The sequence below is a fragment of the Amblyraja radiata genome, chromosome 8, assembly GCF_010909765.2.
Source record: "Amblyraja radiata isolate CabotCenter1 chromosome 8, sAmbRad1.1.pri, whole genome shotgun sequence".
Taxonomy (NCBI): Eukaryota; Metazoa; Chordata; class Chondrichthyes; order Rajiformes; family Rajidae; genus Amblyraja; species Amblyraja radiata.
Genome location: NC_045963.1, coordinates 19,073,033 through 19,145,121, shown reverse-complemented (window position 1 = coordinate 19,145,121; position 72,089 = coordinate 19,073,033). Strand labels below are relative to the sequence as shown.

Below are 72,089 nucleotides of genomic sequence, written 5' to 3'. Positions count from 1 at the left end.
GTCTTATTGTCTCCGACTATATTCTATCTCTGTCCCGCCCACTCCCCTGACAGCAATCGACGAAGGGTCTCTACTCGAAACATCACCCATTCCTTCTCTCCAGAGATGCTGCCTATCCTGCTGAGTTACTTCAGCATTTTGTGTGTAGCTGGGATATTTTGGTCGGTGTGGGCAGGTTGGGCCGAAGGGCCTGTTTCCACATTGCATCACTCTATGACTGGAGAGCAGGAATGGGTGGTGTTTCGGCTCAAGACCCTTCTTCAGATGGAGAGTCAGGAAGAGGGAGACACAGAGAATAGACCCTTCCATATCTCATTTCCCTCTCCCCTGACTCTCAGTCTGAAGAAGGGTCTCAACCCGAAATGTCAGCCATTCCTTCTCGCCAAAGATGCTGCCTGTCCCGTTGAGTTACTCCAGCTTTTTGTGTCTATCTGCAGTGTTGACCAGCATCTGCAGTTCCTTCCTACACATCTCCAGGAGACCCGGGTCCTGGCGGAGGATGTGACTCATGTCAGCGGGCCCCCAGTGTAGGTAGAAGCTGTTGAGAGTCACGTTCCGAGCACAGTTTCAATGCATCTTGTGTGATTTATCATCCACTTGCGGTCCGCTTAGGAAACGTTTATCATTGTAGTGCTGGGACGTGCCTTTTCTTCAGATACATCACCTTGGCTGTGCGGAAGGGAGACGCTCCTTTGAACAGCTCTTCCCAGCAACTCGTTGCGCAATCCTAAAGTCACTCCAAATTACTCCTGCAACCCAACAAAAAGAACTCGTGGAAAGCAAAGAAATCTCAGAAAGTTTGCAGGCAACGAAGTACTCCTGAACTGAAGTTGCTGTTGTAAATTTTGGGAAAAAATTCAATAGATTTTCAAGCAAAAATGAACTGCTGGAGAATCCAATGCTCCTGGCTTTGTCAGGTAATTACATTAAATGGAAACCACCACATATTTTACCCCATTAATCTTAAAGCAAACAAAAATAATTGTTTCTCTACTGATGGCTGATCAGTTTTGGTCTGAGTGGCAAGTTAAATATTCTATAGAAATGAGGAATTGCAGATGCTGGTTTTCACAACAGGGCACAAAGTTGTAACTCAGCAGATCAATAATCAGGACACAACACAACAGGACAAAAAGTTGTAATCTCCGGAGAGCTTGTTTCAGGCCAGGGCCCTGGGGAGGGGGAGGGACTAATTGGGGAGGGTGTGTGGTGGGGGAGGGGGGAGGGGTGAGGGGGGGCAAGAGAGCTGGAAGTTCTTTGTTTCCTATTAAGTTAAATATTCTGTTCCCTGGTATCAGCGGTCTATTGGAAGGACTTGGACTCTGCCCTGTTAAGAAAATATCCAAGACGTAACCTTGGATAATTTATAGGTCCAATGCGAATTCTACCTATATCCTGTGTTCCTTCCCCACGTCCAACCTCAAACCTTATATGTTTTTAAACAGTTCATCAATTTATTTCTATTCCCTGTGACATCTCATTACGTTTATAGCATTTGGAAGAGGGCTTTTTTTTGGTTCAAAGCATTTGAGGTCAATATGGTGTGAATTTAGCAGTGAGATGGCATTGTGTTAATATTATCATTTACTCTGAGATACAGTGCAAAACTTTTTTTGTGCTATTTAGGCAGACGTTTCAAGTCAGACCAATTCTGTCTGAAGAAGGGTTCTGGCCAGAAATGTCATCTATCCATTTCCACCACGTATGTTGCCTGACCTGCTGAATTACTCCAGCACATTGTATTTTGCTCAAGATTCCAGTGTCTGCAGTTCCTTCTGTCTACTTACTGAAAAAAAAAGTTGGGAGCAGTAGACAACTTGCTTGTGTAGCAGTAGTAGTTGGGGTTGCTTTGGCCTTGACCTTCGCTGCACAACTATCAAAGTCACCAAGATGAGGGGATTTCAGAGTAGAATAAGGTGAGGGATTATCACTTGCGTGGTATTGATGGGAATGAAAGGAGCAAGACATATAAAGGCGAAGATGGACAAAAAAAGCTGGAGTAACTCAACGGGACAGGCAGCATCTCTGGAGATGCTCCACTGACAAACTCACTGACTCCCACAACTATCTCGACTCTTCCCACCCTGCTTCCTGCAAAGACTATCCCCTACTCCCAATTCCTCCATCTACGCCACATCTGCACCCAAGATGAGGTGTTCCATACTAGTACATCCGAGATGTCCTCATTCTTTAGGGAATGGGGTTCCGCTCTCCCATCATTAATGAGGCCCTCACTCGTGTCTCCTCAGTACCCTGCAGCTCTGCCCTTGCTCCCCCTCCCCCTAGTTGCAACAGAGATAGAGTCCCCCGTCCTTCCCTTCCACCCCATCAGCCGTCGCATAAAACACATAAATCTCTGAAATTTCTGCCACCTCCAACGGGATCCCACCACTAGCCACATTTTCCCATCTCCACCCTTTTCCCCATTCCGCAAAGACCGTTTCCTCCGCAACTCCCTGGTTAACTCATCCCTTCCCACCCAAACCCCCCCCTCCCCAGGTACCTTCCCCCACAATCACAGAAGATGCAACACCTGTCGCTGTACCTCCTCCCTCGACGCTGTCCAGGGACCCCGACAGTCCTTTCAGGTTAGGCAGAGGTTCACTTGCACCTCCTCCAACCTCATCTACTGTATCCGTTGTTCAAGATGTGGAGTCTTATACATCGGCGACACCAGACGCAGATTGGGCGATCGTTTCGCAGAACACCTTCGCTCCGCCCGCATGAACCAACCTAATTTCCCGGTTGCTGGACACTTTAATTATCCTTCCCATTCCTACACAGACCTTCCTGCACTCGGTCTCCTCCATTGTCAGAATGAGACTAAACGCAAATTGGAGGAACAGCATCTCATATTTCGCTTGGGCAGTTTACAGCCCAGTGGAATGAATATTGATTTCTCTCACCAGGTATTCCCTCTCTCTCTATCCCACCCCCGCCCAAGTCACACTAGCTTCTCATTTTCACCCTACATACAGCTTAGAATGGCCTGTTTCCATTATCATCATTACTTTTTTGCATATCTTTCATTCATTGTTCCTTTTCTCTCCACATCACTGTCTATATCTCTCGTTTCCCTTATCCCTAACCAGTCTGAAGAAGGGTCTCGACCCGAAATGTCACCCTTTCCTTCTCTCCAGAGATGCTGCCTGTCCTGAATATTGATTTCTCTAACTGCAAGTAACCCCTACATTCCCTCTCTCTCCATCCCTCCCCCACCCAAGCCGCATCAGCTTCTCGTTCTCACCTAGCAAACAGCTAATAATGGCCTGTTTCCATTATCATCATCACTTTTATTGCATATCTTTCATTCATTTGTTCTATACCTCTATACATCACTTGTTTTCCTTTCCCCTGACAGTCTGAAGAAGGGTGTCGACCCGAAATGTCACCCATTCCTTCTCTCCTGAGATGCTGTCTGCCCCACTGAGTTACTCCAGCTTTTTGTGTCTATCTTTGGTTTAAACCAGCATATGCAGTTCCTTCTTACATATAAAGGCGAATGGCCTGGAAGAGAACCGGGGGAGAATAAAATCAGATTATAGGATGGGTGTTTGATTACCAGTACATTCGTCAATTATTCTCAACATCCTCAACTCCCAATATTGCCCGCAGGGAGTCCAAGTCTGAGGACAGGAAGGAAAAAAAGAACACAGACAGTACGATTGAAGGAATAGGCTGAAGGATGGGGGGAGGGTTCTGTGCAGAAGCAAAGTAGATTGCAGATTGCAGACAATGAAGGGTGGGGTGGAAATTGCCTGTCAGGTTGAGCCAATGTGCATTTTGATCATACCTCAGCCATCGTGATCCAAGACTGGATTGGAACCCTGATCAGTCAAGTCAAGTCAACTTTATTTGTCACATACACATACAAGATGTGCAGTGAAATAAAAGTGGCAATGCCAGCGGGATTATGCAAAACAACAGAACAGAACAGAACCAGTATTTACATTTAGAAAAAAGACACAACAGTAATTTGTGTCAGTAATTAGTAAACAGTAATCAGATATGACATATTAAAGAAAATAGAATAGATATTAGAAAATATGACAGACAAAAGAAAAGAATGGTTAATCAACTCTTTAGTTCATATTATTTACATGAAAATTTTATATAATTGAGGGAAAATGCAACAGCCGAACAGTTTAAATAAAAGCATAACTGATTATTTTATTCAGAGTGTCCTGTGTAGATTTTCTTTTCCCCTCGATCTTTCCTCAGTAAATATACTGAACCAACACACCGTTCTTGCTCTAACAAGTTTATTCGTCACCCCGGGGTCCACATTCACAGCCTCTGACTCCCAAAGAGTCCGGTGTTCCCCTGAAGTAAGTGGTTTACAATAGGCATAATGCAAGTATATAAGCAGTAGCAAGCAAAAGCGCTTTCTTGGTCCTCCAATCATATCATGTCACGGTATGTGTGTAAAGGCAAAGATCAGGTTCCTCAAGACAATAAGCGAGTTTGATGTCAATAAGGAAAAACGCAAGGAAACATGGGATTTGTCAAGGGTCATTCGTGATAAAGAAAAAAAGTGAATGAAGCGTTGGCTGCATAAACTATGTATAAATTGATAACTATTCTACCAATGAATTAATCTAGGATTCTGTCAACTCAATAACTTATTTCTTGTTCTGCTGTTCACACACTACTTACACAGTTCCAGTTCAGTTCATTAATCTGCAATTATGAGATATTCAAAAGGTTCAAGAATTTGTTATTTTCATTTAATCCTTAACGTGTTTGCTACTGGAATAAAAAAATATTACTTGTGTTTGAAAACTTTTCTTATCATTATTCATAATTTATGTGTAAAAATATATTTAATCTGCGGAACGGGGGTGCCAGGTAGCGCTAGAGCGGGATGTAACCGAGAGAGAGGGGGCAGATGCGAGTGGGAGACAGGGGGAGAGACATTCTCAGGAGCTGAGCTGCAGTGTGTGTACGGACCTGCGTTTCATCCGTGGTCGGGATCGGGCCACGCTGCAGCAACTCAGCGGGCCGGGCAACATCTCCGGAGAAGGGTCTCGACCTGAAAATTCACCTATCCCCGACCAAGCCCCGTTGGTCCGGGGTTGTCCCGGGCGTCTCCAATCACCCCCAGACAGGGGTGGGGCACTCGGGAGGGGACGGGGACAGTCCAGTGGCGGTTCGACGGTGCTTGCGGCACTGGACATCCGGGTTCGACCCTGGCTGCGGATGGGGCGCGGGTCTGTATAAATGCAGCGGCTCAGCTGCCGAGAATGTTTATCTCGAGTGACCTATGACCTGGGCATGCGCTGTTGAAATACTGAACTGGCTTATTGACTCTCAAACGCATGATCTCATTATCACCAGTGATCAGGTTAAATGACTCAAACAATTGATTAACAAGCGCATGATCTCATTATCACAAACAGTCAGGTTCCTCCAAATGAGTGACTAATTTCATCATCACAGTTACAACAGAACCTAGTATTTTCCCACTCAACGCTGTAATTTTCCACTAACTTACTCTGCAAAAACCAAACTCATCACTAGTAAGGTATACATTGCTCTGGCAAACGTATGAGACAAAGAACATTACATCCTTTGAGGGAGAGTGAGATGATTTTTTGAACCAGGAAGATGCAAGATGTCATGAGGAGAGAACATGGATGTGAAATTGGTTTGAAATTACATTAGGAAATTGCACTGGACTGATAGCTTTCTGTAATTCCAAAAGTGCAGGAAAAGAAAGGCAGACTGACAAGGATAGATCATAAAAGCCTAGGTATCAATTTACTGTGAATTATGTCATTGGTGATATAACAGTATTTTATATTGAAACATTTTAATACATTTCACTGTACATCATTTCAACCACATTCTCAAACCTCAACAATTATATTAAACTAATTACATCTTTTTTTAATTTGTATTGCTATATAATTTTGTTAATCACTGTAACTTTCATGTTCTTACACAAAGGTCATTATAACACAAGGTTATAACATATTGTGAAGTGCAAGGTATCAGTTTGAAGAATTACTAATTTGAACTAGAGTGCACAATTCTAAATGGATTATAGGAATAGAACAATATGAGAAAATGTGTGCATAAATGATTAAAACAGCAGGCATGTTGAACAAATTGATATTTAAAAATATTTTTATAAGTTAAAAAATAAGCTTCTGTAATCCTAACATTTTTATAATTACAATTAAATTCTTCAACCATAGTTCATGGACTAATGTATAGCATTTGTGACACGAAATCCTAGATCTGAACATGATTTATAACAGTATTTGATTCACCAATGCTGCAGTCTGAAGAAGGGTCCCGAACTGAAACATAGTCTATTCATTTCTCTCCATAGATGCTGTCCGACCTGCTGGGGAAGTTTGTTTAATTCTGCAGAGGTTACCTAAATACTGGGAAGGATGTTTCTTAGTTTTATCCTCATTTAAACAATTTTTTGTGCGATATGTGGATCAAAGATAAGAGATTTCCCACGATATTGTACACGGGCGTAATGGCGAGAAATTGTTGAAATGTATTGAAATAAATTGGTATTGGTTTATTGTTGTCGCGTGTACTGAGATACAGGGGGAAACTTTGTTTGCATACGATCCAGGCAACCTCTTAGTTTAAACAGTCTCCAGCCCACTGAACCAACACTAATGTAAAGTTTTTTATGGGTACAAAATCAGAAGTTTAACTGTAACCCTCAAAGAGAAATCAGTAGAAAATTAACTCTTGTTGCCTTTTCGTCATTAATAAATGGCACATGGTAGTCCTTAGATCTGAAGCAGTGAAAGTGTAAGAGATGAGGGAATTACTGGAGGCTCTTCCAGCCCAATAACATTCTTGTGATTTATTATTCTTACCCTGGCTCCTACCCCACCTCTAACCACCACCAATACTTACCTTATTGGTTACATACTATAATTAGTCCATTTACTGCTTTGGAAAATTGACCTGCTGTATGAGATTGCTTTTTTGTTCCTACAGGTATAAAGCTACATGATAACGAAGTTGACAAGTTGAAATATTGGTTGTCTTTCTATTGCCAGCGCAGTGCCAGGTTGTGCCTAAACTAAAGGTTTTCCGCTTGGAGTAAAAGCTCAAGCAGTTCTGAGGAAGAACCTTTTCACCAAAGGGTGGTTGGAATCTGGAATGCACTACCTGAAGGGGTGTTGGTAGCAGAGACCCTTACACAATGTAAGAGGCATCAGGGCATGAGTTTGAATGGTCATGGCATAGTAGGCTGCGAACCAATACTGGTGATGGGTTTGGCATGGATAATTGATGGTCAACATGCAGGCCCAAAGGACCCGTTTCTGTGCTGGATGATTGGGTTTTTTTCTATGATAATAGCAGCAAAATAAAACGGGGAAAAGATTGTCACCCTGATAGAAAATGTTAACCATAATTGTCTTAACTCGGTTTTGAGTTTTCATGTTCTTTTGTGAAAGGATTAACCAATATTTATCAACATTTTGTAGATAAATTGGCTTTCTAAGGAATTGCACAATAATATTGTTAAATGGGATCTGTGTTTAGAACTAGCTTTCTCTGCTTGATGAAGGACTCTTTCATCATTTTCAGGCCTGGCAGTGTACATCGACACTGGGATGTGCCACCTGGTTCAGAGAGGCCTGTGGGGCAGGTAATAATTCACTCAATGTTGGCCAAGCCTATGAAAATCATGATCACCACCATGTATTGTGTCACATCAAGGCATGCATGGGGGGACATCACAGGTGGCAGCTGCTTTGCTGCTCAGTGTTCCATTAAGGAAGTAACTGTTCTGCCATACACCAACCTAAATATATCTCTGTAATTACTAAACACAGTTAAACGTTGTCCTAGGTTTTGTCACTTCTTAGGTGCAAGTGTTTATTGACTATTTGTGCAGACATATGTCCATCCTGCAGGTTGTCTCTGAAATTATGATCAAATTAAGAAGAACAATCAAAGTCTACTACCTGACTAATTGGGATTTAACGCTCAATAAACACACAGCAGAGTCTCTCAGTTCCCACAATTATTTTAAAACAGAGAAAAAAAAAGTCCCATTATGTGCCATCACCAAAGTCCTCCATTCTCATCAAGCCTTCAGGCTGAATAAAATTATTCCCAGAACAGTCAATTCCAAGTAAATTGGTTTTATTCACGAGAACTGATGCAGATATAAGAATATAGTTTGCTTTTCGCTCTAACCATGGTGTTTTGCTAAATCAAGAAAGGGCTACTATTTGATTGAATTCTTGTGTTTGTCTCCGTGTAATATAGGAGCGATTATCCTCTCATCAATACATTTGAATAACAAAAATTATAATAAAAATCCAATTATACATAGCACAATTAGAACATGGAAACAAATAAAACAGAATCTAAAATTAAGAAACCTATCTCTTTTAATACCAATAGTTAATAATCCATCGTTTAAACCATCAATTATAGACAAATCATTTATACAATGGGAAAGAATGGGAATCAAAACGCTCGAAGATCTGTATGAATTGGGAAAACTATTATCATTTCAACAACTACAACTGAAATATAATTTGAAAAATAATCAATATTTTAAATATCTTCAAATTCGTGATTATCTGAAAAAATATATAAAAGACTATCATAATATGCCTACCGACTTACTGGATGAAGCAATGAAGACAAAGGCGGAATCAGCTAATCTAATATCGTACCTATATAACATCATCTTAAACATAGAAATACCCACAACTGATGGAATTAGAAGAGACTGGGAACAAGAATTAGCTATAACAATTTCAAAAGAGAGCTGGGATAATCACTTACTACAGGTGCATAAATGTTCGATCAATGTACGACATACTCTCATCCAATTCAAAACATTACATAGACTATATTATTCAAAAACTAAAATAAATAAACTCTTCCCTAATGTCTCACCCATCTGTGATAAATGTCTGTGTCAAGAAGCTACCATAGCGCATTCTTTTGTTTTTTGTACAAAAATCCAAAAGTTCTGGTATGAAATATTTGATATCTTTACAAAATTAATCAAAATAAAACTGGTACAAAAACCAGAATGGATCATTTTTGGAATATCGGAAGGTAACCCTGAACTAAACGTGTTTCAGAAGAATTTACTCAATTACGGGCTAATAATGGGAAAAAAGCTCATACTTAAATTCTGGAAAAATGCGCCCACACCAACAATAAAAATGTGGATATCAAATATGTTTGAAACACTACATCTGGAAGAGATGAGATTCCTCTTAGCAGGCAAAGCAGACCAATTCCAAAAGACGTGGTCTACGTTTTTGGAACTATTACAAGCATGAGGTGCAACAGCAATTTAATAAATAAATAAATAAATAAATAGATAAATAAATAAATAAATGGTGCCAGGATCTGGCAACGGGGGGGGGGGTAAAACAACAAAAACAGACTTGGTTGGTAGTCCCCTTTCTGCGGAGTTTAATGTTATAATAGAGCGATTGTTTCTCCTTTCTTTTTCCTTCTTTTCTAGGGTCTACTTTCTTTCTTTACTTCCTTCTCTAACTTCTTTTCTAAGGGGCTTTCTTTTCTCAACACTCTCTTGCACCTTCACGACTCTTGCGCACTTTCCTTACTTCCTTTACTTCTATCTTTTTCTTAAAGCTCAAAAAATGAAGCAGTACAAAAAATGTATTAAGACATATGTGTTGTGTATTATTGTAACTTACCGTACTTCTAATAAAAATAATTCTTGTGTTTGTGTCAATAATCTTGAGGGATTGGTTCTATCGATGGTCTAAAGGTAATAATTCTGAAATTAACAATATTAGTGAATTGGCACTACATCATCTCTGGGTTAGGATAGAATATATTTGAACTCATTACCAGAATATAACCACACTTACCAGTGTGGCGCTCTTTTTCAGCACAGATTTATTTTTGATACGGGTGAGTTGTCCTCTGAGGGGAGATTGAGCATAATCCTATAGAACATTTAATATTCTGAGAGGGTTCGACAGGATAGTTAAATGTGAGGATGATTTATCTGTTCATGTAAGGATCTAGTACCAAGGTGTATTGAGTTAGTTGGAAGAGTTAGACAATTTGAGATGAGGTAAAAATTCTTCTTTGGAATTGTATGCCCCAGACAGTGGTATTGGGACAGTAGACTTTAGCCACAGGGGCATCAAGGATATAAAGTCAGGGCAGGGAAATGGAAATGTAACAAAAACCAGATAATCTATAAAGCACAGAGCAAGATAGGAGGACAACATTGATTTCCCCTGCTCCTACTATTTTACTATGTTCTTAAATCAAAGTCAGTGTTATCTCCGTTTCATTCTCAAAGGAGCTCAAGTCAATTATATTAGAGACCACGGCTACAGTACCTGTTACTGGCTGTACATTGTCTACTGTGAGAGTGACTTGCAGGTCCTCTGTAAAACACTAAATAATTTATTTTTAAGTCTTTCTAGAGAAGCAAAACATTCTCAAGCATTGTGTCTTGGATAACAATGGTAATCTTGGTCTTCCAACCTAATTGGCAGGGTAAGGAGTCTTACAAGCAGCCTTCCTTATGTAGTCTCAAGGTTCCTTAAAGTTTGCTGACCTTTATCTTTTGCACTTACTTCTGCTTTTTGTTTTCATTTTTTCATTTTCAGAATCTAGACATCACAGGCAAGGCCAACATTTATTGCTCTTCCCTAATTGCTCTTTAGAAATGATGGTTCGCCAACTGGTGGAGGACGATAGTGGTGTGAGAAGATGTTGGGACAGAGTTCTAAGATCGCAGAAATTGCTGGGAGCTTTGGATGTAATTCAGTTCATCACGCAAACCATCCTCTCCCTGCATCGATTCCATTATTTACACCACACTGTCTCATGAAAGCAGCCAACATAATTGAAGATCACTCACTCTCTGGTCCTTCCCTCTTCACCCCTCTCCTGTCAGTCAGCAAATATATACACGTGCCATCAGATTCAAGAACAGCTTCTTCTCCGCTGCTGTCAGTAATGTCATGCTAAGGATATATTTACAATCTCTCAATCTACCTTCTCTGTAGCTGTAAAACTATGTATGGCACTCTGTTTCCTTTCTGTTTTTGTACTACCTGTTGTACTCATGTATGGTTTGATTGTAATCATGTACAGATGATTTACCTGGATAGCAAGCAACACTAATTTTTTCACGCTATACTGTCTCGGTATACCGGACAAGAATAAAGCTTAATAAACATAAAACATCAAGGCACCATTCTACCAGGGACAAACATTAAAATACATATATGAAGCTATTTTATCTTCACATTGAAGGCTAAGTCGCTTTCTTGCATCTATTGTTTTGCTTTGGTTTCTCAGGTGCATTGCTTTTGCTTACTATAACTAACTGAATGGTAGTGTTGCATCCTTGAGAATCAGGTATTCTGTTTTGAGAAGAAAGCAGAACTGAAATTTGGTTTACACAACACAATCACAGAAGATTATCGCTTGCCAATCTAGTTTCTTGAAAGACTGAAACATTTAAGTGAAAACATTAATGACAGCAGGAAGGACACAAAACTCAATTCAAAGATTAATATTAATTTTGTTAGTGTGCAATGGTCATTTTTAAACTGATAATAAAATACTGATTTGAAAATGTAATGTATTGTTGATGGAAATGGGGCTCATTTTGTCCCCTCCAGGGTCTTTTGAAAGTAGGCAAGCACATGTAGCTTTGTGTAAACTTCCCATTCTCACTGAGTTTTCAAGTGTAACTTGGCTGAACTTCCCTTCTAAATTTAACCGCCTTGTTAACAAAGCTGAGATAACAAATCATCTGATCCCTCATAATTATAATCTGTGCTTTTAAGCCTTGAGGCAAATTTCTACTTTATTAAAGAAATAAGTATGCATCTGAATGATGTTATTGTTGCTATCTAAAGTCATGAGACTGCTGACAGATTTCCGCACATTGAAATCTGTGGGAAAAAACAGCTCTAAATCTCTGGGTCGTATTCCAGGAATTTTCCATTTACAGTCTGAATATTTGGCTTAATTAAGAACTAAGGCCAATTTAAGACGTATATTGTTTCTTTTTGTAATCTTTTACATTCTAACTATAATCAAGAGAAGTGAATTAGTAGACAGGTAAACTAAGTACTTATTCTTGGTTTTAACCCTGATGGTTGGTATCTGAGGATTTCCAAATATATTTTGGAGCATACCCATTAAAACAGGCCTATATTTTGTTTATAGAACTGTCGATATATCTTTCCATTTAGGATGGCTGTTTTTTTTTTCAAAGTACTTCATGGAATGCATAACTGTAAATTTGAAAAGACTATATTTATACCTTCTTAATTTGATTGTTTTGCTGCCCATACTTTTATTTCTAAGGCAATTCACAAAATTGTATAAAACAAAAGAGGATGATTTTTACCATAAATCAAAAATTTCAGGAGAGCTGTGTAAGAACATTACAAAACATGTGATGTGGTCAATGGAAGGCTTTCCCAGAAGCTAAGTATCTCTAATTTAGAACATACAATTTTAAAGTAACTGGAAATAAGAATGCTTTAAATTGCTGTTAGAAAAAATTGGATCAATACTTAATAGAACTACTTTGTTAATAGTGCTATCCTAAAACAGTATAATGGAATATCCTCCTCGATGAACTCTGCACACTCAAACGCGAACCTATTTTTGCCAATGATGGATCTCTAGTGGATTCCTAGGTTTGATTTTTTAAATTTAAATAATAAACATTACTCATAAAAATCGTCAGATTCAGATTGTTCAGATGTGCATAAGCAACATATGGCAAGTTAGTGAATAACAAAATAATTTTAACCTTAGATAATGAAATAAACAATCGGTACAAGAATTTGCTAAGACTGAACGTGGAGTATTGTTTACAAAGTTGTTGCCAAGACTGGAGGGCTTGAGTTATGAGGAGAGATTGTTTTCCCTGGAGCAAAGGAGGTTTAGGGATGACCTTATCGAGGTTTATAAAATCATGAGGGGCAACGATAGGGTAGATAGTCACAGTCTTTTTCTCATGGTAGTGGAGTTTAAAATTAGAGGACATAGGTTTATGGTGAGGAGAAAAACATTTATAAGGAACCTGAGGGGCAAGAGTGGTGAGCATATAGAAAGAGCTGCCAGAGGAAGTGCTAGAGAGGATATTCAAGACATTTGGATAGATACATGGATAGGAAAGGTTTAGAAGGATAAGGGCCAAGTGATGGCAAAGGAGACTACCTCAGGTCAGCACCTAGGCAGCATGGACAAGTTGGGCTGACAGGCCTATTTCCGTGCTGTATAACTCATTGACCTTATGATAAGTTAAAAAAAAATACACAACAGTTATATTGAATTTTAAGATAGATTTTTATTGTGCTTTAATGCTACCTTAAGCCTAAATTGCATCCACAAATTTGTATTTTTATTTTTAGTCATTATATTACAGAGATAATATATTTCAAATACGAATAAATTTCTGAAGTTTTGGGAATAGTTTGAATGCATTCTGTGTTGTCGCTTCCATGACATTCTCCACCGAAAGCCCTTTAATCTGTGCAATGTATTGACAGGAGACTGATATGTTCTTAGGCTCATTTCTTACCTGGAAAACAACAATAGTTCAGTCACCTTAATCACAGCACAGCACACCTATAGGTTGCAGTGAAATAGACAAAACCTACAACAAATCTACTAACAACCTGGAAAACTGAGTGCTTGTTGGACAATATGTTTTTTTGAAGAGATTCATCAAACCTTTCCTTGGTAAATACAAAAATTTAAAACAAAATCCATTAACCTGATTGAATTTCTTACATGGGACTGAAGCATACAGATCATGAATGTGGCGCATTTGTTCCATGATTCAAGCAACTACAACAACATATGGAATAGTAAAAGATTTGCATTTGTATCATTGCTTTCATGTTGCTTTGAGGATTTCCCAAAGTGTTTTACAGCCATTGAAAGAGCACATTGTCCACACTGGACTTTTGTTATTTACTAATACTTTTGCTAGTTTTCAGTAAGAGTTGTCATTGTTTTTAGCATTTTATTTCTTCTGCCCTCCATCCTAGCACAGACCTTCCTTTATGTCTCTCCTCCTCCTCCTCCCCAATTCTCCATCTCTGTTAGTGTAATTAATTTTTTCTGTTGCCCATTAATCCTCTTTCTCACAACAAGGATAATGCCTACCCAGCATTTTCTATTTCTATTTCAGATTTCCAGCACTTATTTGTTTTTTTTTAAATTTTGTATCAAATATAGAAACTGTGATTTGTTGAGTTGTTGTTGAGTCTCCAGCATCAGATTGCATCCAGGGAATGGAGAGGAGGAAGTGAATGGAAGTCTTGAGGTAAATATCAGTAGTGTAGGTGTAAGTTAAGGGAAAGCCTCAATAAATGGAATGGCACGTACTGGTTCCAACACAATCACCTCCTCTTCCCTGATAAATCCTGGAAACCCCTGTCAAATAGGGTTAAATATTAAATAGTAAGTAATTTTAAGGCACAGGATATTCAAGTAATGGATCTTTTTCTTAAGAGCAGAGTCACTACCCAACAATTGCACCATAACTTCCTTTCATACTGGAAGGGGATAGGTTAGAAGCAGGTGTCAGGTTTTGGTTAAACATTGTTAACTATTGGCTCAAACCAAGCAGTTATTGATTGATTGTTAAAATTCCTCCTTAATTTCTAAACTCAGGCAGTTTAAATGATTTCCATATGCATCATAACATTTAGTAGTCAGCTCTAAACCAGTTGAGGACATCTGTTTTATAACATCTTTCTTGGTTTGATGGAGAAAAACTAAACAAAGAATTAGTCATTTAACCAGTTTTAATGGGCCAAGAAATGTTTTACCTGTTTTACTGGCCCTAATGCAGGAGAGTCTGTCTCCAGGCATATAAACTCTAATGGTAATTGCTTCACCAATTTCTGCTTCTTGGATAAAAGAAGACACAATTAGTTTGACTGCAGATTGAACTATATAAACATTTAACTAAAACATCTTTCCAAATCTTTTTAATCAACAATTACAATTCTAAAAAATCTTGTGCAGCAACAGTACTCCATTTCACAAATTTCTAATAGCAAGGCTTGAATTTACACATATTGATATAAATAACTACCAAACATTTTATGTGTGTGCCTATCTAATGCAACTACTTTTATGGGTTTCTCTTGCCAACATGCAGCTTTCTACTCTCTTATTGACTGATTGCATCACAGGTTGCTCAGGCAACTCAAACACCCAGGAACAAAAGAAATTACAAAAGGTGATGGATATTGGCCAGTTCACCATGGGCACTGACTTCCCCACCATCAAAGTGATCTAGAAGAGGTGATGCCTCAAAAAGGCAAGCCAACATCATCAAGGACCCACACCACCCTGGCCACACTCTTATTTCACTCCTGCCATCAGGAAGAAGGTATAGGAGTCTGAAAACTATGACCTCAAGTTTTGGAACAGTTCTTCCCAACAACCATCAGGTTATTGAACACTACAAACACCAACTAAACTCCAAACTACGACTTGTCTTGGTTACACTATGGACTTTGGCCTTTTGTTTTGTAATGCACTAATGTTTTTTTCTTAATTTAACTTTTTAAATTGCTTTATTGAGTATTGTGTTTATAGAAGTGTTAGCTGCTGCAAATATGAATTTCATTGTTCTGTTTTAGTACATATGACAATCTTGATTCTTAGTCTTGGGAGTATACTGTAAATGTCTTACAATTGTATAGTTCCATGAAGATCCAAACCACATAATCGCACATCTGAGCTTGGCGTTATAAACTGTTTCACCTCTAAGCCTGATGTTTGGTTTGACCTCATGAGGCAGCTGGGAATCAGGTTGGATGCAATTCAACCTAGTAAGACATCATCCAGGTAACTAATCTGACAACACAAAGGCATTGAAGGCATTGACTAATCCATGTATCTCTTGCATCCATATCTATGAATGATGCTGCAAAGGGGTAGGATGCAGATCTTATATTTATGTGCCTTTTTAAGAGGGCCTTTTTGCCCTTTGGGTTCATACCAACTCCCATGGGTCCTATTCATTATTTATTAGTCCTACTCTCCTTATTTCCTGAACCTCAAGCAACTTTTTTGCTATCAAACATGCCCATCAAATCCCTTCGATTCTTTTTTATGATTAGCCTTCATTAAGATCATAAGGTCATCAAGCCAATTAAAATGCCAGGACATCTTTGGGATATGAGAGGAAACGGAGTACCTAGAGGAAATACGCAAGTCAAGTCAAGTCATGTTTATTTGTCACATACACATACGAGATGTGCAGTGAAATGAAAGTGGCAATGCTCGCGGACTTTTGTGCAAAAAGACAAATAACCAAACAACCAAACAAACTATAAACACAATCATAACACACATATACCTTTACATAATAAATAATGGAAGGAAAAACGTTCAGTAGAGTTAGTCCCTGGTGAGATAGGCGTTTACAGTCCGAATGGCCTCTGGGAAGAAACTCCTTCTCAACCTCTCTGTTCTCACCGCATGGCAACGGAGGCGTTTGCCTGACCGTAGCAGCTGGAACAGTCCGTTGCAGGGGTGGAAGGGGTCTCTCATGATATTGTTGGCTCTGGAGTTGCACCTCCTGATGTATAGTTCCTGCAGGGGGGCAAGTGAAGTTCCCATAGTGCGTTCGGCCGAATGCACTACTCTCTGCAGAGTCTTCTTGTCCTTGGCAGAGCAATTCCCAAACCAGATGGTAATGTTCCCGGACAAGATGCTTTCCACCGCCGCTGCGTAGAAGCACTGGAGGATCCTCGGAGACACTCTGAATTTCCTAAATTGCCTGGGGTGGTAAAGGCGCTGCCTTGCCTTACTCACGAGTGCTGAGGCGTGTGATGCCCATGTCATATCCTCGGAGATGTGGACTCCCAGATATTTAAAACAGTTCACCCTATCCACAGGATCCCCATTTATCCTCAATGGAGTGTACGTCCTCGGATGATGTGCCCTCCTAAAGTCCATGATCAGCTCCTTCGTTTTTTTGATGTTCAAGAGGAGGCTGTTATCCTGGCACCAGAGTGCTAGACCAGCCACCTCCTCCCGGTAGGCCTTCTCGTCGTTGATCAGGCCCACCACCACAGTGTCATCAGCAAACTTAATTATTGAGTTGGAGCTGAACCTAGCCACACAGTCATGTGTGTACAGGGAGTACAATTGGGGGCTGAGGACGCAACCCTGGGGCGATCCTGTGCTCAGGGTGAGGGACTTCGATGTATTCCCTCCCATCTTGACTACCTGGGGCCTGGCGGTGAGAAAGTCCAGGACCCACCCGCACACACACACACACACACACACAGTCGAGAGAATGTGCAAAAGTAGGAAGCACCCAAGTCACAATCAAACCTAGGACCCATGCTTCTTTTATTTGCTGTTAAAGACGAGGGCCAGGGAATGAAAGGTTGTGGGATTGATTGATATTGCAGAAAGAAAATTGGAGTTACTTTATGCTTTAGGATGTTTCAGGGAGCCTTGCTTTGACAAAATAGTACAGGTTTGGTTGCAGAAACAAGGAACTGCAGGAGTTGGTTTGCACAAAAAAGACACAGAGTGCTGCAGTAACTCAGTGGGTGGGGTAGCATCTCTGGAGAAAATGGATGGTGACTTTTCAGGTTGGGACCCTTCTTCAGATCTTCGGGGTTGTTTGCATTTGATGCTATTTATCCAGAGGTGTAATAGTCAGCAAAGTCAGTTATGCTTAAAATGAAGGTAGACAAAAGTTCTGGAGAAACTCAGCGGGTGCAGCAGCATCTATGGAGTGAAGGAAATAGGCAAAGTTTCGGGCCGAAACCCTTCTTCAGACTGATGGAGGGTGGGGGGGGTGGGAGAAGAAAGGAAAAAGGAAGAGGAGGAGCCCGAGGGCTGAGGGAGAGCTGAGAAGGGGAGGAGACAGCAAGGGCTACCGGAAATTGGTGAATTCAATGTTCATGCCGCTAGGGTGCAGACTGCCCAAGCGGAATATGAGGTGCTGCTCCTCCAATTTCCGGTGGTGCTCACTCTGGCCATGGAGGAGGCCCAGGACAGAGAGGACGGATTTGGAATGGGAGGGGGAGTTGAAGTGCTGACCCACAGGGAGGTCAGGTTAGTTAATGCGGACCGAGCGGAGGTGTTCGGCGAAACGATCGGCAAGCCTACGCTTGGTCTCACTGATGTAGATCAGCTGACATCTAGAGCATGCTTAAAATGAGTTGATCAGTGGTCCTTTGGTTAAAGGCAGGAAAGATAGTGATCCAAAAGTTGGCAGTGAAAGAGTGATTGGATGAATTGATGGACCTAGAAGCATCTTTGTCTATAAATAAATTTCTGGTTGATAGCAATAGGCCAGGAAATAATGGCAGCCACTTGTACTACTCTGCTTTGGAACTGCAGTTCTACTGAAGAGCTGAATAAGGCATACTGTTACAATAATATGGCAGATGTAGTACCATTGACCAAGGATGAAATTCTTTCACTACAGTTTTATTTTTCGCACATCTTTGTATCTTTAAATAGATTGACTCAGACAGCACAGAAAAGAGACATTAGTTACACAACTTTGGGTCTTCAACAGGTTTCCATTACTTTAATTAAAAATACTTCCATACGGCTAGGATACATTTCAGAGAATATTAATATATTTGATCTAACCTGCTCGCTTCTTATAATAGATGGTGGGATTGAAAAATAAAATCCAGCTTTCACCCCTTCCATGGCCACAGAGGGTTTTCCATCAAAAGCATGAAGCAATACTTTCTGAGCTCCTAGGAAAAAAGAATAGAAGAATGTATTTTTATGTTGTTATTCAGCATCCATTTTCTTTCAAGTTAGCCACATATTTTGCACTTAAGCCAACCTAACACCATGTTTAGTGTGACTAAGCACACAATGAAGTGCACACTCAGTTCCTATTTGGGCACTTCTCACTTTTATTAAGACTAGACATCAGCAATGCAAACGTTTAGTAATCTCTCTTTTAAGAACCTGTATCCCTCCATGCAGTGACTTTGTATAATGGTGCTCCCATGTAAGATGACATTCTGTTATCAAAATAGACTGAAGCCTAGCGAATCTGGTTTGAAGAATAAATAGCATACTGCACTTGGGAGGAATGTAATCTAGCAAGATTAACTGTGGTAAATGAATAAAGTAAAGGCAAATTCACTATTTAATTTGGTCTTTGCATATAAGGACAAAAGCAAAAATGTAAATTTTTAAACCTTGTTCCTTCAGCAGGTTAATGGTTGGACGTCCAGCAGAGCGCGAATGTACATTCCTGAAAGGATAAGAAAGGAACATTCAGCATTAACAATACAAGCACTATATTAAACAACCTATTAGACTACATTTTAGATAGTAATCAAATCTTTTGATTTGTATTTAAAAAAAATCCAAATTAAAAAAAAATTGCAAGTGCTGGAAATGTGGAAGAATAGACTGAAAATGCTGGAAAAGGTCAGCAGGTTGGCCAGCATGTGTGGAAAGAGAAATAGAATTGAGGAAGTGGGCCTAAGTAGGACTGAAACTAAGCCTGAAACTCCACATAACTTCATTTGACATGCGATTTAACTCTGTTTCTTTCTCCACTGATATAGTCACCTGTTGAGTATTTCCAACATTTTCCATTTTAAATGTAGGTAATAAAGGGATTTAATTCAGCAGGCCAGGCAGTATCACTGGAGAACATGGATAGATGGCGTTTTGGGTTAGGTCATAGAGTGATACAGTGTGGAAACAGGTTCTTAGGCCCAACTTGCCCACAGAGGCCAACATGTCCCAGCTCCACTAGCCCCATCTGCCTGCACTTGGTCCATATCCCTCAAAACTTGTCCTATCTATGTACCTGTCTATCTGTTTCTTAAATAGACAAAATTGCTGGAAAAACTAAGCGGGCAAGGCAGCATCTATGGAGCAAATGAAATAGGCAACGTTTCGGCCCGAAAAGTTGCCTATTTCCTTCGTTCCATAGATGCTGCCTCACCCGCTGAGTTTCTCCAGCACTTTTGTCTACCTTCGATTTTCCAGCATCTGCAGTTCTTCTTAAACATATCTGTTTCTTAAATGTTGGGATGGTCCCAGCCTCAACTACCTCCTCTGGCAGCTTGTTCCATACACCCACCGCCCTTTGTGTGAAAAAAGTTACCCCTCAGATTCCTATTAAATCTTTCCCCTTCAATTTAAACCTATGACCTCTGGTCCTAGATTCCCCTACTCTGGGCAAGAGATTCTGTGCATCTACCCGATCTATTCCTCTCATGATTTTATGCACCTCCATAAGATCACCCCTCATCCTCCTGCGTTCTAAGGAATAGAGACCCAACCTACTCAACCTCTCCCTATAGCTCAGACCCTCTAGTCCTGGCAACATCCTCATAAGGTCCCTTCTTCAAACTGATTCTAGGGGAGGGGAACTGGAAGCAAGACCAGGACAAATTAGGGCAGGCAAAAGATGACCTCAGGCTGGGTGATACCCCGATAGATCAATTGTTGGCTAAAAATGGCGTTTGCATCAATGCAGCCCTGAGGGATAACACTGCACCCCCCCCAACATCAATTGGCCTATCACGCCGCCTGAGGTCGTCTGTTACCGGCTCTAATACCTACTCATTTTCTCCATACTGGAGTAACTCTGCTGCCTGACCCGCTGAGTTACTCCAGCATTTTGTGTATATCCTTGGTATAAATCAGCATGTGCATATTTTTTTTATTAAAGGGATTTAATTTATTGTTTCATTTTTTAAAATCAATTCTTAGATGAAAGCATTGCCTTACAATAGAGAATAAACAATAGGTGCAGTTGGCCATTTGGCCCTTCGAACCAGCACTGCCATTCAATATGATCATGGCTGATCATCCCCAATCAATACCCCGTTCCTGCCTTCTCCCCATATCCCCTGACTCCGCCATCTTTAAGAGCCCTATCTGGCTCTCTCTTGAAAGTATCCAGAGAACCGGCCTCCATCGCCCTCTGGCAGAGAATGCCACAGACTCACAACTCTCTGTGAGAAAAGTGCCATACACCCACCACCATACAGCTAGGTGTTTAAAAAATAATAATTTCATATCTATTAACAGAATTGCATTCTTTCTTTACTCCCACCCTAGTTTATAGAACTTGAAATTGTTCAAAGCCAATATAGACATGCACGAAAACACGAAGTTGAAAATGGTCCTGTAAACTTCAGCAGTGACCGTTTTTTATTTCCCCCATAAAACATTGAGAAATAAGCATCTGATTACAAGTCCAAACTGAAACATTTTATTATTATTGCAATTGTGCTCAGCAACACAATGTTTAAACTATTTCTTCTCTTCATGGTAATGTCCATTCACGTCTATAATTATACATCCTGTACCTCTCGTTTTTATTAAATATCATCAAACGACAATGCAACTTGTGTCCTCAGGAATGTTCAATCATGGTCCACTAGGTCAATTTAGCAAAGTTCCAGACATGTATTACCTAAATCAAATAATACTTGTGTCCTCAGGAATGTTCAATCATGGTCCACTAGGTCAATTTAGCAAAGTTCCAGACATGTATTGCCTAAATCAAATAATGTACCATTACTGTGGAAAATAGAGCTATTGTGATTCCATTACTATGTATGATTCAATGCAGAGATTTGTAAGTGAACCAATTGTCAAAGGAAAACGTACACAAAAAAATACATAAACCTCGCAAAACCCTCCTTTCTAAATCAAAATTTGTATTTTGATTTAAATAATCTTCAGGATTTTGAGCAGTTTTCAAGCAGATTAAATTAGTGGCCAAACTAACCTTCCTCTGATAGTCTTTGAAAACATGGATGATGGGGAAAAGTCTATTCTGCATCAGATGTTACGGGTAAGATTTATTCAACATTGCACATATGTTGAAAACAGGAGCACCGTAGTTTGTGGTAGCAATGTCGAGGGATACTTTGGAACTAGAGTGATTTATTTTTGCCATTCAAAGCCTTCAAACCTTGAAAGCTTCTATTGACTACAGCTTTTTTCCATGCTTTTGATTTCAGTTGGAAGAAGTAATTCTTGATTTTTCTCCAAAAAGATGCAGCTTTAATTTTAACATTATATTAGTGTTTCCAAATCAAATTAGCACCGAGAAATAGTTTTTTATCTACTCTTAAAAATTATTTGATGATTACCAAAACTGCAATTGGATCACTGCACATTGAACTCTTTAATTTCACTGTTATTTTGCTGAATCGATGTTCCAGCCTCCCTAGGCCAATATAATCTTCCTGAATTAAGAGATTACAATGGGCGGCACAGTGGCGCAGCGGTAAAGTTTCTGCATTACAGTGCTTGCAGGTTCAATCCTGACCACGGGTGCTGTCTGTATGGAGTTTGTACGTTCTCCCCGTGACCACGTGGGTTTTCTCCGAGATCTTCGGTTTCCTCCCACATTCCAAAGATGTACAGGTATTGGCTAGGTAAATGTAAAAATGGCCCCTAATGTGTGTAGGATAGAATAGAATAGAATGCCTTTTATTGTCATTCAAACAGCTTGGTTTGAACGAAATTGCATTTTCTAGTCTTACATTACGAAAAAACCCAAGACCCACACTTAACACAGTTTACACAAACATCCATCGCAGTGGATCTCCAACATCTCCTCACTGTGATGGTAGGCAAAGTCTTATCTCTTCCCTCATCCAGCAGCCCAACTGCAGCATCGAAGAGAACTGGGGCTCCCGATGTTAAAGCGCCCGGCGGACGATGGTAAGTCCTGTGGCCATTAAGCCACGGCAGGCGATGTTAGACCCAGCTCCGTGTCCTTTAAACCCCGCGATTCCAGCGGGAGAAGTTGCCGTTGCTGGAGCTCCGAAAAGCGGCCTCCCACCTGGAGCTCCCGATGTTACTGTCCACCGGGCCTGCGGCCGGAGCCTCCGAAGCTCCAAAGTCGGGTTGAAGCCACGCTCCACCACAGCTCTTCCCGTTCTGAAGACGGCCAGCTCCGCGATGGCAGGTCCGCAGGCTCCGTGACTGGAGTCCTCAGGTTGGTCCACGATGTTAGGCCTAACGACACCGGAGACCCGACAGGGAAAAAGTCGGGAACCCCGGACAGGGAAGAGACTAACGGTTTTCCCCCCCCACCCCCCACATATACCGAGCTAAAGATAAATAATAAAAACTAGACTCAAGACAAACATTTAACAAGACAAAAATTTAAAAAAGACAGACGGATTGTAGTCGAGCCGCTGCCGATAGGCGCCGCCACACCATTAAGTGTGGGTAGTATTAATATGCGGAAATCGCTGGTCGGCGCGGACCCGGTGGGCCGAAGAGCCTGTTTCCGCACTGTATCTCTAAATTAAACTAAGAAATGCATGAACAAATTGGCACAGTGGAATCCTATGGGTAGGGTGCGGCACAGGGGGAGAAGGGGAGTTGTGATATGCCATGCCATGTCCCAGTACCATTGGTGCATAATTTCCATGCGTGCGCTTCATGCAAGAGCTAGTGTATATTTTGATCACAAATTGTATTCATTCTCTCATTAGAGTATGCTAAGCATAAGTAATGCTTTACCCATTGAAATCATTCAACATTAAATGACATGCAACCTCTGCCTCATGAAGGGATGTTATCTTCTGAATCAAATCAAGGCTGTATGTTAACATACCACATCTTAATCATTGCTGGGAGGAATGACTGCACATGATCAGACATAATATTCCACTATAGCCATTTAAGCTTTTCTCACTATCAGCCAACCCACACGTCTGCTATTATGGGTGCTGTGTTCTGCTGTTGGCAGGAATCTGAACACTGTGATGGCATTTCTGCAATCTTTCCACCAGCAGATTGTAAAATTCTCTGATGCTACAACCGAATGAATGTCAGTGAGTTCAAGCACATGCCTTCTCTCAACATGAAAGCATTTGGCCACATACCACCTCCACTTTAACAGTGCCATCACAATTGTTTGGCAGCCAGCTGGCCAGACGGCTGCTTTTCATGATGAGGTAATATAGTTAGAAATCCTAAAGTTGCTCATGGCTAATCTTCATGGCTATTTGCTGGTTCCTCTTTTCCTAAGGAGCGATCGTCTTAGATACAGCTGAAGAGATGCACTGCTTAGAGGTAGAGCTGCAAAAACACTTGGGAAAATTACACCAAGGAAATATGCAAAGGCCATTATTCAATAATTATACAATAATGTTACAGAGTAGCCATAAAAAGATCATTGATATTGAATAGTTCGTTATGCTTTGAGTTTCATGATTTGTGCAGATGGAGAAACTGATATGGGTGTGCACAAAAGAGTGCTGTGGAACTGAAAGCAATTAGAAGAATGTGGTCTCCCTTTATTTATTAGTAAATCTTGGGAACAGGCATTACAACATTTGATGTCTCCACTCCTATGGTTGTTGAGGAGCCTGATCTGCTGTAGCGCTAATGCTTCAGTTTGCTACTTGCTATTATGGGACCAGCTTGAATGAAATAAAAGACCACATACATAGTGAAGAATGTTTCTTCAGTGCTATGAGATTTTGCAAAGTTTTAAGTACTCAGCTGACACATGGCTGAGTTTATGGTTGGTAAAGGTCAAGGCTTCTCCTTGAGATAAAGATAAAAAGTTCACAAATTCCAGCAATCCGGCCATAAACTCAGTACCAACTGAGTTTTCTGCAGTAATGGTTTAAATTGAGTCCTAGGGTCAGCAGTCGGGCAGCTATCACATGACATTCCAGGCCTGCATGGTGGCTAGATCTTGCAATATTTAGTCCCAGTCTATCTTTGTGCTTGTAGCTTGTGTCAATGCAGCGGAGTTTTCGAGGGGTGTAAGGTTCTCTCTTCGTTACTGTTTATTGTCATCCTCCTCACCCTGCAGCACAATGGGCAGGGGTTGTACCGGTTTATGGAACTTGCAGCAGATGGTGATAAAGCATGAGACAGAATGGACTGTACTGCAGGGTGGCTGTTAAGAAAATCTCATCTTGAAGAATTAAATGGGACTCTTTACATGGCTCCTCTAATGCATGGTTCTGATTATTGAAGCAATGTTAGGCACAACCCCCAGCCTGGAAAGACCGAGGAGGTAAGGACGAAATAGATCTTGTCATCCAAGAGCCAGTCTGCATGTTGACTGAAATATGCCAGGCACAACAGACTGCTTTAGGATAAAGGCAAAATCTGAGTTTCCCAATTACATGGGTCATCGGTATTTTACATTAGTGGTCACATATGACCTGCAAATTCACATGTACAGCTGGGAATGCAACATCAATGTTGTTGCTATTACCCCTCAAGTCTTCTTAAGGAAGGCAGCAAATCTGGCAAATTCCTCTTGTCCCAATGTCCAATACTCCCTGTTCCAGCAGCAGGAGATGATACTCCCCTGTGTACAGTGTGATGTCTTGAAAGTAATTACGGGTAATAAATCAGAATTGATGGCATATATCCATGTGGCCAATCACCTTGTTCTAATTTCAGGCATCGGAAATTCTCTATAATTGATGTGTAGAGAGTGTGTGTAGAGACAATAACAATTTTGTCCATCAATGGCACAATTACTGAATCAAGATAGCCTTGTCGGTTTATTACCAGCATGTTTGATTTTCCTTAACCACTTCTGGAGACACCTTGAGGTAGAAACTATCAAATCCTGGAGACAGGGATGGCAAGAAAAACCACCAAAGCAAATTTGCACTTTCCTCCCACCCTGCTTCCTGTAAGGACTCCATCCCCTACTCCCAATTCCTCCGTCTACGCTGCATCTGCACCCAGGATGAGGTGTTCCACACCAGGGCATCGGAGATGTTCTCATCCTTCAGGGAACAGGGGTTCAACTCTCCTACTGTAGATGAGACTCTCACCAGGGTCTCTTCTATACCCCGTAACTCTGCTCTCACTCCCCATTCCCCCACGTAACAAGAGCAGAGTTCCCCTTGTCCTCACCTTCCACCCTACCAGCTGTCACATACAACAAATAATTCTCCGACATTTTCGCCACCTCCAATGGGATCCCGCCACTGGCCACATCTTCACATCTCCTCCCCTGTCGGCCTTTCTCAGAGACCGTCCGTAACTCCCTGGTCAATTTGTCCCTTCCCACCCAAACCACCCCCTCTCCTGGCACTTTCCCTTGCAATCGCAGGAAATGCTACACTTGTCGCTTTACCTCCCCCCTTGACTCCATTCGAGGACCCAAGCAGTCTTTCCAGGTGCGGCAGAAGTTCACCTGCACCTCCTCCAACCTCATCTATTGCATCTGCTGCTGTAGGTGTCAGCTGCTCTACATCAGTGAGACCAATCGTAGGCTTGGCGATCGCTTCGCCCAACACCTCCGCTCGGTTCGCAATAACCAACCTGATCTCCCGGTGGCTTAGCACTTCAACTCCCCCTCCCATTCTGACTCCGACCTTTCTGTCCTGGGCCTCCTCCATGTCCAGAGTGAGGACCACCGTAAATTGGAGGAGCAGCACCTCATATTTGGTTTGGGCAGTTTACACCCCAGCGGTATGAACATCGACTTCTCTAATTTCAGGTAGTCCCTGCTTTCTCCTCCCCTTCTCAGCTCTCTCTCAGCCCACTGTCTCCGCCTCTATCTTTCTTATTCCCGGCCCCCCCCCCCCACACTCACATCAGTCTGAAGAAGGGTCTTAACCCGAAATGTTGCCTATTTCCTTTGCTCCATAGATGCTGCCTCACCCGTTGAGTTTCTCCAGCATTGTCTACCCAAATGCAAATTTAAAGATTTAAATTGGCGAAATATGCTTCCACCTATGCTGCTGGCACGACTACTTTGGAGACACCAGTTTGAAATAAATATTTGGGCGTCTCGTTGACATTAGATGATCACTTTGTATTTCGGGACAGTGGAGACAATGATACTGGATCGGCCCACAATATCTCCCAAAGTCAAAATGACACTTCTGATCTTCAAGACAGAAACAAGTATATTGAACATTGGATTAACACCAATAGGAACAAATTACTCAATGGACCAGTGAATGGATTGTTCCAGCAACAGTTTCTCAGTGCATGGTTTTTAGAATCTGGAAGTTAATATTGTCACAGATTCATCAAGATTGTATTGATGAAAAATAAGCTCCACAAATCAGCTAAGCATCAAGAAAGATTGGCTGGAGAAAATGAAAAGTGCATATTAACTCATACTTTCAATTTCCATGCCATTGCAATAAATGTACAGTCTGAGGGGCACTACTTTTAAAACAGAGCATGGAAGAAACAAATCTTTTACGGCCTAAAACATCAGAATAATTCCCAAAGCTGCATGTCTGAACAACAACAATTTTACAACGTAGTACAATATGCACAATTTTAGGTAAGCATTATTGGGCAAAATCTGAAATTAAGCTGTAGTGTATTTGAAGAGAGAAATTTCAGTTCATCATCCCCTCGGATAAAAGGTCATCAGCCTGAAACATTCTCTTTTTCTTTCTAATGCTACCAGACCTGCTGAATTTATCCAGCATTTTCATTTTCATTGCAGATTTCCACTGACAGAAAGAAAATGTTTACTTACAAAGGTAAATCAAACTGCTTTGCAATTTCAATTTGTTCAATGAAGACTTTTTTCTGTTCATTCTTCTGTGCCTCAGTGCTGGCAATTCGTGGGGTGAAATCCAACCCTACCTGAAATAAAATCAGAACCCAAGCTGGTAGGATATTTGATATAAATTACTAATATGACCCAACATGTTCTAGAACTTCAAATCAAAATTATCACAAATATTATTTTCAGTTCATTCCTAACTATAAAACCTTTTTTTAAATGTTGACCGTTGGTCATTTTGTGGAATTCATGGCTCTGAGCCAGAAGCTATGGATTCAAGTTCTGTTCCAGTGAATTGAGTACAATACAGGTTATCACAGTTCCCAGAGGAAGAAGTGTGCCCTCTTTAAATGGAGCATTAAATAGTTCTGACCAAATTCTTCCATCATATTATGGTTTGCTGATGTCATCATCTGCAGTTCTATTTGTTTTACATTAAGTAGTTTGCTCTCTCTGATTCAAGTCAAGTCAAGTTTATTCGTCACATACGCGTACGAGATGTGCAGTGAAATGAAAAGTGGCAATGCTTGCGGATTGTGCAAAAAAAACTACAAAACAGAATGAAACAGAATCAGTAATTACATATTTGTGGGAGGAAAAAAAGAAAAAACAAGAAGAAAAAAAAGCAATTTTAAAAAGACACCACACAACAGTAAATTGGTACAGTAAGTTAGTCCCTGGTGAGATAGGAGTTTACAGTCCTAATGGCCTCTGGGAAGAAGCTCCTTCTCATCCTCTGTTCTCACAGCATGGCAACGAAGGCGTTTGCCTGAGCGTAGCAGCTGGAACAGTCCGTTGCTGGGGTGGAAGGGATCCCTCATGATCTTGTTGGCTCTGGATTTGCACCTTCTGATGTATAGTTCCTGCTGTGGGGGGCGAGTGTAGTTCCCATAGTGCGTTCGGCCGAACGCACAACTCTCTGCAGAGCCTTCTTGTCCTGGGCAGAGCAGTTCCCAAACCAGATTGTGATGTTTCCGGACAAGATGCTTTCCACAGCCGCTGAGTAGAAGCACTGGAGGATCCTCAGAGACACTCTGAATTTCCTCAATTGCCTGAGGTGGTAAAGGCGCTGCCTTGCCTTACTCATCAGTGCGACAGCGTGTGATGTCCATTTCAGATCCTCTGAGATGTGGACTTCCAGGTATTTCAAGCAGCTCACCCTATCCACAGTATCCCCATTTATCTTCAGTGGTGTGTACGTCCTCGGATGTTGTGCCCTCCTAAAGTCCACGATCAGCTCCTTAGTTTTTTTGACATTCAAGAGAAGGCTGTTGTCCTGACACCAGAGTGCCAGATCAGCCACCTCATCCCGGAAGGCCTTATCATCATGATCGGAGATCAGGCCCACCACCACAGTGTCATCAGCAAAATTGATTATACAGTTGGAGCTGAACCTAGCCACACAGTCATGTGTGTACAGGGAGTACAGTAGGGGGCTGAGGCCACAACCCTGGGGGGATCCTGTGCTCAGGGTGAGGGACTTTGATGTATTTCCTCCCATCTTGACTACCTGGGGCCTGGTGGTGAGAAAGTCCAGGACCCAGGCACACAGGGGGGTGTTGAGCCCCAATTCCAGCAGCTTCTCAGCCAGTCTAGTGGGGACTATCGTGTGAAGGCTGAACTGAAGTCTATGAACAGCATCCTCACATAGCCCCCTTCTGGCTGTCAAGGTGAGAGAGAGCGGTGTGCAGAACCTGGGAGACCGCATCGTCCGTGGATCTGTTCGGACGGTATGCGAATTGTAGCGGGTCCATGTTGCGAGGGTGGAAGGCGCAGATGTGTTTCTTGACCAGCCTCTCAAAGCATTTCATGACTACCGAGGTGAGGGCCACCGGACGGTAGTCATTCAGACAGGCTGGGGAGGCATTTTTTGGTACAGGTACAATGATGGATCTTTTGAAGCAGGCATGGACCACGGACTTGGCCAGGGAGAGGTTGAATATAGTAGTGAGCACCAGAGCTAGCTGCGTAGCACAAGACTTAAGTACTTGCCCCGAGATGCCATCTGGGCCTACAGCTTTCCTCGTATTCACACATGTCAGAGCCCTCCTCACGTCGTGCACGGACAACGAGAATGTGTGCACATCCCCAGCGATGGACCCCCCTCCAGCTTTGTTAGCCAGCACGCTGGCAGTGTTGTTGTTAGCCGTCAAGCCTGGGGTGATGTTGCCCGTCTCGAAACGGGCGTATAAAGCGTTCAGGTCATCAGCCGGCACTTCCGGTTGAGGGGGGGCTGCTCCGGTTACAGTCCATAGCCCCTGCCAAAGGCGTCTGGTGTCCTGCTGCTCCATCTGTGACTCCATCTTGTCTCTGTACCTCTTTTTGCGCCCTTCACCGCCCTTCGCAGTCGGTAGCACTCTATCTTATAGATGTCCATATTTCCGGATGCCAGGCCAGGGTTGTAGGCAGCGGTGCAAGCATTCAAGGCAACACGAACGGACCTGTCCACCCAGGGTTCTTGGTTCAGACAGATGCTAACCCTTACCGTGGAGACGATGTTATCGGCTATTGTTGCGATGAAGTCCGTGACCGCTTCCGCGAACTCACTGACATCACTGGAACTTGCTTGGAACATATTCCAGTCGACATCTGTCAGTGCATCTAGCAGCATGGCCTCTGACTGGTCGGACCACCGCTTTACATTCCTCGTCACTGCAGCTTCCTGAACTATCCTCTGTTTATACTCCGGCAGCAGGAAAATGGCAGCGTGGTCAGATTTTCCTAAAGGATGGAGTGAAACGGCCTTGTAGCCCTTCCGGAACGGCGTATAGCAGTGGTCCAATGTTCTTTCCCCCCTGGTGGCACACGTGATGTGTTGGTAGAAGTTCGGCATGACCATCTTGAGATTTGAGTTATTAAAATCTCCAGTTACCACCATAACCGCATCGAGGTTCTTGTTTTGATGTCGACATAGTACATCACGGCTAATAGTGCCACGTTGGTGTCCGCATGCGGTGGAGTGTAGAAGGCTGTGACTGAACCGAACTCCCGGGGAATGTAGAATGGGCGGCATGAGATCGTCAGATGCTCCAGGTCCGGCAAGCAGGAACGGGAAAGCTTCTTGATATTTGCAGGGTTGCACCAGTTGTTATTGGTCATGAAGCAGACTCCTCCGCCCTTGGATTTCCCAGATGCTTCCGTTCTGTCAGCACGATGGACAGTGAAGGACTCGTTGGGCAGATTACCTGATCCGGCACCAGCGAGGTCAGCCATGTCTCGGTCAGGCAGAGGATGTTGCAGTCCCTTATGTCCCGCTGGAATCTGACCCTCGCCCTGAGGTCATCCAGCTTGTTTTCCAGGGACTGGACGTTCGCCAGAAGAATGCTGGGCAGAGGAGGACGAAAGGCTTGGGCTCTCAGCCTATTCCGAATCCCCCCCCCCCGCTTGCCCCGATGTATTCTCCGGATTTTTCTTGGAGCCGCGCTCCCACTGTTGTTGCCGCGGCGAGTTCTGTTGATCTCTGCTGGCCACGCTGGATCGGTGAGTACATTGTTTAAAAAGTCTCCATTTACGCTAGAGTTTAGTTTTAAGAGCGTTTCCCTGTTACACTTTGTTAGTGCTAGGGAGTTGGTACTTAGAAATAAATTAAAAAAGAACATGCAAGTTAAAAATTCGCAGTGTTTCCGCAAAGCTGCCACGACGGCGACTGGGCAGGGCCGTGCCATCTTCTTGACAAAGACATTGTTTCAAACCTCGGCCTATGCCCTCGTGTCCACATCTTCCAAAAAATAATAAAGTGCACTATATTCTCTCACATTATTGTTTGAGAGAGTTTGTATGCAGAGATTAGTTGCTGCCTTTGTAATCCCAGCCATACTTCAAAAAATGCTTTCCAGTCAAATATTTTGTGTTGTCCTAAAATCATGAAAATGACAACATCAATCCAAGTCTTTCCTTAATTTTCCAGTGTATTTTATAAATTTATACACCAGCTATTTATTCTGCTAAAATGACCCATCCTGTGAATACGTTTCATACATAGCTGTTTCGCATTGGACCTTGCCTCTAGCATGGTACATTAAATGATAGGAAATTTGTCGAATCGTTACTATGACACTGTAGAAGAAGCTTGTTTATAAACATAAAGTCCTGGAGTAACTCAGCTGGTTACTCCAGCACTTTGTGTCTAACTTCGGTGTAAACTAGCATCTGCAGTTCCTTCCTACACAAGCTTGTTTATAAAGTTATTTTAAGTCCAATAAACTTTCTAAAATTATATCTGAAAATATTCAATCGATAAATGTCCTTGTGCATACTCTCTGCCTTTGAAATACAGTACATTGTTGCACATATGATTCATTACATCTTTATATACTGTGAAAATATTACTGTGAAAAGTGGATGACTCAATGGGCAAATGTTTGGATTTGAGTGCTATTGATCATAAAAGCCAAACTGACAGTTTTTATATTTAGATGAATGCACACAGCAACAAATGTCCTCGTGACAATAAATTGCCCACAAGAATCTGCAGGTGCTGGAATCTGGGGCAACAATCGGCTGGAGGAGCTCAGGGAGTCGAGGAGCTTCTATGGGAGGAATAGACATGCAGGACGTGGATACAGGGTTTCAATCCAAAACGTTGACCATTCCTTTCCTATCACATATGCTGACTGACCTGCTGAGGTCCTTCAAAAGATTGTTTGTTGCAACTAATGTTCGTGTTCACTGCATTTTATTTGTAAGTTTTAAACTTAAAATGGTCAATTACATGACATGAACATTATTGTATGTGTATTAACACAATTGTACCTGTAATTAAAACTGCAAAAATTAATCTGTAATTATTACAACAAAAAATGATCTTAAAATATTCAAATAAACTGGAGAATAAAAGTTTTGTAGCTCTGATATTCAATGTTTTAAAATTTACATATGGGAATTGCAATAATTCCACATGATTTATTTTTCCAATATAGAAAAGACTTTATTCTGATTCATATTTTTCTATGAATAATTTTTTGACAGTAATCTCTGACCCCCTTCTCTTAATCTTTGAAATAATACACTTCATCAAATCTTTTTCTAGTAAGCCTTTCCCGTATTTATCTTTGTAATAGACCCAACAAGGTATGTGTATCAAATTGAATTCACTTGGTTATTTATCACTGATACAGTTAGATGAGCATTGAATGTGGTTGCAGTTTGATATCGAAAATCTCCTCTGAATCATTTGACTACGCCAATCATTTGTACAACTTTGACCTGGATATGACTCATGGCTAACACTGATGCAATAGACACAGGGATAGAAACTGCATTCTGAAGTTTGACCATGATATTCTTGTACAATCATTTACAGCATGCTAAAGCTAACATTGTTTAAATCTGTGGCTATTACACAACGCAATGAACTGTGATATTCCACTGAAGTTAAGAATGTTGCGGTTTTGCTTTTTAAAATTTGTTTGACTGATATTTTGAAAGATCAACAGATTGCTCAAACCTTCTCCTATCCCTTTCACCTCCGTCAACATGACTACAATTCAGCACCACAAATTTTCGTCACTGAATGCATTCAGCTTTTTGATTTATTTGGATGATTCATTAGTGTGTTATGTGGCTGCTAGGAAACAACGAGCCAACCTTGAATAATATTGCAAAACATACAAAAAATCTTCTTTAAAAATATTTATCATACGTAAAGCAATTCTCTCAACCTGATGAACAAGTGTAGCTAAGGCCTTATCATGACAATGCTAAAAACGTCACAGGCACAATTTTAATAAATTGTAATCCTTGAGAAACATAACCAATTTTGTAACTGAAATTTAAATTATTTTACAACGTACATATGACAACATAAGTTCTTTTTTCACTGAAAATGTTTTGCTTTGATTGATAGTTATATCAAGCATTCTACGTTCAACGAGCTGACACAATTTCAATGCACTATTGCAAAAGAACAGTGAAAATTTATGCTTTAACTCAATATTATTAGATATTATTTTCTGCTCCTGAGCAAAACAAAATGATGCAACTGAGAAGGGTCAATTTTAAAGGAGTCTAAATTGAGAAAGATGTTCAAATGCATATATTTCTGAAGTGGCAGGTTAAACTGCAAAGGATGTTTAAAATGTATGCGGCATTCAAGTCAGATTTTTATACAAAGAAGCATGTAGGCGTGCACGTTCTACCAAACCTTTATAAATTAGTTTATGCACCTGTTGAAATACTGCATCAATTTCTGTAATTACGTCAAGCATTTGGAGATGGTGAGGAAACTGAAATATACCTCGCGTGACAGTCTTCAGTAAAGTGGGAAGTCTAAAGATTTTTTTTCCTTTTTAGAGCAGAGAAGGTTAATGGGAGACTTAAGTTTGAATTTATTTGAGCTTTTGATAAATGAAGTAAGGTAAATCTGTCTCCACTGACTGGAGAATCGATAACAAGAGGCTAAAGGCTAAAGATAATTGTCAAAAAGAGTTGTGTGGGTGGGTTGGGCGAAGTGGTGATGGATGGATGGAGTGAGATAGCGATAATTTTTGTTTGCATAGTATGATTGGTAAGATATGGAATGCACTGATGAAGAGACAGTATATGAATGATCTCAAAATTAACCTGTACATGAACGAGAAAATGTTGCAAGATTATGGGAAAAGGTTGAGAGAATGGGATTAATTCATCCCATTGCTGCAGCAAGTAAGAATGTAATTGTTCTATCTGGGACATACGACAATAAAACACTCTTGTCTCAACTCTAATTGTGCAGCTATTTCAAAAGCTGGCACGACATGAGCCAAACTGCCTGTTCCTATTCTGTAAAATGCATTGAATGTTATTTTGCAAAAATAATGCAGTAAAATCACGAAGGTATGGCAGACAATAAAAGATCATGGTTCATTTATTAGGTTCTACCATTCTGAGAATCATGTCATGCAATGATAATAGAATTACGAACTAATAATAATAATAATGGATGGGATTTATATAGCGCCTTTCTAATACTCAAGGCGCTTTACATCGCATTATTCATTCACTCCTCAGTCACACTCGGTGGTGGTAAGCTACTTCTGTAGCCACAGCTGCCCTGGGGCAGACTGACGGAAGCGTGGCTGCCATTCTGCACCTACGGCCCCTCCGACCACCACCAATCACTCACACACATTCACACACAGGCAAAGGTGGGTGAAGTGTCTTGCCCAAGGACACAACGACAGTATGCACTCCAAGCGGGATTCGAACCGGCTACCTTCCGGTCGCCAGCCGAACACTTAGCCCATTGTGCCATCTGTCATCCCGAATTAGTCATTGCTAGTCAATTAATGTCAATCAATCAATCAATCAATCAATCAATCAATCAATCAGTTTTATTCATCACATACACATATAAGTGTAGTGAAATGAATTTACCAGCAGCGGTACAATTAAAAAAAAAAAACACACAATACACAATAAAATTAAATACAAACACAAATGAGTGTACAACAAACCCAAAATGACACGAGAAAATTACAAAAGCTGGCGAAATTTGAGAACTATAATATGTCCAAGTATGCGACACTTTCCATAAGTTAAGCCTCGTGTTATTGAACAAATACACTACTTCCAAATGTTATTTTATGAAAAAAATCAAACACTAGATTTACAGGGACAGGAAAAGCTGCATAAGATTGCAGATAATTATCTACTACTTTAGGGATACAACATAAATGCAAATTGTTATATAAAAATCAACCTTCAATGTTTTAGATCTTCCTCAAGGTATTTTATTTTTTGTGGGCAACAATGCACAAGAATGTGAATGCAACAACAAAAATGAGATACAATAATCATAGCAAAAAAAATGATTTGGTAAATGTATTCCAAACAGATACAATATGACGGTGGGTCTTCTGCATAACATTAAAAAATGCATTTCAGAAGTGCACTAGAATATTTAAAATGCTGAACTGCACCTTACCTCTCCAATTGCCAATAAGCAGTCCTTATATTTTTCTATCAATGGAAGTGCATTCTGCAAATCCTAGAAGAAAAACAAATCTTTAATTTAAAAAAAATCAAATAAGTAAGTAAGTAAGTTTTATTTATATAGCACGTTTTAAGTCCTCGCATTGACACCAAAGTGCTTTACTTAAAATAGATAATAAGTTTCCATATAAACCATAGAAAAAGGTTAAAAAAATAAATAAAATGGACACAACACATTATAGAGTTCATATATATTCACAAATAGGGAGAGGAGATCAACTTTTGCTTAAATAGGTGACCAAAGGTAAGAGCACAATTTACTAATTTTGCTGATGCAGGGAATTAGCAATTTGTCCCAAAAGTTTGGATTACACAATGGTTTTTTTTGCCCAAAGTCTTGAGGCAAGGCTTTACCCAATCTTTTACCCAAAGTAGCAATGCCATTTAATGCCAGTAACAGGACATCAGATTAAGAATCCAACAAAAAGTACATCTCTTTAACCAGTGAGATATTCAAAAACAAACATAGTATGAACTAAGAAAAGTTAATTAGAATGGGTGAATCTATGTTCACACCAGAAGGAGAACAAGAAAGGAAAAACATTATATCAAAAGAAAATTAAATTTGACATTAAATTCTCATTGAACAATTCCCAAGCTAATGAAATAAGACTGTACTCCACAGGTTCACAAGTTATAGGAGTAGAATTAGGCCATTCGGCCCATTGAGTCTACTCCGTCATTCAATCATGGCTGATCTCTGCCTCCTAATCCCATTTTCCTGCCTTCTCCCCATAACCCTTGACACCCGTTCTAATCAAGAATTTGTTTATCTCTGCCTTAAAAATATCCACTGACTTGGCCTCCACAGCCCTCAGTGGCAATGAGTTCCAAATAACTACCCTCTGACTAATGAAGTTCCTCCTCACCTCCTTTCTAAAAGAGCGCTCTTTCATTCCGAGGCTATGACCTCTGGTCCTAGACTCTCCCGCCAGTGGAAACATTCTTTCCACATCCACTCTACCTATACCTTTCATTATTCTGTTGTTTCATTACACTTATGCTTGTTTATGTTCTGGACAAGAGATTAATTTCTAAAATTAATAATTCTTAGGTCTGCTGAGTGGTGGGAAAAATACTTTTACTTTAAAATTAATATGTTAAAAATTTGATAACTGTCTCTTTCTGTACATTAAAGGACTGTTCAAAAAATGGGTCTCTTCTAATTATCACAGCACTGTTGGCACTAGATATTTAAAAACATCCTGGATTCCTTATCACAGGGACTTTTCCTTTTCTGTGCAATGTCTAGTTACAAGGTAGCATGATTTAACATTATGTAACACCAAAACACCTCATTATTTGTACCGAATACTGCAATCATGTCAATAGCCTTGCAGTTTGGTTCTTTTCCAGAATAAGTCAAGTTTATCATCATGTGTACAAGTACAATGAGGTACAGCTACAATGAAAATTCTTGCTTGCAGCAGGATCACAGACAGAGTAAGACAAACACACAAAAACAAATTATACATAGATTACACATCAAATTTTTGAAAGAAAGAACACTGTATAAGTAACAAGATAATGGCACAAAACATAATTAGAACAAAAATTGTGGGATGATGAACACTTTATTGTGGGATGATGAATGGATTAAATGGAACAAACATTTTACAGTGAAATTCAATCTATTTCAGATTACTCAATAAAACATTCTAAACAACAAAGTAAACTACTCTATCTCGTTCACGGAGTAAAAACCATTTGTTCTCTAGAATATGTTAATGATTTAACTGATATGGAATCGGAGAAGTGCCTTTTTGATACCCATTTTGTCTGTTGGCTAATAAAACCACATTCTCAATTTATATATATTTTGTGAGGAGTTAGTACATGATTTGTTAAATAGACACTGTAAGTTACCCCATTTTGCCGACTAATGGCAAAAAGAATCATAGAGGAATGAATGGGCATGTGTGATAAAAGAGAAGTTGTATGTGAACAGAGAAATAAAGAGGGGTGCAATAGGACAAACGATTGTTCCCTGAGCAGCTGGCATTAATGCAAAAGGCCACGGTCTCTTCAAATGTCATTATATACATACAAAAAGTGCAGTGAACTAATTTTAACTTAAAAAATAGCCATCATATCATTCCTGTTTTATCATCATGACAATTGTCGCTAATTTTTGTTTTGTGTTACCTCAAGTGTGGCACTACGTTGTTCTTGTGGTGGATTTCCTTGTACGGGATGAACACCAAGACATGGGAGCACAAACCCAGAATATCTGAAAGGAATTATTTCAAGTTATTTTATCAAATATAAGGTACATACATAAATCAAAAACATTACATGTAAGGACTCCTATTTTCCTGTTCAGTAGTGTTCTATCATTATATCTGCAGTTATTCCACATTTTCAGTGCCAAAGCATTTAAAATCCATCAAATACCAACTCAATAAATTCTATCCTATCCAATATAAAGTGAGAATGATTAATAATATAATTGATACATGAGAGACCCCCTGCTTTGACATAGGCGTCAAACGCCAGGTAAGTAGAATTAATATTTTATCTATACAAGAATTCCCATTCTTCAGCAAAGTTTTAACACATGACCCTAGATAATTGTCAAACATCAAGGATTCCATGAATTGATGTATTATCAGTGTTGATCTCATCATGTCTGCACTGGTCAAAATATTTTCCCAGACATCGTTCAATACTGTGCAAGTTCTGTCACGAATATATAGGCAGCATACTCAATGTCTGAGAAAAAATATATTCTTTATCAAAGACTGGCACGAATTTCTAAGCAACTTCGCAAAACATGCCCTGGGCAGCCTCAGGGTGGAGTAAGACAAGGAAGAATTGTGAGAACATGTTGTTCCAAACGATAATCATTGTTGAATTAAGCAACCAAACAAAAATTAATACCACAGATGTACAAATGGAACTATATGCTGGTCAAATGAAAACATGCCTGAATTGATCTTTCACTCATTTTATCAAAAGAACATTCTATCCTACAAAATTACAGTTGAAGTCCTTAAAGTGAATAAAATGAAAAATTGCCAGAAAGATATAATAGGAAAAAAATGTTTTTCTTAATTTAAAAATAGCTGAGGACATTTGAATCAGTTTCAGGAATTACTGGTTTCCTCTTTTAAAATGCACTGATTTCTGTTGTGCAAAGTTCCAACAAGCTTTCAAATCATTTCTGTGTAATTCTCTTTTGAAATCTGGATATCCCATGCATGTTCTGCAATTAGTATCCATTCCTAGCTGCTTTCAAAAAAGTGGAGTGAATTGCTTTATTGGACTATGGTAATCTTGATTTTAAATCTTTTTATTTGAATTTCACAGCAATTTGCATACATACAATGATAACACACAGACAGTCAAGGCATAATTGTGCAACAGTATGTAAGCGACCCTCAAAGCCCTTACCCTTACCCACCTTCAACCCACCCGAATCAGGTCGGAACCAAACGGGGACAAACAACACTCACATACATACACATCCACACAAATATGGTAAGATAAACGAAACAAAAAGTACTAAAAAAAAATTTTTTTAAAAAGGGGGTCACTAATAACAGTAAATAAGTACGTAATTAAATAAATAAGTGTGGGGGGGGGTTAAGGGGAGAGAAGCTGCAGTAGAGCAGAACAATGGTGGAGAGCACTCAGTCCTCTTCCGAGTCCGGGGACAAGTTGAGAGAGTTAACAAGTTCCAAGAAAGGGTTCCATGTATCTAGGAATGTCTTGGTAGAGCCTTTGAGAGAGAACCTAAGTTTTTCAAGCTTTAAATTGTAAAGCACCTCCTTAATCCAGCGGGTGTGTGTCGGGGGACAGGTGAGCCTCCAGTTAAGCAAGATCAGTCTCCAGGCTAACAAGGTTGTAAAAGCTAGAACCCGTTTCACCGCAACAGAGAGGTTGGTGTTGGGAGGGGTACCGAAAATGGCTGACAGTGGGTTTGGAGGAATAGTCTGGCCGTAGGCTCTGCTTATCAAGTCGAAAGCACTCCTCCAAAACATATGGCTATGGTTGGCAGGAGATTGATTACATCTGTCGCAGGTGTCCCTAACAGCGGGTAAATTCTAGATAATCTTGCATTTGTGTAGTGGACTTTGTGAAGGACTTTGCATTGGATTAGGCCATGACGGGCACATATGGAGGAAGAATGGGTCAAGTCCAAGGCAGAGTCCCATTGCTGGTCTGTTAGTTTCGTATTCAGCTCACCCTCCCACGCAGCTTTTAATGAGGTATGAGGTTTCAATATAATAATAATAATAATAATAAATTTTATATTTAATGGGCGCCTTTCATACAAAATCTCAAGGACACCTTACATAGTAATCGGAATAAAAACATATACCCGACCCTAATAAGTTATACAAAACAGAGATGCATTTCTTCCGGTTGGGATCTAGAGCTAAGATGGTATCGGTCAGGATTTCAGGGGGGCGATTTGGGAAATGGGGGAATGTCTTCTTCACAAAATCCCTAATCTGGAAAAAACGAAAAAGGTGGGCGTTTGGGAGGCTATAGTTGTACGAGAGCTCCGCAAAAGACGAAAAGATGCCATCCTTGTATAGGTTTTTGATACTACTGATACCGTTGCTATGCCAGGTTTTGAATGCGTGGTCTGTACTTGAAGGTTTAAAGATGTGGTTTTTAAGCAGTGGGGTCAAGATGGAAGGGCCTTGTAAACCGAGGTTTTTCCTGAGTTGACTCCATATCTTGAGCGAGAGGGACGCAATTGGGCCTGCACCCACAGATGTTATGGGAAGGGGGAGTTGGGAGCATAGGACAGACCGCAACGGGAGATGTGAACTCGCCTTTTCCATGTGTACCCAGGTCGGTAGGTGGTCGCAATCATCATTCATCCAATACAGGAGTTTTTGCAAGTTAGCTGCCCAATAGTATCGCCTAAATTGAGGAAGTGCCAAACCGCCGTCACTCTTAGGAGACTGCAGTATCGCCTTTCGGATTCTAGCCGGTTTGCTACCCCATAAAAATTTAGATATTGTCCTTTCTAATTTATCAAAAAAAGATTTAGTGGTAAGTATAGGGACGTGCTGGAAAAGATACAGGAATTTGGGTAGGACGACCATCTTGACCAGATTTATCCGGCCCACGAGGGATAGCGGTAAAACTGACCAGCGGTCAAAATCTCTTTCAGCTTTCTCAACCAGAGGCAGAAAGTTTGTGCGGAACATATCAGATAAGGATGTTGTGATAAAGACGCCGAGGTAGCGAAACCCGTCCTCTGCCCATTTGAATGAGGTTAAAGAGCGAGGGAGCTGCTTAGCCAATGAGTTAATCGGTAATAGCTCACTCTTTTGGTAGTTAAGTTTATAACCAGAATACGCGCCAAACTGTTCTAAAATATTCGTAATCACAGGGAGAGAGCTGACTGGGTTCGAGATGTACAGGAGCAGGTCATCCGCATACAATGAGACTTTATGAGTTGTGTCGAACCATGTAATACCTTTAAAGCCCTTCTCTGAGCGTAACCAGACCGCCAAGGGTTCTATCGCGACAGCAAACAGAAGTGGTGATAACGGGCAACCCTGTCTGGTACCTCTCTGAAGGGGGAAGTGGGGCGACAGTCTGCCGTTTGTTTGTACTGAGGCCACCGGGGACGAGTATAATAGACTGACCCAAAGAATAAAACTGTTACCGAGGCCAAACCTGTCCATCGCCTCATATAGGTACCTCCACTCGACCCTGTCGAAAGCTTTTACGGCGTCGAGGGAGACCACTATCTCCGGGGTCTCACTACTCGGTGAATGGATGATGTTAATGAGACGCCTAGTATTTTGGGAAGACTGTCGGCCTGGTATGAACCCTGTTTGGTCTAACGAGATAATAGAGGGCATCACTCGTTGAAGACGGAGCGCAAGGGCTTTAGAGAGGATTTTGAGGTCCACATTCAGGAGTGAAATTGGTCTATAGCTACTACAAAGCAGGGGATCTTTCTCCTTTTTAAGAATTAGGGAGATAGTAGCCCACGACAAGGTGGGCGGTAGGCGACGATGTAAAAACGCCTCATTGTACATATCTCTCAGGACTGGTGCGAGGAGAGCAGAGAAAGCTTTGTAATATTCTACAGTGAAGCCGTCAGGGCCGGGTGACTTTCCGCTTTGCAGCGATGTGATGGCTGCTTGGACCTCAGCAACAGTTATGGGACCACCCAAGTCTCTCGTGGCTTCATCGTCAATTCGGGGAAACGTCATACTACTGAGCATGTCACTTGCAGTGGGAGGACAATCGGAAACGTATAGTTCAGCGTGGAATTTAGCAAATGCTTCATTAATTCTAAGAGGGTCAGTATGAATCTCCCCTAAGCTGGATCTAATGGCTGGAATTAGCCGTGAAGTCGCCTCGGTTCTGGCCTGATGGGCCAAAAGCTTCCCAGCTTTATCGCCAGATTCAAAAAAGTGTTGCCTAGATTTAAGCAGTCGTAGCTTAGCTTTATTAGTAGACGTGAGGTCAAAGTCTGTTTGTAACCTAAGGCGTTCTCTATAAAGGTTAGGGTCTGGGTCAGATGCATATTTGTCATCAATGTCCTTTATTTTTTGTAACAGGTCTGCCGTTTGGGACATCTCGGTTCTTTTCAGGTTGGAGACAAAAGAGATAAGTTGGCCCCTAATATAGGCTTTTGAAGCTTCCCAGAGTATACCTCTTTCTATGTCCGGCGAGTCATTCAGCTCAAAATATAAAATGATTTGGGAGTGCAAGAATTGCATGTAGTGAGCCTCTGCTAATAATGAGGAGTTGAACCTCCACTGTTTAAAGGGGTTAGTTCGTTTACAAAAGTGGAGATCGAGGGAGGTTGCAGCGTGATCTGATATTACAATGCTATGATACTCGCTGGATTTGATTTTGGAGAGCAGTCTGTTATCCAAGAGAAAGAAGTCTATACGGGTATAGGTACGGTGCACGTGGGAAAAAAATGAAAATAATTTAGTCATGGGGAATGTAAATCTCCATGGGTCTGTGAGCCCAAGTTGTTTGGCGAAAGTATGCAGAGTCTTACCTGATTTAGTTAAAGTAGAGGCTTTGTTCGAAGGTCTGTCCAGTATAGGGTCTTGGACCAGATTAAAATCTCCACCCACAATGACGTGGTGATTTTCAATATTTGGGAGAGATGTAAAAAATTTGGTTACAAATGAGCTGTCATCCCAGTTGGGACCGTAAATGCTGGCCAATATGACAGGTGTGTCTTGCAGTTTGCCAGACACCATGACAAAGCGGCCAGCAGGATTCTCCAGTTTTCTGTGGTTCGAACATAACGTTCTTACGAATCAGGATAGCAGTACCCCTAGCCCTATCATTAAATTTTGAGTGAAATAAGTGGCTAATCCAGCCTCTCTTAAGCCGTGTTACCTCTCTGTTACGAAGGTGGGTCTCTTGAATAAAAAATATATCGCCTTTGAGCTGTTGCAAGTGGGCCAAGATCCATTCAGTCTTGGTATGACTTCCCACCCCCCTCACGTTCCACAAGACAAATCTAAGAGTGTCGTTTGTGTTGGCCATACTTAGCTATATCCAAGCGAGTGGGCAGAGCGCTGTAGTACTGCAAGTCGAAACGGAAGAGCGCATCGAAACCAGCTGCCGAGAGTGGGGATGTGGGGGGGGGAGAAGGAGTGATAAAAAAATAAATACAAAAAATAAAAAAAAGATACATACACACGTATACACACAACAAACAAGTGGGACACATATCACTTAACCATCTTTCAAACCTGAGTCCCCGGACCTGAGATCCCCCATGTCCCAACTGAACCTTGAGTGCCCATTGCACCAAGGTGCGTTGTCCTCGTATCCGCATGGAGATACAATTCAATTATCCGATCTTAACTCCCAATATTTCCACCTCCCAAAGCAACAAAATCGCTCAATGTCAGTAAAGTAACATAAAATGAAATGTGTAGTAATAATAATAATAACAATGATAATAATAATTTGAAAAATAGAAAGTAGAAATAAAGTAAAATAAACATAAATAAATAAATACAAAGTTGAAATAATTGCCATAATAGTTGCACTGCCAATGTCATTGCTAACACTAATGGTAATGGTTGTAATGATGATAGTAATAATAAGACAAAGCAAATTAACAAAATGGTGATACTGAATAAGCAAGCCAACGTATAAGTGGAGCAAGAATAGCTTCCTTTGGTATTACATAGTATACCTTAAAATCGACAAGGTATAAAGAAAGAGTTAGCGTTAGAGAAGTTAGCGAGTTGCAAACTGGGCTCTTGGATTAAAGCGCAGGGCAAAAGAACATCAATTAAGTATTATTAAACAAAAACGCTGTAGGAGCAGATTGGTATAACACAGCCTTGGCTGTAATGAGCTCTTATCAGCCCCAGACAGTCCGCTAGGAAGACTAGTGCAAACAAACTAGCCGAATGCTGGCAGCGTTAGCAGCCAGCTGCTAAAAACAAGAAGGCAGAGACCAGATCACGAACCACAAAGTGGGTCCCTTAAGCCCAATTTTATAGCATGTGCAGGTGAAGAACCTTTCAAGTATGATTACACATAAACATTATAAGGAAAAGTTGGTATAAGATAGTCACGAATCGTGGTGAATTCTTACCAGCCTCATACATTTCAAGACAGGGGTCTAGTATAATCAGCAAGGCCGGGCGCTAGCAATGGCTAGTTGCTAAGAGCAGTCAAGCTAAAGTTAGTCCATAGTGTAACCGTAGATTAACCGGACCCCTGTGCCACTCGGATATAGACGTACCGAGCGAAGTCAGTCGTCTGTGGGTCCCGGTCTGCGCCGACGGTAAGATGAGATGAAATCCTGAGCGTCCTCAGGAGATGTTAGTCGTCGCCTCTTTCCTTCCTCGGCCATGATGAACAGCTTGGCTGGATAATGAAGGGAGGGTTTGAGACCCAGGTTGTACAGCTCCTTCATAACGTCTCGGTACGCGGAGCGTTGTTCAACTATGTCGGGACAGTAATCTTCTAAAATGTGGATCGGGATATCCTTGTACTTCAGCTTACCCCTCTGCCTCCGAGCCTCACGCACCACCAACTCGCGGGTCTGGTATCTATGGAAGCAGATCACAACTGCTCTGGGTTTCTCACCAGGGCTTGGCTTGGCTGTTAGCGTACGGTGGGCTCGGTCTAGCTCCGGGGCTGATTCCAGTGTGTGTTTGCCAAGAGTCTCGAGCAGGAGTTGAGAGAAAAAAGCTGTTGTTTGGGGACCTTCGATGTTCTCGGGGAAACCGACTATCCTTATGTCTTTTCGGCGACTCCTGCCTTCCAGGCCGATAAGCTTAGACTTTAGCTTGGCGTTCTCTTCGGTCACCGTAGTTAGCATTGTCGCTATAGCTCGTATGTCTTGGCTGGTGGTATCAGCAAAAGACTCTAATGACGAAAGACGGTGTTGGTGATCTAAAATAGTGGTCTGGATATTGTCCAGCTTCGTTTCCAGTTTGGTGAACGCTGCGTTGAATTCTGCCAGTAGCGATACCTTGTGCTCTGTTAACATGGCTGCTAGCGTGGCCATGCCGGTGCTGGTCGTGGGGTCTTCCGTCTTTTGCTCCTCTTTCTTTCCTCTGCGTGGCATCTTTACGGCGTGGAGAGGTGCTGTCAATGGTGTTTAAATATTTATGGGTAATTATAAAACTTAGGCTGAGCTATAATAAAAGTTGGAGGTGAATAGGTCGGGAGCGTGGAAAAGTGCGACTACTCCAACATGTCGCCCCCAGCGGATTCGGACTATGGTAATCTTTCTGGTGACGATACTCCTTTAATGTTGTTGGGTAAATGATGTGCAGAACTTCGATCCATCAACAGCAAAGGAGCAGCAATATATTTCCAAGTCAGCATGGTGTGCAACCTGAATGGAACTTACAGGTGATGTTCCCAGACCCTGCTGCTCTTTCCCTCCTATTTAATAGAGTTGTGTGATGCTGCAAAGTATTGACAAATTGCTATAATGCATTTTATAGATGGTATACACAGCAGGCTTGGTCCACTAATGATGAACGAGGTGAATGTTCAGTATGATGGACTGGGTGCCAATCAAAATACTTTTCAAGTATTGTTGGAGCTGTATACATCCAGGTAACTGGAGTGTATTTTATCACAGCACAGATTTATGCCTTCCAGATTGTGAAAAGATTTTGGAAAGTCAAGGAACAAGTCATTCCGCACAGAATAGCCAGCCTCAGATCCATTCCTGCAAACACAGCTTTTATTTGGCTGTACCAGTTAGGTTCAATGACCCCTTTCGTCAAATAATTAAGTCTACATATCATTCCAACATAATTCATTTGTTTAGCAAAGTATTCTTCTCCTCTCTACCCTGTTTGCTCAGGTTCTGGCACACCCTCTATAACCTGTTCACTCTTGTTAAAAATGAGTGCCACCAAAACAGATGAGCTTGAATCTGCTACTAAAGTATTCAATTTGAGGTAGAACTGAGGACCAAGATAATAAATTAATAAAAAACAATTAAATGTTACTGCACACCTGTGCTCAAACTACAGAAAAGCAAACTTACAGAGACTTAAAGTAGCTTATAATGATGCCATGAGAATATTACTTAAGAGACCTAGATGGTGTAGTGCAAGGGAAATGTTTGTGGCTGCAGGAGACAATAATTTACAAACTGTCTGAAGAAATCTTATGTATAAATTTATTTGCCAGACTAATGACTGAAAATGAAATAATCTTGGCCTTATCAAACATAAGGTTTAGCACTACACGCTACCAATCCCAGCTGTGGAGACATTGGTATAGTTGTCTCGATGTACGCTACTGATTTTTAAAATTCTTGATCTTATAACATGTATTGTGCTTTTGTATGTAATTTATTGTGCTTTTGTAAGTAATTTACTGTGCTTTTGTATGTCATTTATTGTGTTTTTGTATGCAATGTAATGTCTTGTCTTTTATCTAGACCTTGAGTCTGTCATAAAAAGTAAGTACCCTAAGCAAGTAAGTAAATGCAATTACAATGTTAGGTAATACAACATCAGAAATTAGAAATGTAGTAACAATTAGAAAGATGTATTTCTAAAATATGCACAATTTGGGGTAGAACTGCAAAAATAACTAAAGCCCAAAATATTTACTTGTTATTAATTTTGGAAGAAAGAAAATAACATGTATTTGTAACAGACATTACTGGAAAGCTATGTCTTTATAGACCTAGCCACATCAATCAATATTCTCATCTGAATTTACTGTGAAGGATCTGGAAGCTGCTGAGTTCATGGAAGAAAACAATGATATCCTGAAGCATATCACGATTTCAAAGGAGGTGAATAAATCCCAGGCCTGACCAAGTATATCCTAGACACTGTGAGAGGTAGGGGAGAGGATTGCTGTGGCCTTGGCAGAGATTTTTTTAGCCACAGGAAAAAAAAAAATCTTAAATTCAAATTAGCTTAAAACACTTGAGTCTGTTACAGGAAATCGACTGGTTTCCTCTTTTAAAATGCATTGATTTCTGCTGTGCAACATTTCAGAAAACTTTCAAATCATTTCCATGCAATTTTCTTTTGAAATGTGGATATCCCATGCATGTTCTGCAATTAGTATTGTTCTGCAATATATTTCCAAGTCACCATGGTGTGGAACCTGAATGGAACTTACAGATTACTGGAAGACTGGAAGATGCTTAATGTTTGGGTCTTTATTTATGAAGGTATGCAAAGACAAGTCGGGGACTGCAGGCTAGTAAGCCTTACGTCAAAGTATATTCAAGACAGAGAATCCCAATTTTTAGATATTAAAAAGGGATCAAGGGACATTGGTTTATGTACAGCAATGTGACATTGAGATTAAGATCAGTCATAACTTTATTGGATGGTGGAGCTGGTGTAAGGGTCAACATGGATGACTTCTGTTTCTGATTCTTATGTTTTTATGTTGATCATCACTAAATCTGAGTTGGTGCAAGCCATCTCGGCATGGCCCAAGGATTGAAACATGCATGATCTTTGTTGTTCAGTGCCCAATTACATGGTACTTTTATCCCCTGAATGAGAGCAACGTTAAGATTTGAGATTTTACATATTAACGTGTAATAGGCATGACATACATACTTGTTTGAAAGCTCTATTAGTCTTTCAAATTCTCCAGCATGCTCTGCTACCGCCACAAGAGCTAGGATTCCAGTCTGTGAGAAAGACAAATCACATCATCAATATCTGGGGTCATGCAGTCCAATATGGGACAGTTCCAATTAAAAGGCCAAACATTTAACAGGAATGTAACATTGCAGCTCACACAGTAACTCAACTTTCTCCAGATGAGCTGGAGTGGCAGTTTACTGCATTGCTTATTGTACCACAGACAGCCTGTGAAACAGGGGCAAACTGCACTTAAGCGGAGACATGCAGTTGACCCTGATGCAACAAAAATGTCATCTCTTGAAGGTTTTCTGTGTTGAATCAAAATTATATTATCTCATGACACAGGGGGTGGCTACTTGGCCCATGAAGATAAACACAAAAAAAGAAGATTAACATGATGTTGGATGCTGGAACCTTCCCATCAATCCTATTCTTCTAATTTCCTCATAGAACTCTCTTTCCTTCCACCCAGATTCACCCACCTCCAAACTTACATTAGTCAATTAACCTATTATATGCCTGGACATTTTTCAGATATATGTACATGTAAATTCATTTTCATCTTATTTTGCAAAAAAGTTTTGATCCCAGAAAGAGAGAGAAACATTTCTGACGTATCAATAACTCTAATAACTGGCATGACAATTTAGGATTACTTGTTCCTCAAAGCATATGTGTAAATAAGTAAATCTTAGTCATTTACAAACATTTAGTTATTATGTATTTTATTTATTCCAACAAATGATCCATTGAAATACATTAGGACTTACCTTCTTAGACTCCTCTATCACTTCATCAATATCCTAAATTAAATGCAACAAGATCAGTAATGGCATCCACAACATAAAAGTGACTGAAGTTATTTAAATAAAGAAAGTTGATCAAACATAAAATAATGTCAATTACTAATAACAACGGTCTTCATATGTTAACAACCAAATATGTTTTACTTCTGTTGTTTTGGAGGAAAACATCAGTCAATATCTATAGACAGCTAGCAAGGACCACAGCCTATAAATAGATTAAAGAAGGGCCGATACATTGTACAAAATGTAAATGTAAGCATTAGATTAACAAGGCATGAGTCCCTGCTCCTTATGAGTTCTGTAAATTGTTTTCTTACTGCCAATGGTCCATGCCACACACACACAAAATAATTGGTTATACATGTTTAAACGCTTGTCAGTTGGGAGCCTGATTTGGAGTACAGAGGACAGAGTTCCTGGTAGGGTGGAGGTGAAAGAAAGAGAACAGCAGTATTGGGGAAATCAATTATGGCAGTGGTTTATTTGGGATGGTGGGGGACACTTGGAATTTTGAGAAGATGATTAAGAGGAGGAACGTGGAGATGCTCTGGGGATGCGAGTGTAAGTTACAGAGGGACTTGGGTGATGAATAGGGAGATAACTGAGGCGTAGGAAATCACTCATGATGATGATTGTGTTGGAAGATAAATTGTTTGGGGAGATGACAGGAGGCAGAGCGGGTGCAGAGATGACATGATAAGGGGATTTGATGACAATACAGAGGATTTGAAGATATTAGCTGGGAATTGGGCAGGGAATTGTAAAAGAGAGGAAGGCAGTGATGTTCATGGCAATCATTAGCGATGGAGGATGTTAGACACCTCAGAATCCCAGCCAGAAGAGTTGGATCTTTAATGCAGGAGAGGCTGAACCCTTTATGTTACACCATTTGCTATGTATACCTAATAACCTCCATAAACCACATACAGGGGCACATCCAATGTACAGAAGATCTGATTCAGTAATATATTACATCACTAACACATAATGTAGCTAACCATTTCTGCTGATTGTCTTATATTATAATATTCACATTGCATATAAAAACATTATATCAACTGACAGAATTTCTAGGCCAATGAATTTACTTATTGTAAATCTTTCGCTGAAGGCAGAATACTCGGATGCCAAAAACAATTCTGCTCTTCTTCCCTGTGTAACTACTTATGCCTCGTGATTTAAAGCATCATCTTAAACAAAAATCACACTACCCTCAAAATACTGTACTTAATTGTTAATCTGGATCACGTGCTCCACAACATCATGTTGCTTGAGCTCACAATCCTGTTTCAGAAGTGAGAATAAGCCAAATTGACTACAATGACTGCATTTTATGACTCTATTCAGGCTGTAGGTTTAAAAGGAGACACCATGAAATCACTCTACCACATCCAAGTTTTCAAAATGTTGTAGATAAATGTATTGCTGTCTTTATTTATTAATGCAATATTTTGCACAAAGTTAATATTCACAATATGAAGTTTGTGAACAAGTGCCAGGATAGATGCCAACTGATGTGAAAATTATTCTGTGGGTATTAAAAATTACATAAGTACTGCCAGGCATTGTTCTAATTTCAATGGGGTAAGTGGCCATTTTGATAAATGCAGACCATCTACATTTCCCAACATTTCCTTTATTTTCTGCTTTTATTTAAGATTCCAGCATCTATGGTATTTTTCTTTTGTATAAATCAAATAATAATAGTTAACAAGGTTTTAGAGGTTTTAAAATAAATTGCTTGTCTTGTCTTGTAAACCTTTCAGGTTAACATTCCAAATTGATGATTTGAAAGATAAATATGTCCTTTAGAACGAAGATCAGTGTGTATTAAGACCAACACAAAAGGTCTACACTGTGTGAATGGTCATGTCCGTAGTTTGCCCCAGGTTCCTGGAGCACCACCCATTCAGGGCAGAGAAAAGCAACATTTAATACTGATTATCACGTGAAAAATCTAGAATGAATACTTCAGCAAAGTGGTATGATGCAAATAATATAAAATGGTTAAACCTAATAAAGTAACACATGATGAATAAAATAAACTAGAAATAATAATTTCAGGGTGTGTAGGAAGGAACTGCAGATGCTGGTTTAAACCGAAGATAGACACAAAAAGCTGGAGTAACCCAGCGAGTCAGCCAACATCTCTGGAGAAAAGGAATAGGTGACATTTTGGGTTGTCTGAAGAGGGTCTCAACCCGAAACGCCGCCTATTCCTTTTCTCCAGAGATGCTGTCTGACCCGCTGAGTTACTCCAACTTTTTGTGTCTATAATAATTTCAGGATTCAGGTTTGTAGGGAAAGGAGCAGTAGGAAAAACTGTAAAATTAACAAATGTTTCTTTACACAAACAGTACGTTGCTTTGTGGACCAATTTAAGCAATTAAATGTTGCGATTAGTGGAAGATATTAATGATAAGAAACTCACAGTCCTTTATCATTCAAATCTTGATTAGCCACAGGAATATGTGCCAATGATGCCCTCTAGTGTTCTAGCATTTGGAAATGAGGATTAAAGTAAAACGTTACACTGACCAGATCTTTTCACTCCAAAAAGTCAACCAGACATGGTCAAGCACACATGCCATTGATGTAATTTCCACATCAGTTACTCACAAGGTTCCTTGTACTCACAAGGAAATTTGGACTATGTTGTCCCAGTATCGCTACCATCGCCACGGACTACAATGACTCCAACATTCCTGACCTCAACCCACCTGGATTCCAGGCCCAGTTCTAGACCGAGAGTCTGAAGTGGGGTCTTGACCCGAAATGTCATCTAGCCATGTTTTCCAGAGATGCTGCCTGGCCTGCTGAGTTAATCCAGCACTTTCTGTCCTTTTTTATATTAACCAGCATCTGCAGTTCTTTGTTTGGAACTACATATACAAATGATTATTACTCAATTATCCCTTACTCGGTTATGACAGACACTCAGCAATAACGGACACCATTCAACCCCTTATGGTCCGATATAATGAGGGTTTACTATAGAGTCATCATGCTATACATTGTGCAAATATTCACAAGTAAACCCTGATTCTACAAACACCTCCATGCAATATTCACCAATGATCTCTGGATTTTAATCAATAGCTAGTAATTAGTAGTTCATTATTATTTCTCGTGTAATGAGTTCAATCTGTCAAATATGCTTCACAATTTGGGCATAAAATAGTCACAGAGCGATACAGTGTGGAAACAGGCCCTTCGGCCCGACTTACCCACACCAGCCAACTTGTCCCAGCTACACTAGTCACAACTGCCCATATTTGGTCCATATCCCTCCAAACCCGTCCTATCCATGTACCTGGCTAACTGTTTCTAAAATGTTGGGATAGTCCCTGCCTCAACTACCTCCTCTGGCAGCTTGTTCCATACACCCACCACCCTTTGTGTGATAAAGTTAACCCTCAGATTCCTATTAAATCTTTTCCACTTCACCTTAAACCTATGTCCTCTAGTCCTTGATTCACCTACTCTGGGCAAGAGACTCTGTGCATCTACCCGATCTATTCCTCTCATGATGTTTTACCTCAATAAGATCCTCATCCTCCTGCGCTCTAAGGAATAGAGTCCCAGCTTACTCAACCTGAGACTAGCCCTGGCAATATCCTTGTAAATCTTCTCTGTACCTTTTCCAGCTTGATAACATCTTTCTTATAACTTGGTGCCCAGAACTGAACACAATACTTTAAAATGTGGCCTCACCAACGTCTTGCGTTTTCTGGTCTAAATGTCTCAAAGGTACAACCAGCTACCAAATTGATCTTTTAAGCTATTATCAGGTTAGGGCACTGATTTAAAAAATGTTTGATATTTTTTCTTAAAAATTCTAAAACCTTTAAGAGAAGTTTCATTGTTTAGGTTATCTTGGAGGGATTGGATAGGGGTAGGCTGGTTTGAAGGTGAGAGCTATGAAAATGCGACTGAGAGGAGGAGGATTAGGGAGAATTTATTTTGCAGAGGGATGCAGAAGAGAATGTGGGGAACATATCTGTGTATCAGTCTGTGGTAGAGTATGCATGGGTATTCAATTCTAGGCAGCAAGTTAGTGTAGCCAAAGTCATCTAGTGCATTAAAGAAGGGTCTCAACCTAAAACGTCACTTATTCCTTCGCTCCATAGATGTTGCCTCACCCGCTGAGTTTCTCCAGCATTTTTGTCTACCTTAGTGCATGGAAAATGTCGCCATCTTTAGCACCAATCCATTGTGTGTCCACAGATTGATCAGCACCTGCGACCAGTTTTGAACTGGTCTTGGGGTCTAGAGTCAATTACAGCATAATGAGGCCACACTCGTTAGCAGCAGCAAATAAACAAAGTACCGGAAGAACTCAGCGGGTCAGAGAGCATCTGTGGAGGGAAATGGAGAGACGACATTTCAGGCCAGGACCCTTCTTCAGTCTGATAGTGGAAGAAAGTTGTAAAAGACAGGTATAGCTGGGGCAAAGCCTGGCAAGTGCTAGGTGGATACAGGTGAAGGGAGGGGATGGACAGATGGGTAGCGATAGTGCCAAGGCCTGCAACAGTTCTTGGTTGTTTTAACTCCCCTTCCCATTCAGACCTTCTTGTCCTTGGCCTCCTCCACTTCCAGAGTGAGGCCACATGCAAACTAGAAGAACAGCACCTTAGCTTACCTCACTTGGGTAGCTTAAAACCAAACAATGAACACTGAATAGTCCAAATTAAAGTAGTACCTCCCTACTCCCCGTGCACACACATTTCTACCACCACCCATCACTCTATTCCTTACCCCTCCTCCTTACATGCATTTCCCACCCCTCCCAGTTCCTCATTTCCCTTTCATAACCTCTCTTTCCCCTCTGTCCCTATCTACTCATATCCCCTTTTCCTTGCCCCCTTTCTACTCATATCTCTCCAAATGCTTTAATTTCACTCATTTTCTTTCCTTATATGAACACCCTTTTGTCTCCTTTCACCTCCTGCCTTTGTCATTATCTCCATCCATTTACCAATCATCCCCACTTCACCTGTATCCTCCCCAACACTTGCCAGGCTTTGCCCCAACCCTACCTCTCTATTCTAGGTGCCCCCCCCCCCCTATCAGTCTGAACAGTCCCAACCCAAAACGTCATCTGCCCATTTCCCCTCCACACATGCTGAGTTCCTCCAGCACTTTGTTTTTTTTGCACAAAGTTCCAGCATCTGCAGTCTCTTGGGTCTCTTTGGCAGCAGCTCTGACAATGATTTGTTTCCTTCACCTTCAAGTGTGATTACCTAAACATGCTGGAAATCTGAACCAAAAACACAAATGCTGGGAGAACTCGTCAATAAAGCAGCAACTATGAAATGGGAAAACAGTTATTGTTTCAGTTGAAGACCCTTTATCAGAACTGAGTAAGAAGAAAAATAAGTTGGCCCAAGCAGCTGAAGATGGGGAATGGCGATGGGTGAAACAGAGGGGACTCTGGCAGTAGGGTGAAACGGTGTAGCCACAGAATGGACAGTTAAGGTTCTTCTCTGTGCGATGTGTTGGTAATGTGATGAAGTCTGAGTGATGTTGTATAGACTGGCCCACTGTGAAGCCCTGAGCAGGCCAGAATATACAAATGATAGAAAAACAGAGGGAATGGGAGAGAAATGCCAAGCACAACAGACAGTTCTGATACAAACAAAAAGACAGATTGTTATCTAAAGTTACAGAATTCAATATTGAGTCCTGCAGGCTGCAACATGCCCATATTTAAAAAAAGTAGAAATAAGAAACTGTAGATGCTGGTTTACTCGGCGGGACAAGCAGCATCTATGGAGAGCATGAATAAGTGACGTTTCGGGTTGGTTTGGGTCAGGACTGAATCAATCAGTTTGAAGCAAGAGTCCCAACCCTTAAAAATAACTTTTTTCCTCAACCTTATGTTGGATCTCTTTTCACAGTGCAGGAGGTCATGTACAGAGAGGTCAAAGTTGGAGAGGGATGGTAAATTAAAAGTGAGGCAACCAGAATCTTAGGGTCACATCTTTGAACTGAATGCAGGCGCTGCACAAATCTGTTTGGTTTCTTCAATGTAGAGTTTGCAGCATTGTAAACACTGAACGCAGTAGATGAGACTGGAAGAAGTGCAGGCGAATCGCTGCTTCACCTGATTGAATATTGGGGTATGAAACATTAGTGATGTTGAAATATTGTAAGTGAATGATATTTGGGGGGAAATAAGCGGCTGTGCGAGCAACTTCATGCAGTCCTGTCTAGTTTTCAAATCTCTTGGAATTCTTCCTATTGGACCAAGCCCTTCGTCAAGAATTTGTGGAAGTGCCCATGTTAAAGGAATTAATGCACATCCTCCGCTCTAGAAGTCAATTATCCTCATCGCTGGGGCCCTTCCCGAGAAGATTGCAAACTTTTTTTTTTAATACTGTAATTGTTAATGAGTACATTGACATTTTTGTTTTCCTTCCATCAATGCAAAATCATGTCCGTAAACAGGATCAGCCCGGAACCCTTTCTCCAACAAAGGCCAGGGATGGTGAATCTCCGCCAGGAAGCGCAGAGCTGATATACTACACTGTAACATTTCACATTTTAAGAGGGCATTTGCTTTTGCTGTGAATAGGACATTATCATCTAATAATGATTTAATAGGACGGCCCGGAACCCGAGTTCTTACTGTTTGAAAATCCTGCGCCGCCAAGTGACAGTGACAGTCGATAAACCCGCTCATGCCGCCCGGACCACAGCGCGATGCACCTGTTGGCAAAACGCAGCTTCCCGCTGGGATTTGGCTGTCTCCACCCTGAACTTTAAAATCTTCCGAAAATAGAAAATGTTGATTTACATCCCTCGAACAATACCAAGTCGAACTATAATAATGATTTAATCGCGGATATATAATATATATATATTCCCCCAGCGACGTTTGCGGACTACAGTTCCGGTGGAACTGGTGCTCGGCCTGGTGTTGCTCCCCGGGATAGTCCAGGGTTGCACCCGGCCGGCGGGCGGTTGGGGGGAGTGGTGACAAAGCGCCGCTCGCTCACTCACTGGCTCGCGCCCGCCCGCCCGGCAGTTGGTGGGTCGGTTGGTGCAGCAGCAGCGGCGGCGGCGGCGGCGGCGATGGCGATGCCCGGAGCGCGAGTCCGCTGTTGCTCGCGGCGGCCGCTGCTGGAGGCGCTGGAGCGCGTGGCCGAGTCGCTGTGTGACCGGCTGCAGGGGGAGCGGCAACGGGAGGAGGCGCGGAGGGTGAGGGATGGACGGGGGTGATCGTGAGCAGCTGGAGGGTGAGGGATGGGGGGGTGGATGGGGGCAGATGAAGATGGATGGGGGATGAAGGGATGGATGGGGGGGTTGAGGGGTGAATGGGGAGTGGGGAGTGAGGAGGGTGAAGGGTGGGGTGGGGGATGGATGGGGAAGATAGTGAGGGGATATGCTACGGGGAGGGGTAATAAAGGGATGGGGAGGGTTGGAGTGACCAATGGGGGGGTGGGGTGTTGGATGGAGGCTGAGGGCTGGGGGTCACTACGGGGAGGGGGAATGGATTCAGATTCAACTTTATTGTCATTGTGCAATGTACAGTACAGAGACAACGAAATGCAGTTAGCATCTCCCTAGAAGAGCGACATAAATATAAGCAATAAATAAATGAAGAGGGTTGGTGCAAGATGGAGGGGGAGGGTCACTGTGGGGAGGATGGGGGTGTTGGGTTGAGCGGAAAGGTATTGCGTGGAGATTATGGGGGTTAGGGGTTGGATGTAAGAGGGTTATGGTTTGGGGGTGAAGGATATGGTGGGGTATCGGGTGTGGGCTGGAGATGGATAGGAAGATGAGAGACTGAGGTGGGGAATAGTGGAGGTGTGAGGGTTGGTAGGGAGAGGGTCGCAACTGGTGTGTTTTTAAGGGATGGGTAGTATTGAGGTGGGTGGTTGGGAGTGGAGTTATCCTATCCTAACAAATGGAGATCAAACTGTAGTCTCAAATAAAGACAAAGCAGACCTAATGGTTAACACTTTTAGTAGGGTTCACAGCTCCCACAACTTATCAGATGAAGGAAGAAGAGGTAGGGAAAGAACAAGAGAGGAAAATGTTGAGGTCTTACAAAGGAAAGGTATCACAGAGGACAAGTACAATATTCCATTTAATTTGGGGGAGCTAAAGAGTGCTCTGGCCAAGTGTAAGAACTCAGCCCCAGGGAAGGATGCTATTTGTTACATAATGATAAAGCATCTAAGTGAGGAGGGACTCCAAAAGATACTTGCACTATATAACAAGGTGTGGGAATAAGGGCGAATACCGGAGAGGTGGAAGGAAGCAATCATTGTGCCTATTAGAAAACCAGGGAAAGATGCAAGTAATCCAGTAAATTATAGACCTATAGCTTTAACAGCACACATGTGTAAACTGATGGAAAGACTGGTAAATGAAAGATTAATGCATCTAATGGAAGAAAAAGGTATAGTGGCTAATTATCAGAGTGGCTTTAGAAAAGGGAGAGGTACTAATGATCCAGTTCTGTGCTTGGAAGATGATATAAGGAAAGCACAAGTCAAAAAATAATCTGTAGTTACCATATTGTTTGATGTAGAGAAGGCTTACGATATGTTGTGGAGAAAAGGTCTTCTAATAAAGCTGCATTTAATGGGAGTAGGAGAAAATATTTTTAACTGGATAATGGATCTTCTCAACGGTAGAAGTATCCAAGTTAAAATAGGGTCAGACATCTCTAGTAAATGTGTAGTCGAGAATGGAACTGCTCAGGGAAGTGCGATAAGCCCGATCCTATTCTCAGTCATGATCAATTATATATTTGCAAACATTCAACCAGAGATGGGGTGATCGCTCTTTGCAGATGATGGCAGCCTATGGAGAAGGGGGAGGAATATAGATTTTATCGTGGAAAAAGTACAGCAAGGGATAGCCCAGGTGGAAGAGTGGGGAGGGAAATGGGGTTTTAAATTCTCTATAGAGAAGACGAAGACAATGGTTTTCACAAGGAAGAAAATTAAAGAGGATGTCCAGTTAAAACTATACGGCAACAATTTGGAAAGAGTTGAAGATTTCCGCTTCCTGGGGGTTCATTTTGACTCCAGATTAACATGGAGGGTCCACATTACAAAAGTAATTGAAAAATGCAAACAAGCCATCAATGTAATGAGATGCTTGGCAGGTTTAGAGTGGGGAGCAGATGTATTATCTCTTAAACGTATTTATGTATCGCTGATCAGATCCAGACTAGAGTATGGCAGTATAGCTTATGGGTCAGCATCTAAGTCAGTGTTGTCCGAGTTGGACAAAGTCCAAGCGGAAGCTCTAAGAGTCTGTATAGGAGGTGTGCGGACGTCACCTGTATGTGCACTACAGGTGGAAACTGGGGAGATGCCGTTGAGAATGCGCCGCAGACAACTAATGGCTAATTACTGGCTAAGCCTTAAGGGTCATGGAGAGAACCACCCAACAAAACAGGTAGTACAGGAGTGCTGAGAGAGAGGGGTGGCTCAGTCTGGAAGCTTCGGCTGGGTTGGAGGAGTTGTGGCAAGGGACATGGGAGTAAAGGACAAAGAGTTCTGCCCTGCAGTATTGTGGCCATCTGTGCTAATATGGTTACTGAATATCCCAAAAGTTGATCTGGAGATATGGGAGGCAAAAAGGAGGAACAAAAATTCAGACCTAAAGACAGAATATCATAGCCATATAGATAATAGATACAGGGAACACCTCTTAATTTTCACAGATGGATCAAAGGATCCAGTAGCTGAAACAACAGGGGCGGCTGTGGTAGTCCAGGGGATGAATGTTGAGCTTTACAAAAGAACAAACAACTATTTGACAGTATATACAGTGGAACTGTACGCTATTTTGATGGCAGTTCGGTGGATGGAACAGGTGCAACCATGTAAAGTAGTAATATGTAGCGACTCATTATCTGCAATCCAGAGTATTGGGTCTGGTGCATCCCATAGGCGGCCTGACTTAGTTTATGAAATCTTGCTACTATTAAGCCAAGTGACAAGGAGGGGCAGTGACGTGACTTTGTTGTGGGTCCCAGCACACATTGGTGTTCTAGGGAATGAAAAGGTGGATAAATTGGCAAAGGAGGCTGTAAAAAAAAGAAACATAGAGGTAAACTTACAACTATCCAAATCTGAAGGAAAACACATTGTGTGGAAGAAAATAAATCAGGAATGGCAACAATACTGGGAACAGGAGACAAAGGGGAGACACCTCTATTCGCTACAAAACAGAGTGGGCATTACAGCAAGAAGAGGGGGGAACAGGTAGTATTAACAAGATTGAGGATAGGACATACTCACCTGAACAGCACATTAAAAATATTGGGAAAACACCCTACTGGGCTGTGTGAGGAATGTCATCAACCAGAAACAGTTCAGCATGCCCTAGTTGCATGTAGGAGATATGAGACAGAAAGAGGATTTATGATCATTGAAATGAGGAAAATTGGATTGACAGAAATATCAGTAAAGAACATTCTAGAGTGTGGAGGGAAAGGAAAAGGAATAAAGTTGTTTGATTTCTTGAGGGCCTCTGGGCTTATAAAAAGGATCTAATATAAAGACATGAGTACTGTGGAATGAAGCCAGAAGGTGGCAGCAATGCAACATTGCGGATGCCGGCTGCCGTAAAACTCCAAAGAAGAAGAAGAAAAGGTGGGTGGTTGGAGGGGTGGAGACAGGAGGGACTGCAAAGGATGTTAGTGGGGAGGGGCAGTAAGAGAGTGGGGAACAAGGATGTGTTTGGCAGAAGGGAGAGGTGTGGGTGAGGAAGAGGAGGGTTTGGGTGGTGCAGAAGGGCCAGTGGAAATGAGAATGGGGGTGTAGGGGTTCTCGATAATTTACTCAATTTCTAATCTTATTTTCAAATTAATTTTCCGTATGTTTAATTTTTTTTTAAACTTGACATGTCTTGCAGATATTTAAAACTGCTGTACAGGAGAATATCCTTATCAATGGAATGTTATGGCACGAAGTCTCGGAGGAAGATGAACTGAGATATGGTATGGAGCAGCATAAATTCCATCCTTTTTTGGATTGTCTTGGTCATTATCAGAAATTGAAGTGATAAAGTATATGTGAAACCTTAAGTGTGATGTTACGAGTTGTCCAACTCGTCTTCATGTTGCTTAAAAATGGAAAATGTAGTTTTGTATAACCATTCTTAAATTTTGAGTGCGTTATCTCTTTAATGATAGCACAATGAAGTTTGGTTATTGTAGTCTAGTTTATTGCAACTGCTACCTTATCTTAAACACATGGAGGGTTATGTACTAAGATAAAATTGATCTTCAAATAAATATGGAAGTTTATTTAAACCTACAAACGAATAACATTGAGCTAAAGCTTTCAATTTATAGTAATTGAAAATGTTTCCATTGCCAGGATGTCATAATTTGAACTAATACTCCAAATATATTTGATCCTTAATTAGAAAAAATATTAGAGCATTTGAAAGCATTTCTCAGCTGGGATAAAACAGCCTAGATATCCCGTTCAAAGTCCTCAATTACAAAAACAAGGGGCACCTGAAAGTAAATGTCCATTTCCTCCACGGATGCTGCCTGACCTGCTGAGTTCCTCCAGAACTTTGTATTTTGCTCACGATTTCATCATCTTCAATTCCTTGTATCTTCACTGGGATGTTGCCTGGCATGGAGCGCTTTAGTTGCAAAGAGAGTTTGAGTAGGCTGGGATTTTTCTCACTGTATGTGGTAAAGATTCTGTGGCACTATTTGGAAGAAACCTTGTAGAAACCTCAATGAACTTTACTTAAAATAAAAATCCAGATCATATCAACAAGAATGTACATGATTAGTAAATTTGCAGATGACACCAAAGTTTGTTGATATAGTAGATAGTGAAGATGGTTATAAAAATTGCAGCAAGTTCTTGATCAGTGGGGCAAGTGGGCCGAGGAGTGATTAATGGAGTTTAATGCTGATAAGTGCAGGGTGTTACATTTTGGGAAGTCGGAGGGGGGGCCTTCACAGTAAATGACAGGTTCACTCCTGGGGAGTGTTGTACAGCAGAGGAATCTAGGAGTGCAGGTACATATTTCCCTAACAGTGGCGTCGGGTGGATGGTATTGGCCTTCATCAGTCGGTAATGACCATAGAAGTTAGAATGTTATATTACAGTTATACAAGATGTTGGAGAGGCCACATTTGGAGTATTGTGTTCAGTTTTGGTCATCCTGCTGTAGGAAGGATATTGTTTAGCTGGAAAGAATGCGGAGAAGATGGAGGAACAGCACCTCGTATTTTGCTTGGGTAGCTTACACCCCAGCGGTATGAACGTTGACTTCTCTAACTTGAAATAGCCCTTGCTTTCCCTCTCCATCCCCTCCCCCTTCCCAGTTCTCCCACCAGTCTTACTGTCTCCAACTACATTCTATCTCTGTCCCACCCACTCCCCTGACATCAGTCTGAAGAAGGGTCTCGACCCGATACGTCACCCATTCCTTCTCTCCCGAGATGCTGCCTGTCCCGCTGAGTTACTCCAGCATTTTGTGTCTACCTTTGATTTAAACCAGCATCTGCAATTCTTTCTTAATCATAGAGGGACATCTCAGTTGGCATGGGCAAGTTGGGCCATAGGCCTGTTTTCATGTTGTTTGACTAGAGGTGTCAGATACACATTTCAAAATTGAATGGAATTAAATTCTTCAACCTTCAATCGAAGTGGCGGCGCTGCCCTGGCAGCAGCAGCTCACCGGCAGTCCCGTTTGTTTGTGTTTTTTGTGTTGTTTATTTCGTTTTGGTTAGTCTAGTTTTTGGTTCTTAGTTTTGTGTTTTAGGGGGGGGGGGTTGAAACGGGGTTTGCAGTCTCTCCCTGCGGGGGAATACGACTTTTTTGTCGTATTCCCCTTCTCTGCCTCCGTCTGCGCTGAGGCCTAATGGAGCTGGCGACCTCGAGGCTCCGGAGGCAGAGCCCGTCAGGACTCGCCCTGAGCTCGCTCCCGTGAGGGCGGTCCGGCTCAGGGCTGGAACAGTGCTCCCGTGAGAGGTTGTGACGCTCCCGTGAGGGCGGCCAGCCCGAGGGTGGAACGAGGCTCCCGTCGGAGCGGCCGAGCTCGGGGAGGTGCGGCGCTCGCAGCCCGAGGGAGGTTCGGCGCCCATGTCGGGGCGGCCCGGCCCGAGGGAGAAGCGACGCCCAAGTCAGGGCGGCCCGGCCAGAGGGAGAAGCGACGCCCAAGTCGGGGCAGCCCGGCCAGAGGGAGAAGCGACGCGCAAGTCGGGGCGGCCCGGCCAGAGGGAGGTTCGGCGCCCATGTCGGGGGCGGCCCAGCCCGAGGCTGAAGACGGTACGGTACTCACGTGAGGGTGGCTGGGACGGTGTTCTGGCGGTGGTGGCCTGAGTCCGGGGTTCGGCCGCGGGCCAGCGGCTGCGTCTGCAGGACTGGTGGGCGGCAGCTTCGACCACCCCGGGCCGCGGTGTTTGAACCGCGGGACTGATTTGTAACATCGCCCGGGGGGTATCGCCTCAGCGCAGAGGGAGAAGAGGAGGGAAGAGACTGCAGACCTAAGACTTTTGCCTCCATCACAGTGAGGAGATGCTGGGTGGACTCACTGTGGTGGATGTTAATATGTGTTTATTGTTGTTTTTATTGTATTATATGTATGACTGCTGAAATTTCGTTCAGACTTCGGTCTGAATGACAATAAAGGCTATCTATCTATCTATCTTTTTCAATAATTTTAAACTGCTTGCCTGTTGGGAACCCATCCATCACATATTATTGAACTTTAAGTCTTGATGTCACCTTGTCACTAAAGCCTGTATATCTTTCATCTATCTTGGTGTTGTTAAAATCTGGCAAAAGATTTCAATTTTTACTAAATATCCTGATATAATTTTATTTTTAGGAAATGACATAAAGAATTTAGATGACGATTTGGGTGAATGTATTAAGGAGACGTCCTCAAAGCGTAAACAGTTCCCCAGAAAGATTGTTGGACATCTTGCTAAAACCATGAAAGCAGAAAGGGAATTGTTGGTATGTTTTTTCCTGTTTTGTATCTTTTGCATTCCAATTTATTTCAATTGGTCTTTCCGCAAGTTTGTTGCATAATATGCCTCATTTTTAGCTCTGCTGACAATGGATTAGGATGAAAGGGAATTCAGATTAACTGGAATACCAAGTTTGTCTTTGATCAGTGTTGAAGTAACCAATGACTATGCTCCCAAGAGCAGAGAGGTTTAAGAGGTGATATTTTTGAAGTATTTAAATTTTGTAAAAGATATTGACAAGCTCAACACAGAGCTGTCCTCTTGGCTTGGGTGCCTCGAATCCAGGGACACACTCAAAATAACAAGGTCACCATAAAGGACATTTTTTTTTCCCACACAAATGGTAATGATTCTTTTGAATTCTCAACCAAAGACAGCTGTTGAAGGCTCTGTCACTGAGTAAATCATAGGTGGAGATCGATAGATTTGTGGCTATTAATGAAATCGAGGGATGTGGGATAAGTGTTGGAAAGTGGTGCTGAGGAAGAAGATCAGAAAGGGACTACTTCTGTTTGTTTATCTTGTGTTACAGTAGAAAGAAGGAAGATGCTCTCACTCAATAGGTCAGAAACATAAATGAAAGGTATTAAAAGGACAGCAATTAAAAGAATACTGCAAAATGGGACATTGGAATAGTCTTGCTATTTACTCCATTTCAAATTAAATACTATTTCCCTCAGCGCAATTTATATTGTCTGCACTTTTGCTTAATTAAAATATCTTACTTCCTATAGCACTGAGGTAGTTTGGTATATCGAGTCTATGCTAGGTCTCAAATTTAATTCCTCCATTTATTTCCATAAAACCTATTCTCTCATGTGTTCATTAACACTCTCCCAAGAGCTACCACTGCTAAATAATTTGTGTTAGCCCATTAAACTAAAAAGAAAAACATATTGTTGAGCTGTGGGAAGAAACCTGAACACATGGGTGAAAACCAGATGGTCATAGTGAGTATCTGTAAACCCACATACTGCATCTGAGATCAAGATTGTCTTTTGGCACACTGAAGCTGTGAGACCTGCAGCATCATGTACCTCCCTCTGTATGCAGCAGGTTTAAACCAAAGTGCTATTTCACCAACTTGTAGAAACTATCTTTAAAAAGAGCATTAGTTTATGTACCAATCGATTCTAAAGTAGATCACTAAGAACCATTGCTAAACCTGGTTCAGAGGGAGCAGATGCAGCGATAATGGAAGGAGCACACCGACAGATCGGTGTGTGTGCAGACCCTGGACAGGAATCGATCACTATAAGTGAGAAAACTTCAGTATCTTGCAAGTATAAACATAATGGCCTTAATGCTTTCAAAATCAAACAACAGTGGATTCAAGAATTTTAACATCTGTGAAACTTCCTGTGGTTGATGCTGAAGAATTATTTTTAAGCCAGGCTTTGGGGGGAAAAAATTATGCTGTAACCATTTGACCATACCTAGTCAAATAATTAGACTTGGTCACGTGACGTTTAGCTTCAGTTGTCATGAACTTTGCTATTGCTCACACATTCTTTATTTCATCTTTCTCAACAAAAATCTTGCATCATATATAAGCTTCTCGATATAAGATTCTCAATATCAACCTTTCCTTTTTGTAAAAAAGGTTTTGATTCAAAACTTGGGCTGATCAAGAATTACACTAACGTTGTAATACAGTTTCTTTTTTTTAATCCTAAATTTGAGTGTAAACCAGTTGCTTCTTCACTTTGGAGACAGGAGAAACTGCCAATGCTGGAATCTTGAGAAAAGCACAAAATACCTGAGGTATTGGGTTAGGCAGCATTTTGAAGGCTGAAATTTCAGGTTGGGACCCTTCTTCCGACTGGTTGTGGTGGGAGGGAGACAGCTGGAAAAGTGGGGGCAGGACAACGCCTGGCAAGTGTTGGGTGAATACAGGTGAAGGGGGTTTTGATTAGCAGACAGGTGGACAAAGGCTAGAGATGGAAAGGGGTCCAATAAAGAGAGAAGTGAACTGTAAAGTCAGAGGAATGATTATAGATAGATGGAGACAATGGGGTTGGGGGAAAAGGGGGGTGAGATTGTGGGAGAAATGGGAGCAGATCATAGTGGGAAAGCCATAGTAAAAGGGCAGGGGGGGTTAAATTTGAAAATTCAAAGTTCCTAAAATTGGAGAATTCAATGTTTATTCCGTTGGATTGTAGGCTATCCAGGTGGAAATACGAGGTGCAGTTCCTCCAATTTGCACATGGCCTCTCTCGGGCAATGGAGTTGGCCTGACCCTGCTTCCTTGGAAGAATGATGCTATAGACAAAGTGGAGGAACAGTTTGCCACATTCTGGTTGGGTAACTTACAACTCAATGAAGATGGACACAAAAAGCTGGAGTACCCTGCTTAGTTACTCCAGCTTTTTGCCTGCTGAGTTACTCCAGCTTTTTGTGTCTACAGTTTAAACCAGCATCTGCAGATCCTTCCCACACGTTACAACTCAATGATATTAACATTGAATTCTCCAATTTTAGGGACACCTCTCCTCTCCCTCCCCGCCCCCCCCCCCCTTTCCTGTGCACACCCATTTCTCCCACTATCCTGCCCCCTTCCCCTCATCATCCCTGTCACTTTCCACCTTTATCCCTCCTAGCTTTACATTTTACTCTGCTTCTCACCTTATCTGACACCATAATGTCTCCTTTTCATCATAGCCTTGTCCACCCACCTGCCAACCAAACCCGCCCCCTCGCCTGTTTTCACCTATCACTTGCCAGGATTTGTCCCATCCCCAACTAATTTCCAGCTTTTTTACCCTACTGCAATCGGTTTGAATAAAGGTCCCAACCTGAAAGGTCACCTATCCATTCCCTCCTGAGACGCTGCCTGACCTGCTGACTTTGTGCTGAAATAACTCGGCACTCAACTTTCAGCACCTCTTCACTTTCTCTGGCTGGCAACTTTTCTCTTCTACTTGTTTCTGTGCAAATTTAACAACATTTTTTTGATCTGTATCTTCAGCCTGAGCAAACTTATTAACTTTTGATTTATTTCACAACTATCTGCAATCTTTTTAATGAGCAACCACATTAAAGGTGCTTCCTGTTAACACGAGACATTGGCATGCAGCAGGAGTTGTTGAGCTCACTCACCTTGGTTTATGTACTAATTTTCAGAGGTGGTGAAATTGGTTCCCTCTGATTACAGTTAGCAGTACGAGTGAAGTCTGCAGCTTAGACCACTATTACCCAACCTGTAAAAGCTTAAAAAGTAATGTTATTTCAAAAGTTAAATATTTTAACTGATTTGTTATTTTACTGCTATAAACCTAATGCATATTTCATTGTGTGCAGAAGCTTTATCAAGTACCGGCAAACCCACAAATGAAATTGGAGATTTATCCAGAACAAGGTAACCATCTAGCACCAACTACTGTCATGGAACTGAAGTTCTTATAATGTTACATGGTAAAACATCAATAAATAGTTTCCAGGAGAGTTATCAAACAAAATTTGACATCAAGCTATGGGGATATTAGGACGATCTAGCAAATATTTTTTGTTTTAACAAGAGAAATGGAAATGGAAATTTTATTGGTACTGGTTTATTATTGCCATGTGAACCAAAATACAGTGAAAAGTTTTTGCTTGTGTGCTATCCAATTACATCTATCATATTCTACATTAATAAAATCAAGCTGTGTAACAGGTAGTGCGAAGAGAAAATATTTTCTACAGCATTGTAATGTTATAGAGAAAAGGTTCCATGTCTGCAATGAAGGTGGGTTGGTAGATTGGGACTATCCCCTAATTTGCACAAGGACCGTTCAGTAGTCTGATAACGGAAATAAGTTGTTCCTGAATCTGATGGTATGTGGTTTCAGGCTTTTGTATTAAATGGGACAGGGAGAAAAGGGAATGACTGGGTGAAAAAGGAACTGCAGATGTTAGAATCTTGAGCAAAACAAAGTGCTGGATCAACTCAGTGGGTCAGGCAATGTCTGTGAACAGAATGGGCAGGCACAACTCTGCAATTATTTTTGCACAGGGGGAAGATTCTTAAACTCTCCTTCATCTTGCTGACATTCAGGGAGGTTGGAGTCACAAAAAACTGCAGATGCTGGAATCTTGAGCAAAATACAAAGTGCTGGAGGAACCCAGTGGGTCAGGCAGCATCTATGAAGGGAGTGGACAGATTACATTTTGGCTTTCTGAAGAAGGGTGCTGAGTTGAAATGTTATCTCGCCATTCCCTCCACAGGCGCCTCTTAACCAGCGCATTGTGTTTTGATTGAGGGTGAGGTTGTTATCTTATTGACTGTATTTGAGGCTTGGGTTTGTTGAGCAGTTTCCATCAAACTACATTGTAGTTGTTGAACTATTGTTGGTACTTGTGCACAGGCCAATTTTAATTGGTATGTTTTTCATTAGTATCTAAGGAGATGGAAGTAATGAAAATTACGTCGACCATTTCTCAAGATACGAGTAATGCAATGAAGGTAAGAATCTCAATTAATCTGTATATTTTCCATTGCATCTAGAGGAAACTAGCACATTTTAACATTTTTAATTTTCTTGACTGTAAAGGCTTCAACAAGAGCTTTTAGAGTATTTTATTTTGGTCTGACTTTCTTTCCCCCTAGTATGGTGCATGCTATCTTCAATTCTCCCAGCTTGGTATTCCATCTCCAGAACGTTCTTGATTAATTAAAATAGCACAATGTTCCACATTCAATAGGCTCTGGAAAAAAAAACTAAAGTGAGACGGAAAGTTCCAGTTATCTATATCATGTGTCCACATACAACTTTTCTCTGATTATACTTGTGTATGCATCTGTCTATCCAATGGAGGTACCAAAAACAACTGTCTGTTAATTGGTTGTCTGATCCAGGATCTACAATTTATTTAGATTCATAAGCAGTTCTTTCAATAACATGATTGTTAGTCAGCAGATACATTTTTCATACATGTGTATCTAAAATTGGCCACTGGGTGGTAGTATTAAAGGACAAAGAATAACACTGCAATCTCTAAACAATGCCACCTAGTGACTGGAATTAAATAATTAGACATGGGGTCAAAAGATGCAGTAATATCAGTACATCCACTGTTTGCCATTATAACTAGTGAAACAGACAGTAACTTCAATTTTTACCTAAATGGGATCTTGGACCATGTCATGTGGATGAATTTCCGGGCCCCAAGCGTCTATATATGCTCATATATTCATCTCTGGATGCTAGTGTATCTTACGGTGATGGGCACAAATCAGTCACTGAAAGCATGGGTGCAGTTATGGAGGTAAATGCCCCACTTTATGTTATGAGTACCATTGTGGTGGGCATAAGTCTTCACTGCATAACACAGGTACAGTGCTGGTGGGGTATAGGTCTGCTGCTATATCATGGGTATTATAGGTATATGCAGAGGTCTCTGGCTAGCACAAATTGCAATTTCAAAGAGCTCTTTTGAAAGAGCTGGTATAACACAATATGCTAGATGACATTTTGGAAAACAATCAAAAAGAAAGCTCATCAACATCTTTACTTCCGTTGAAGATTGAAGAGATACAGCATGTTGCCAAATATTCTATTGACCTTCCGTAGGTGTACGGTAGAGAACGTACTGATTGGTTGTATCACAGTCTGGTTCAATGACTCAAACACCCAGAAATGAAGGAGGCTGCGGAAAGTGATAGACATTGGCCGGTCCATCATGGGTGTTGATCTCCCCACCATCAAAAGGATCTACATGAACCACAGCCTCAGAAAGGCAGCAAATGTTATCAAAGATTCGCACCACACTGCCCACACTCTCCTCTTGCTGCATCTATTGGGGAAAAACCACAAGAGCCTAAGAACTGTGATCTCCACTACAGCTTCTTCCCATCAACCATTAGGAAGTGATCTTGTATGGCTTTGTTTTTATTCACCTTGTACTTTGGCTTGTGCTATTATGATTAGGTTACCTGGTATTACTTTATTGTTGATTATTGTTAAAAAAAAAATTGTTGTGTTATTGGGTCTGTTAAGCTGCCGCAAGTAAGATTTTCGTTGTTACTTTCCTGGTGCATATGACAATTAAACACTTTAACTCTTGACTTGTCATGCACTCCCTCACAGATGTTACTTGTGTTAGAGGTAACCACTTGTGAAGAAGTTGAAGTACTTCAGTTATTGAGGCTACATGATTTCCATACTTGAGAGACTGGACAATGTTTGCCTGGGAGGGTGATGTGAAAAATTACTTGGTGTATTTTCCTTTGGCTGTAACAAAATACATGTTGCATGGCACCAATAACCATATTTTTGTTTTCCCCAAGGATTTACCGGCCTTTATGGAAAAAGCAGAAGGAGTTTTGCAAACTCTGAGTTTTGTTCCTGTCATGAAACAATCGCAGACAAATAAGGCAGTCTTCTCAACTCATACAGAGATGGAGTTCCAAAATAATGAAGAACAAGGTTTTCCAAGTGGGAAAAAAGATGTCACTCCCGTTGAGACAGATAATAAATTGTTGAGAAATCGTAATTCACAGAAGAGTAAAACACAATTTTCTGTTAATCACAAATATCCAAAGAGAAGATTGCACCTTGATCAATAAATCCTGAGTAATATTGAATACCACCAATTTGTAAAATTTGTATAAAATATAGTTATGTTTTTAATAAATGTTTGACAAGTTGTGAATCTTGGACTTTTACAAGTGATTACAGTAATATCAGAGGTAAATGGCCAAGTCTGTTCATTTTATCTGCGTGATAGTGTAGAGGATCCACAGAAGCAGGAGAACATAGAATGGCACAGGAACAGGCCTTTCGGTCCACACTGTCCATGCTGGCATGATGCAAGTTAAACTAATCTCCCCGCTTGCATGTGATCAACATCTCTCCATTCTCTGCACGGATGTACGTATCTAAAATCCTCTTTAATGCCAGTATTTGAATTTGAATTTGATTCCTTTATTGTCATTCAGACCTTTCGGTCTGAACAAAATTACGTTGCCTGCAGTCATACACAGTAACAATAAATAACAAAACATACAATAAACACAAATTAACATCCACCACAGTGAGTTCACCAAGCACCTCCTCACTGTGATGGAGGCAAAAGTCTTAGTCTCTGTCTCTTCCCTCCTTGTTCTCCCTCTGCGCTGAGGCGATCGATCCAGGCCGAAGATGCCACTCTCCAGTCCAGTGGACCTCCGTGGTGATGTCGCCGCTGCCGAAAGCCGGAACGCCGTCTCCGCTCCGAGTCGGCCCGCCACAGCCTCAGCTCCGAGTCCCGCTGCAACAGCTCCGAGTCCCTCTGCAACAGCTCCGAGTCCCGCTGCAACAGCTCCGGGCCGCTGCATCAGCTCAGAGTCCCGCTGCCTCAGCTCCGAGTCCCGCTGCAACAGCTCCGGGCCGCTGAATCAGCTGAGTCCCGCTGCCTCAGCTCCGGGCCGCTGCCGAAAGCTGGAAGTCGGGCCACCGCTGCCTCGGCCCCGAAGACGGCCAGCCTCGCGTTGGTAAGTCCTGGCTGGCTCTGCCTCCGGAGCCTCGAGGTCGGTCGCAGGTTGGAGACCGCCATTAGGCCTCAGCGCAGACGGAGACAGAGAAGAGGGATACGACAAGAAAAAGTCGCATTCCCCCGAAGGGAGAGACAAAAAACATGTTTCACCCCCCCCCCCCCATACACATATACACAGCCTAATAAACTAAAATGTAACTAAAACAAGACAAAAAAAGTAAAGACAAACGGACTGCAGACGAGCCGCAGTTGTTAACAGTGCCGCCACTTCCGGAAAAGTATTGCACCTGCCTCCACCACACCCCTTCAGCATGTACGAGGCCTACTTGCCTTGAAGCTATGTCCTCTAATCCGTGTTATTGCCTGAGAATAAAGGTTCTGACTATCCTATCTAAGGTAGACAAAAGTGCTAGACAAACACAGCGGGTGCAGCAGCATCTATGTAGCGAAGGAAATGGGCAACGTTTCGGGCCGAAACCCTTCTTCAGACTGGTAACAGACAGACGGATTGAAGTGACGCACAGAGTCTCTTGCCCAGAGTAGGGGAAATTGAGAACCAGAGGGCATAGGTTTAAGGTGAAGGGGAAAGATTTAATAGGAATTTTAGGGGTAACATTTTCATACAAAGGGTGGTGGGTGTATGAACCGAGCTGCCAGAGGAGGTAGTTGAGGCAGGGACTATTGCAACTTTTAAAAAACAATTAGACAGGTACATGGATTTGGAGGGATATGGGCCAAACACAGGCAGGTGGAACAAGTATATGGGACATGTTGGTCGGTGTGGGAAAATTGGGCTGGAGGGCCTGTTTCTATGCTATACGACTGACTATGGCTCTACCCTAGAAATGTACAGCACAGAAATGGGCCCTTCAACAAATATCTTCCATGATGCTTATTTATGCTGATCTCATTTGCTTGCATTAGGTGCGTTTCCCTTTACTTTCCTATCTATTTTATTTATTGTCATGTGTACTGAGATACAGTGAAAAGCTTTTTATTGCATGCTATCCACCCAGTGAAATGACTACTTGATTATTATCTAAATGGTGTCGTTGGGAAAAGGGAAGTACAACGGGATTTGGGGGTCCTTGTTCGTCAGTCAATGAAAGTAAGCATGCAGGTTCAGCAGCCTGTGAAGAAAGCGAATGGCATGTTGGCCTTCATAACAAGAGGAGTTGAGTATAGGAGCAAAGAGGTCCTGCAGTTGTACAAGGCCCTAGTGAGACCACACCTGGAGTATTGTGTGCAGTTTTGGTCTTCAAATTTGAGAAAGGACATTCTTGCTATTGAGGGAGGGCAGCTTAGGTTCACAAGGTTAATTCCCAGGATGGCGGGACTCATATGCAGAGAGAATGGGCCGGCTGGGCTTGTATTCTCTGGAATTTAGAAGGATGTGAGGGAATCTTATTGAAACATATAAGATTATTAAGGGTTTGGACTTTATCTTGTCCAGGAAACATGTTCCCGATGTTGGGGGGAGTCCAGAACAGGGGCCACAGATTAAAAATAAGGGGCAAGCCATTTAGAGCACAGATGAGGAAACACTTTTTCACACAGAGAGTTGTGAGTCTGCAATTCTCTGCCTCAGGGGGCAGTGGAGGCCAGTTCTCTGGATACTTTCAAGAGAGAGCTAGATAGGGTTCTTAAAGATAGCGGAGTCGGGTTATGGGGAAAAGGCAGGAACGGGGTACTGATTGTGGATGATCAGCCATGATCAAAGTGAATGGTGGTGCTGGCTCGAAGGGCCGAATGGCCTACTCCTGCACCTATTGTCTATTACAATTGAGCCATTCACAGTACACAGATACAGGATAAATGGAATAATGTTAGTGCAAGATAAAGTCCAGTAAAGTCTGATTAAAGATAGTCCGCGGGTCTCCAATGAGGTCGCTCAGAACTGCTCTATGGGTGGTGATATGATAGGATGGTTCAGTTGCCTCATAATGGCTGTGTAAAACCGTCTCTGAATGTGGAGGTATGCATTTTCACACTTGTGTACTTCTTGCCTGTTGGGGGAGGAGTGTCTGGGGTGAGACTGATCATTGATTATGCTTGCGGCCTTGCCAAAGCAGTGTGAAGCGTAGAGGGAGTCTATGGAAGGGAAGTTGATTTGTATGATAGTCTGGGCTGCCCTCCACAATTCTCTGCAATTTCTTGTGGTCTTGGAGCTGTTCCCAAACCATGCTGTGATGCATCCAGATAAAATGCTTTCAACAATACATCTGCAGAAGTTGGTTAGGATTGGTGGGGACATGCCAAACTTTGTTAGCCTTCCACAGAATCACATTTTAGACTATTCCTACAACAGGTCCGGAACCTGT

The 72,089-nt window shown here is 41.5% G+C and overlaps 2 protein-coding genes across 5 annotated transcripts; one reads left to right on the top strand and one right to left on the bottom strand.

Annotated features, from left to right (window-relative positions):
• Nucleotides 1-13,301: 13,301 nt before the first annotated feature.
• Nucleotides 13,302-55,280, bottom strand: tatdn3 (TatD DNase domain containing 3). Of its 3 annotated transcripts, none has more exons than XM_033025314.1 (10): nucleotides 54,967-55,280; nucleotides 48,300-48,332; nucleotides 47,500-47,573; nucleotides 37,616-37,700; nucleotides 35,403-35,465; nucleotides 27,470-27,579; nucleotides 19,191-19,246; nucleotides 18,622-18,734; nucleotides 14,814-14,894; nucleotides 13,302-13,555 (listed from the first exon to the last, which is right to left on the bottom strand). In XM_033025314.1, exons 1-10 carry the CDS (start codon nucleotides 55,018-55,020, stop codon nucleotides 13,412-13,414), a joined length of 813 nt encoding a protein of 270 aa, XP_032881205.1. In that variant the 5' UTR covers nucleotides 55,021-55,280; the 3' UTR covers nucleotides 13,302-13,411. The 3 variants fall into 3 exon arrangements, with proteins under 3 accessions (XP_032881205.1, XP_032881206.1, XP_032881207.1); XM_033025315.1 differs by having other exon boundaries at nucleotides 14,814-14,891; XM_033025316.1 differs by having other exon boundaries at nucleotides 14,814-14,888.
• Nucleotides 55,281-55,293: 13 nt separating this feature from the next.
• nsl1 (NSL1 component of MIS12 kinetochore complex) lies at nucleotides 55,294-68,946 on the top strand. 2 transcript variants are annotated; one of them, XM_033025318.1, is made up of 7 exons: nucleotides 55,332-55,372; nucleotides 55,405-55,538; nucleotides 59,220-59,304; nucleotides 62,169-62,299; nucleotides 65,614-65,671; nucleotides 66,690-66,757; nucleotides 68,582-68,946. In XM_033025318.1, exons 2-7 carry the CDS (start codon nucleotides 55,413-55,415, stop codon nucleotides 68,858-68,860), a joined length of 747 nt encoding a protein of 248 aa, XP_032881209.1. In that variant the 5' UTR covers nucleotides 55,332-55,372; nucleotides 55,405-55,412; the 3' UTR covers nucleotides 68,861-68,946. The 2 variants fall into 2 exon arrangements, with proteins under 2 accessions (XP_032881208.1, XP_032881209.1); XM_033025317.1 differs by having other exon boundaries at nucleotides 55,294-55,538.
• Nucleotides 68,947-72,089: the final 3,143 nt, after the last annotated feature.

Bases quoted from the DNA above. Each gene is read 5' to 3' on its own strand.
- tatdn3 (XM_033025314.1), bottom strand. From the start codon at position 55,020: ATGAGCGGGTTTATCGACTGTCACTGTCACTTGGCGGCGCAGGATTTT. The intron at 48,333-54,966 runs GTAAGAACTCGG...CATTTAATTTAG, and splicing joins CGGCGCAGGATTTTCAAACA to GATATTGATGAAGTGATAGA. The intron at 37,701-47,499 runs GTATGTATGTCA...AATTCCTTTCAG, and splicing joins CTAATAGAGCTTTCAAACAA to ATATTCTGGGTTTGTGCTCC.
- nsl1 (XM_033025317.1), top strand. From the start codon at position 55,413: ATGGCGATGCCCGGAGCGCGAGTCCGCTGTTGCTCGCGGCGGCCGCTG. The intron at 65,672-66,689 runs GTAACCATCTAG...GTTTTTCATTAG, and splicing joins GGAGATTTATCCAGAACAAG to TATCTAAGGAGATGGAAGTA. The intron at 66,758-68,581 runs GTAAGAATCTCA...GTTTTCCCCAAG, and splicing joins ATACGAGTAATGCAATGAAG to GATTTACCGGCCTTTATGGA.